The sequence below is a fragment of the Somniosus microcephalus genome, chromosome 11 (assembly GCF_052327205.1).
Source record: "Somniosus microcephalus isolate GS21.2 chromosome 11, FLI_Smic_1.0, whole genome shotgun sequence".
NCBI lineage: Eukaryota > Metazoa > Chordata > Chondrichthyes > Squaliformes > Somniosidae > Somniosus > Somniosus microcephalus.
In genome coordinates, this window is record NC_140997.1 from 49,084,978 (window position 1) to 49,157,066 (window position 72,089).

Consider the following 72,089-nt stretch of genomic DNA (forward strand, 5'->3'; position numbering starts at 1 on the left):
CGCCATTGAGGAGCCCATCCAACGAAGCTGAGGACAGCTACACCTCCAGCCACATGTCCACCAGAGCCATAATCGAGCAAACCATCGGTTTGCTGAAGATGCACTTCAGATGCCTGGATAGATCAGGTGGAGCCCTGCAGAACTCAGCAGCCAGGCTCTCCAGAATCATCGTGGTTTGCTGTGCACTTCACAACATGGCACAGCGTCGTGGCTTGCAGATTCCTGAGGACCAAGTGGCTCCTCACTTATCCTCCTCAGATGAGGAGGAGGAGGAGGAGGAAGAGGAGGGCGAAAACGAACATGCTGCAGAGGCCCATCAACCAGCGGCAGCATTACATGAGAACATTGCTGGCCAGGATGCAAGGAACGCACTCATTCTGGCCAGATTTGCTTAGCCTAGTCAATCAAACACTTTTGCCTCACAGCTTCTTACCAGAGCATTGAGTATGGCCTAGAACCAAAGGACTCCTAGCACTTTGACCACCATACTGACAGTTGCAAGTATGCCTAAGCCCTCAATGTGGAAGTCCCAATAGCGAAATGACAGACGATACTACTGCAACATTTGCCATCAGAAATTTTATGTACAATAACGAAGTGATGGCATTTTTACAGCAAACACAAAATTGCACCCAAGTGACTACCCTTGTGACTATTTGTGCAGAATTTTCCTCTTACGCGTGCTCCTACGTGGTGCCTCCCCTGTGTTTTCAGCAGATGTGGAGGCCCCTTGCTCACTTTGCTGCTGCTCCTGTCTCGACACCTTTGGCGGGCATCCTCTGGGGTGGCGAGCCTGTGAGGGCTCATCAACAGTCTGCTGCTCCTGTGGCTGTGCAGAGGTTGAGACGCCTATTTCACTTGGGTGTGGACTCCGGTAGGGCTCTGACCGAGGGCTCTGCAGTGGCATGGAAGTGTGAGTGCTTGGAGAGGAGCCCCCACTTCCTTGAGGTCTGCCACCAACCTCCCTCTCATGGGTCAGCTCCCCCTCAGCGCCTGCAAGTGGCTGGAGAGCACCTTGCTGCACATCAGGGGGGCCATGGGGACATGTATCTGCAATGGCTGTCCTACTCAGAAGGACTTCCATGAAGGTCTGGTTTCTCTGTTCAATAGATGCCCATCGCTCCTCAAGAGATGTCATTCTATTCTGAACACTCACCATGTTTTCCATACCCTGGTGACTAAGCTCCTCCATGGCCGTAGCCATCCTCTGCTCTACCGTAGCCATCCTCTCCTCTATGGTAGCCATCCTTTTCATGGAGGTTGCCATCCTTTCCGTGGTGATGCATTCATGTGCCAATGACTCCACAAAGGCTCTGGTCATGGTCGTTGTGGACTCCTCCATTCGCTCCACACTCGCAGCGACCCTAGAGACAAAACCTGCCAGAGACTCCTGCATCTGTGCCTGGAGTTCCATCACCGCTGATCTCATGGATGGACCCAGAGTCAGAGGGTCGACATGCTGCTGAGCCGAGCTGGCAGAGTCCTGCGCCCTCCGACTAGAACTCTCCACTGCTGTCCCTGTCTCCACAATCTGCTGATGCTCACTTGTGAGCTGTGATACACCAGGTGAAAACACTACTCTATGTCCCGAAGGTCCCACCGAGGTGTGAGTGCCTGCGCTGGTGCTGGGTGCACAGATTTCTGGTGATGCTTCGCCCTCAGATGTTGCAGCTTCCTCTGAGAAGTCTGGCTGCTCAGCCTCTTCTTCCTGGCTAGGGGGGATGGATGCTTGTGATGGTCCTGTGGGGGAGTAAAAGAAAGTGTCAGAGATGTGATGCCAAGGCTACATGCACATTGCTTTTTGCAGATGCTCATAAGTCCATCTGTTAGAGCTTCACAATCATTATCAGCGACTCATGCAATGTCAAAGAGAGAGATGGGAAACTTTTCTGTCACCAGCTTGCTGTGTTGCACCCGTCTGTCCATTCCCCATGCGCATCATCCTCCAATCCCACTATTTCGAGTACCGCCTCCTCCCAGGGGGTCAGGTGGACTATTGAGGCTGTCCCTCCTCCTGTCCTCACTCACTCTCTTTTGTTGTGAGCTCTCTTTTCCTGCAATGAGGGAGACAAGTGAAGGTTGAGTGAGAATGAAGGAGTGAGTGTAGAGATTGCATAGCATAGATACTTAGAAGGAGACAAAGATGGAGTGAGGTGGCAAGACCAAGGGCCCTCCCTGTGTGTTGTCAGTTGTTTTCATAGCATCAGAGTGATAGGGAGTGTGAGGGCTGCATAGTCGAATAGTTATGTGAATGTGAGCTTAGAGATAAAGGAAATGGGTAAGAGTGCATGGATGTCAGTGTCAAGTGGGATGTGGAGGAAGAGATTGCTAAAGCTGAGTGCTAGTGAGGAAAGGCAATGGGGGTCAGATTGAGCGTGATGGGAAATTCATACTCACTTTTCCAGTGCGCTGAAGGTCATGAAATCTTTTCCAGCACTGAATCCAGGTTCGCAGTGTGACTCCCAAGGAGTTGACCTCCTCAGCCACCTGCATCCACACTGCCTTAGTCTGCTTGGGAGGCCTCTTCCTCCCTAAGGAAGGGAAGAGCACTTCCCTGTTGGCCCTAGCCCCATCCACCAATGCCTGCAGGGCCACCTCGTCGAAACAAGGAGCTGATCTGGGCCTCCCGCTTGTCATGTTTCCTGCAGGTCCCTCTCACACCAAATAGAGAAAGCTTGGAAGCCTGCAGAAGAAGCAAGGCTTGCTGTAGACCTTAAATGCAGCAGTAATGATGACATAATCGGAGGCGACTTTCAGTCATGAAAAACCCATTTGCCAAGGGTTCCCACCCATTGGAAATCAATTGGACAATTAAGTTAAAATTGCTTCAATCTCTCACATCCATTTAGATTCAGGAGAATAACACGAAATGCGGATAACACAACATTATCCCGCACCTGAGTTAAAATCCTGCCCATAGTGTTTGACAGCTTCAAACAGCTGTCAAACGCTGATATTTCATCTGTCAAAAGCTTTTGACAGATGAAATGTCAATCTGTGATGTCACCTGTTGCCGGGTGGCCCTTAATTGGCCTGCTGAGCCCGCTGGGCGGGCTCAACAAGGTCAATCAAGTGAAAATCGCGTTGGTTGGCCACAACTCGATGGAGGCGGGATTACAACCCCGAAAGTTGTAGTCCCGCCTCCTACACGCCTCCTCAATCAAAATCCAGCCCCTTTAATCTTGATAAGCATAAAAAAAGACTTGCATTTACATAGCCCCTTTCACAACCTCAGCACATCCCAAAGTGCTTTACTTTTGAAGTGTAGTCACCATTGTAATGTAAGAAAGATCAGCAGCTAATTTGGACACAGCAAGGTCCCACAAATAACCATGAGATAAATGACTGGATACAGTAATCTGTTTTCGTGATATTGATTGAGGGGTAAATATTGGTCAGAAACACCAGGAGAACTCCCCTGCTTATCTTCAAATACATTCATTTGAGAAGGCAGACAGGGCCTTCATTTAACATCTCATCTGAAAGACAGCACCTCCATCTGTACTGCACTGTAATGTCAGCCTGGAATAGGTACTCAAGTTGCTGGAGTGGGACTCTGAACACTCAACCTTCTCACCCAGAGATGAGCATGCTCCCACGGAACCAAGGCTGACACCTACATGGGTGCATTGAAGCTTTGAAATATCAAAGCTCTAATACACCTACAGAGATTGAAGTTGAATGTCAAGTAAATAACTCAGTTGATAAACTGTTGGAGTTCTTGTTTATTGCCTAGCGTTGCTATTCCTCACTTTAATGAAAAGCAACATAACGGATGAATACATGAGAGTTTCACCACAATGTGTCTGTGTGCATCTGCCAGAAATGGAGAAAGAGAAAACAAAAATAAGGTAGGAAGTGCACCACCTTTTTGTGCGCTTCTAAACAGACTTTTGCCGATGTAATTAATTTTTTTTAAAGAATAAAGGACTGTCATATAAACTTCTGTAACAACCATAAATCAAAATGAGGCATGAATGTGGGATTTTGCACAATCAGCTCCTTGCACAGATAAGCACTGCTGCAAACTGATTACAAATAATTCAGCCGTCCAAACAGTCATTTATCACAGATAGTGGTTCTGGTGTTTTCTGTGCGGACTCCTTTCATCTGTAATTACTTGCTGATTTAACAAAATGCTCCCTGATGTTCTAGGACGTATTAATAGCAGACTCTTTTCAACCTTTAATTTGTGCACTGTTATGCGCTCCTATAGGTTATTTACAACAAAAGTGCAGTTTACTTTAATCCTGAAGTTCATTTACCTGCTGAATAATACCACAGAATATCAATTCAAGTGAGATGACAAAAGTTTCGATAAATTGCAATTCTGTAGTTGTATTTAAAGCAAACTTTTCCAGATTGCTGAAACCTCAACTAATGAATTTGGCATAATTGTTCAGCTCTCTTATCATAGAATCACACTCCACAGAAGGAGGCCATTCTGCCCATTGTACCTGTGCCGGCTCTTTGAAAGAGCCATCCAATTAGTCCCACTTCCCTGCTCTTTCCCCGTAGCCCTGCAATTTTTTCCCCTTCAAGCATTTATCCACATTACAGGGAAGATGTGATTGCACTAGAGCGGGTACAGAGGAGATTTACAAGGATGTTGCCAGGACTGGAGAATTTTAGATATGAGGAAAGATTGGATAGGCTGGGGTTTTCTTTGGAACAGAGGAGGCTGAGGGGAGACCTAATTGAGGTGTATGAAATTATGAGAGGCCTTAGATAGAGTGGATAGAAAGGACCTATTTCCCTTAGCACAGAGGTCAATAACCAGGGGGGCATAGATTTAAAGTAATTGGTAGAACTTTTTTCACCCAGAGGGTGGTGGGGGTCTGTAACTCACTGCCTGAAAGGGTGGTAGAGGCTGAAACCCTCCTCACATTTAAAAAGCACTTGGATATGCACTTGTAGTACTGCAACCTAGATGGCTACGGACAAAGAGCTGGAAAGGGGGATTAGGCTGGATAGCTCTTTTTCGGCTGGCACAGACACAATAGGCTCAATGGCCTCCTTTTGTGCTGTAAATTTCTATGATTTCTATGATTCAATTTCCTTTTGAAAGTTACTATTGAATCTGCTTCCGCCACCCTTTCAGGCAGTGGATTCCAGAGAATAACAACTCTGTAAAAAAAAAAATCTCCTCATCTCCAATGTCCCCTGTAAAACATTTTTGGGACATGCAGCCCCTTTATCGGGCTACACGGCCCATTCAAAAGTCCGCACGCGGGCGTTCTTTCAATTTAAAACCGGCTCACTGGCTGCGTGAGACCCCCAGAGCACTGCGCGACTGCGCAGCCATACAGCCACGCAGCTTAAAGGGAACATTGCTCATCTCCCCCCTGGTTCTTTTGCTAATTATCTTAAATCTGTGACATTTGGTTATCGACCCTCCTGCCAGTGGAAATAGATTCTTCTTAGTTACTCTATCTAAATGCTTCATCATTTTGAACACCACTATTAAATCTCTCCTTAACCTTCTCTGCTCTGGAGGCAGTTCAGAGAAGGTTCACAAGGTTGATTCTGGAGATGAAAGGGTTTTCTTATGAAGAAAGGTTGAGCAGGTTGGGCCTATACTCATTGGAGTTTAGAAGAATGCGAGGGGATCTTATTGAAACATATAAGATTCAGAAGGGGCTTGACAGGGTAGATGCAGAGAGGATGTTTCCCCTCGTGGGGGAATCTAGAACTAGGGGGCTTAATTTCAGAATAAGGGAGCACCCTTTTAAATCAGAAATGAGGAGGAATTTCTTCTCTGAGGGTTGTGAATCTTTGGAATTCTCTTCCCCAGAGAACTGTGGAGGCTGGGTCATTGAATATATTTAAGGTGGAGATAGACAGATTTTTGAAAGGTAAGGGAGTGAAGGGTTATGGGGAGCGGGCAGAGAAGTGGAGTTGAGGCCAAGATCAGATCAGCCATAATCTTATTAAATGGCGGAGCAGGCTCGAGGAGCCAAATGACCTACTCCTGCTCCTACGTCTTATGTTCTTATGTTCTTATAACCTCAGCTTCTCTCATCCTTGGTACCGTTTTAGTAAATCTCCTCTGTGCTTGCTCTAAGGCCTTGACATCCTTATGCTCCATCTTTTAAAGTGTATCAACGACATAAACCATTTAAAAATGATAGTTACAAAGAATTATAATTAAATTTATCCTCCCTTTGTTTTTCAGTCCATTCTATTCTTTTTAAATATCTACTTTTGTTAAATAGGCACTGAAAATATCATCGGGAAATCTGGCAGTTTCTAAACCTTACATAGTGAAAGCTGAAAAGGAAACTCCAGAAACATTGACAAAAACAATATTACTGAAGCTTACCAACCATTGTCAATGACAACTTGCATTTATATAGTGCCTTTAATGTAGAAAAACGTCCCAAGGTGCTTTACAGATGTGTAATGAAATGGACAGCATGCCAAAGAAGGAGAATTTTAGAAGGGCTGACCAAAAGATTGGTCAAAGAAGTGGGTTTTAAGGAAGGTCTTAAAGGAGGAGGGGAAGGTAGTCCTGGTGCAGAGTACAAGCAGGAATCTTAAGGTAGTGCAGAAGGAGTCAGCCTCAAGATCCCCTTTCAGGTGCTATATTGGGACTCCCTTTAAGAATCATGGGGGAGATCTTGAGGCCTCACACCGCCCATCAGGGGGCCTGATGACATGATGCTGCTTCAATAACATGCTCTCCACATTAAGGGGTGGCTGGCTGCCTTTAAGTAGCCACCAACCTGCCAGATTCTTGCCCTCAGAGAGACAGTGAGAGGACTTCCATAAATCACCTGGTCTCAGTTTGAGTTAGGGATTGAGGGAGCAAGGCGAGAAGCATAAGGAAGTTACATCTTACCCTTGTCTCCCTCAGCCCTCAATTTCTCCCTGAGGTTTTATCTCATGAATTTAAATTGTATAATTTGTGATCCATATAGTATACTGCTATGTAATAAATATGAATATATGGTTACAATAATAAGACTGGGTCACACTTGCCCGCCCGCATTCTAAAAACAGCAGCTACTGCAACAGAAAGTGGTATTTTCATTCCGCACACACTCAGCTCAGGGTTCAGGCTACCAAAGGCTTAATTAAGGTCAACTTTTGAGCCATGGACACATCTATGAGAGCATATTCAATTTGTGGGCATTGACAGTTGATTTATGGTGACAAATTTCAGAACATTGGCAAAATAGTGAAGGCCACACTGAGCTCAGAGTCTGCACTTCCCAGCAACCAGCTCATTCATTTTATCCTTGACAGTTTGCAGTACGGGCAAAATTGCCTCCCGACGCGAGACCAAACCCTGCAAGCAAAGAGTTGTAGCATTTTAAAATGTGTGCGCAAATTTACTTTGCTGAATAAAGTAATAGTGGAGAAATGTATAGCCTACACTCCTTCCTACCCCATATATCCTCTAAATAAATGTAAAAATGAAATATTTTAATTGTATTTTTAATTTTGGTGCCATACCGTACCATAGTGGGAAGAATAAGGTGATGAATTTCAGAGGGTGTTGTTCCATAGTTCTGGCGGAAGAACTGTGGAAAAATGGCCTAAACGGTATTTACGCCATTTTAACGGGATTTTGGCAATTCTTCTGCCAAAGTTATGACAGGCAAGCAGGAGATCCTCCATGGAAATTCACCCACTATATCCCAAGGCTAAGTGACAAGCAGTAGAGAATTCATTTTATTTGACATTTGGCATCAGAAAATACAACACTACAAATTCTGTCACTACAAATTCTGAGTTCCTGTCATTCCCCCCACCATTACCAAAAACAAGACTTATACCAATAATATAGAGCTCCAGCTCTCTCAACGCTTCTGCTGCCTCTGTATTGTCAGACTGTTTATCTGACATCCGGTCTTGGACGAGCTTGAATTCCCAAACAGGTAAACATTGGGGAGATCCGAAGGCTTCTTCTGCAGATCCTGTATACAATTCCATACCCTCACGACTGACTTCATCCCCTCCCTCCCCACCCACAACTTCTGGACACTGTCTCAGGCTGCACTGAATTGTTCACTACCTCAGCAACCTTTGAACTCTGAGCTGAGCTACCAACTTCATATCCTCTCATTCAGAAAGACTTGCATACTTCTACCTTCATAACATTGCCCACCTTCGACCCTACTTCAGCCCATCTGCCACTACAATCCCCATCCATGTCTCCTACTCCTCCCAGCTCCATATTCAGGTAAGTATATTTTAAAATCCAACCTTTGTGGTGGCGGCCTGCAGTGGTCCCTTTAAGGACCTATTAGGCTGCATGGAGACCACGTTTTACATAAGAACATAAGAACATAGGAAATAGGAGCAGGAGTAGGCCAATCGGCCCCTCGAGCCTGCTCCGCCATTCAATAAGATCATGGCTGATCTGATCCTAACCGCCAATCTACTATCACAGAACCATCTCCTGAATCTAACAGAATTAGACACACGAACTAGGAGCAGGATCAGGCTACACAGCCCCTGGGCCCGCTCTGCTACCCACAGGGCCATGACCGATCCGAACCTAGACTTATGTCCAAATTCCTGCCCGCTCCCCGTAACCCTTAATTCCCTTTACTTCTAGGAAACTGTCTATTTCTGTTTTAAATTTATGTAATGATGTAGCTTCTACAGCTTTTTGGGGCAGCATATTCCATGGACCTACCACCCTCTGAGTGAAGTAGTTCCTCCTCATCTCAGTTTTGAAAGAGCAGCCCCTTATTCTAAGACTATGCCCCCTAGTTCTAGTTTCACCCATCATCGGGAACATCCTCCCCGCATCCACCCGATCCAACCCCTTCACAATCTTATATGTTTCAATAAGATCGCCTCTCATTCTTCTGAACTCCAATGAGTACAGTCCCAATCTACTCAACCTCTCCTCATATGTCCATCCCCTCATCCCCGGGATTAACCGAGTGAACCTTCTTTGTACTGACTCGAGAGCAAGTATGTCTTTTCTTAAGTATGGACACCAAAACTGTATGCAGTATTCCAGGTGCGGTCTCACCAATACCTTGTACAACTGAAGCAATACCTCCCTATTTTTATATTCTATCCCCCTAGCAATGAAAGCCAACATTCCATTGGCCTTCTTAATCACTTGCTGCACCTGCACACTAACCTTTTGAGTTTCGTGCACCAGGACCCCCAGATCCCTTTTTACTTCAGTACTTTCCAGTTTCTTGCCATTAAGATAATAACTTGCTCTATGATTTTTCCTGGCAAAGTGCATAACCTCACACTTTCCAGTATTGTATTCCATCTGCCAAATCTCTGCCCACTTACTTAGCCTGTCTATGTCCCCTTGCAGGTTTTTTATGTCCTCCTCACTCACTACTTTCCCCCCCATCTTAGTATCATCTAAAAACTTTGATATGTTACACTCGGTCCCCTCCTCCAAATCGTTAATATAGATTGTAAAGAGTTGGGGACCCAGCACTGACCCTGCGGAACACCACTAGTTACTGATTGCCAGTCTGAGAATGAACCATTTATCCCAACTCTCTGCCTTCTGTTAGATAGCCAATCCTCTATCCATGCCAGAATATTACCCCCATCCCGTGATTTTTTATCTTAAGCAATAATCTTTTGTGTGGCACCTTGTCAAATGCCTTTTGGAAGTCTAAATACACTACATCCACTGGTTTCCCTTTATCCACCCTCAAAGAACTCCAGCAAATTTGTGAAACATGACTTCCCCTTCATAAAACCATGCTGACTTTGTCCTATTAAATTATGATTATCCAAATGTTCTGTTACTGTCTCCTTAATAATGGACTCCAAAATTTTACCTACCACAGATGTTAGGCTAACCGGTCTATAGTTTCCAGCCTTCTGTCTACTGCCCTTATTAAATAAGGGTGTTACATTAGCAGTTTTCCAGTCTGCCGGGACCTTTGCCGAGTCCAGGGAGTTTTGGAAAATTATTACCAATGCATCCACAATCCCTACCGCCACTTCCCTCAAGACCCTAGGATGTAAGCCATCCAGTCCAGGTGATTTATCCGCCTTGAGTCCCATTATTTTACCGAGTACCACTTCCTTAGTGATTTTGATCATGTTTAGCTCCTCCCCCCCTATAGCCCCCTGTTTGTCCAGTGTTGGGATATTCTTAGTATCTTCTACTGTAAAGACTGATACAAAATATTCATTCAGTGTTTTTGCCATCTCCATATTTCCCACCATTAATTTCCCGGTCTCATCCTCTAAGGGACCAACATTTACTTTAGCCACCCTTTTTCTTTTTATATAACTATAAAAACTCTTACTATCTGTTTTTATATTTTTTGCTAATTTACTTTCATAATCTATCTTCCCTTTCTTAATCAATCTTTTTGTTATTTTTTGCTGTCTTTTAAAGTTTTCCCAATCCTCTATCCTCCCACTAGATTTGGCTACCTTATATGCCCTTGTTTTTAGTCGAATACTATCCTTAATTTCTTTACTTAGCCACGGATGGCTGTCTTTTCTTTTACACCCTTTTCTTCTCAGTGGAATATTTTTTTTTTGGAAGTTGTAAAATAACTCCTTAAATGTACACCACTGATCATGTATCGTCTTACCCTTTAATCTATTTTCCCAATCCACTCTACTCAATTCCGCTCTCATACCTTCATAGTCTCCTTTATTCAAGCTTAGCACGCTTGTTTGAGATCCAACCTTCTCACCCTCTAATTGAATATGGAATTCAACCATGTTATGGTCACTCATTCCAAGGGGATCCTTTACTAGGACATTTTTAATTAATCCTGTCTCGTTACACAGGACCAGGTCTAAGGTTGCTTGCCCCCTGGTCGGTTCAGTTACATACTGCTCAAGAAACCCATCCCTAATACACTCAATGAACTCATCCTCAAGGCAGCCCTGCCCAATTTGACTTGTCCAATTAATATGATAGTTGAAATCCCCCATAATTATAGATGCTCCCTTATTACAAGCCTCAACTATTTCCTGATTGATACTCCGTCCAACAGAGTTGCAACTGTTCGGAGGCCTATAGACTATGCCCACTCGTGTTTTTTTCCCCTTATTATTCCTTATCTCCACCCAAACTGTTTCATTATCCTGATCTTTTGACCCAATATCATTTCTCTGTATTACAGTAATTCCTTCCTTTATTAACATAGCCACCCCACCTCCCCTTCCTTCCTGCCTGTCCTTCCTGATCGTTAAATAACCTGGTATGTTTAATTCCCAGGCATTGTCACCCTGCAGCCATGTTTCTGTAATGGCCACAAGATCATACCCATATGTAGTTATTTGTGCCATTAACTCGTCTATTTTGTTATGAATGCTACGTGCATTCAGATAGAGAACTTTCAAATATGTTTTGTGACACTTAGTTCCTGCTTTTGCCCTTTTTATTACTTTACCTTTTACTCCATACCTTCTGCCCCTTCCTGACACGCTCTGGTTTTTAATTTCTCCACTGCTACCTAAGTCTATGACCTTCTCTGTTGTCATTTTTATTATTTGCTCTCTAGGAACCTCCCCCCCACCAGTTAGTTTAAAGCCCTCTCTACAGCCCTAGTTATATGATCCGCCAGGACTCTAGCCCCAGCACTGGCCAAGTGAAGCCCATCCCAACGGAACAGCTCCCTCCTGCCCCAGTACTGGTGCCAGTGTCCCAGGAAGCAAAACCCATTTCTCCCACACCAGTCTTTGAGCCACGCATTTAGCTCTCTAATTTTATTTGTCCTAGCCAAATTCGCTCGTGGCTCAGGTAATAATCCAGAGATTATTACCCTTGAGGTTCTGTTTTTTAATTTGACCCCTAGCTGCTCATACTCCTTTAACAGAACCGGCTTCCTAGTCCTATCTACGTCGTTGGTACCAACATGGACCACGACAACTGGATCCACCCCCTCCCACTGCAAGTTTCTTTCCAGCCCAGAGGAGATGTCCTTAACCCTGGCACCGGGTCGGCAACACAGCCTTCGGGACTCTCACTCTCGGCTGCAGAGAACTCTATCTATCCCCCTAATAATACTATCCCCTACCACTACAACATTTCTATTTACTCCCCCCTCTTGAATGGCCCCCCGTTCCACGGTGCTGTGGCCAGGTTGCTCATCCTCCCTGCAGTCCCTGCTCCTGTCCCCACAGGGAGTAAGAACCTCGAACCTGTTGGTCAAGAGCAAGGGCTGCGGCTCCTCCAGCTCTACCTCCTGGATCCCCGTACCTGCCTCACTCGTAGTCACACCGTCCTGTCCCTGACCATGGGCTACATCTGAATTACTTAACTTCATAGGTGTGACCACCACCTGATACACAGAGTCCAGGTACTTCTCCCCCTCCCTGATGTGTCGCAGTGTCTGAAGCTCAGACTCCAGCTCATCAACACGGAGCTGGAGTTCCTGTAGCAGCAGACACTTGTCACAGACGTAATCACCGTGAGCCTCAATGGGCTTCACCGGCTCCCACATCTCGCAACAGTAGCACATCACCTGCTCCATTCTATGTAATTAATTAAAATTTTTATTGTTAGTTATGGACACCCTCTGCCCGATTTTAGATGCTAGTATCCCCTTTAATTAATTGGATTTGAATTAAATCATTCCCTCTAGTTACACCAGTTAAATGGTTTACCAACAGTCACTCTGCACCAGAAAGGCCTTATTAACTGCAACCCACAGAGTTAAAGTTTGAAAAGAGCACCTAACACCCGACATACCCTAACTCACACTTACCCAAATTCACAGCACTCTCTGCTGACCTCGCACTAGCAATGGTCTTGTTATACTGTTTGTTTGTTTACAGCCAAATGAGTCACCCCTGCTGATTGGTTAGAAAACTGGTTTTCACTGCCTGCTGTGCCAATTTACTCCTACTGCAGTGTAACCTTGTTTTACTCTTCTTAAGCCAACAGAATCCCAAATACTTAACTTTTCCCCTTTACTTAAACTGCTTAAGTAATCTTATCAAGAATGATTTAAAGAGAAATAACAATTAAAGAACTCTCACACTTACCCAAACTCACAGCACTCTCTGCTGACCTCGCACTCAGTGCTTGCTCGCACTAGCAATGGTCTTTTTATACTGTTTGTTTGTTTACAGCCAAATGAGTCACCCCTGCTGATTGGTTAGAAAACTGGTTTTCACTGCCTGCTGTGCCAATTTACTCCTACTGCAGTGTAACCTTGTTTTACTCTTCTTAAACCAACAGAATCCCAAATACTTAACTTTTCCCCTTTACTTAAACTGCTTAAGTAATCTTATCAAGAATGATTTAAAGAGAAATAACAATTAAAGAACTCTCACACTTACCCAAACTCACAGCACTCTCTGCTGACCTTGCACTCAGTGCTTGCTCGCACTAGCAATGGTCTTTTTATACTGTTTGTTTGTTTACAGCCAAATGAGTCACCCCTGCTGATTGGTTAGAAAACTGGTTTTCACTGCCTGCTGTGCCAATTTACTCCTACTGCAGTGTAACCTTGTTTTACTCTTCGTAAACCAACAGAATCCCAAATACTTAACTTTCCCCCTTTACTTAAACTGCTTAAGTAATCTTATCAAGAATGATTTAAAGAGAAATAACAATTAAAGAACTCTCACACTTACCCAAACTCACAGCACTCTCTGCTGACCTCGCACTCAGTCCTGATTGAGCTGCTGCAGGGAAAACACAATGATGCAGTGGGGGCACCAAAAAGGCATTAGGCCCCTTATTTGAACATGCAAAGAGCCTAACGTCTGTTTCAGGCGCTGGCCCTGGACACCTATGCCAATATGGCGGGTGGCGCAGTTCCACCTCGGACCAACATATTGAAAGCTTATGAAGTCGTTTAGTTCCTGAAAAATGGGCGCTGGATGATCACATTTCTGGGCCAATGGCTTAGCAATTAACGATTATTAGCACATACAAGCCAACTGGTCTGTTGTCACTGGATACACTGGCAGAATGAATGCTCAACTTCCAGACTGGATTGTTTCTTCAAACAATGCTGGGTTTAACCCTGAAGGTACTGTAACAAAATCACAAAACAAAAAACACCAGAGACAATTCTATTACTTTTTGTATCAGCAATGTTTTAATCAGTGGTTATATGCTTATCTCTTCATCGCCATAAAATGAGAAGCCTACAGTAAAACTTCAACTTAGAATGATTTCGGAGTAGCGAGCTTTTTTGCAATAAAATTTGTAAGAGAATACTTCAGTAAAGCTTTTTCTGCACAGGATATACTTTGGTTCAGTGCATCAAGTGTTTGGCCCGGAATTTGCGGCCAGCAGCGAAGCAAAGTCGTTCGCTGCTGACCCTGAAGTACGCTCCGCATTGGGATCTCGCAATCCTGGTGTCAAGAACTTTGGGTTTTCTGACCTTGAATTCAATTCAACAGAACTTAATGGGGATCCCCTTGTGCGAAGTTTGTGATGTCAACAGGCTGTCTCAGCAGCCAATCAAAAGGCAGAATTTTCATAGACAACAAACAAGGAAATGGGTGAACCCTGAAAATTCTAACAGTTTAAAATAGTTAGAGAGAGCAAAAGAAAGATTGGGGTTCTCAAATGCAGAAAAGGCAAACCTAAAATAAAGGTGCACAAAAATTAAAAAAAATTTAGAATTTCTTTTGAAAAGTTTCTTAAAAATGTAAATTTTTATTAAAATGGACAAATTTCACACTGCACAAAATGAAAAATTAGTTTTCCAGGCTCTTAACATTTGTTTAGCAGTCAATACACTGTTAAAATCCCAGTTACACGGAGGCCGGAATGTTCATTACCGGGTGTAGGCGGTCAGTGTGGCTGCTCGGAACCCCATTCTTCCTTTCATCCCGCTCCTCAGAACAGCTTTCCCTTAATGGCGCATATTAAGCCAGGCCTGCACGTTTCCCACCCCTATTAGATGGTGCGAGTCTGATGATGTCATCGATGACTCATTTCCAGCTGGGATATTTAAAGCAGCCTTGGCCACACTGCATTTGAAGGTTCATCTAGAAGTGTGTACGCCATCCACGCTCTCAAGACCAACCGCAACATCGTCATCAAACCAGCAGACAAAGGAGGTGCCATCGTCATACAGAACAGAACGGACTATTGCAAAGAAGTATACCGACAACTGGACAACCAGGAACACTACAGACAGTTACCCGCAGATCCGACCAAAGAACACACCCGCCAACTCAACAGACTGATCAAAACCTTCGATCCAGACCTTCAAAGCATCCTACATGCTCTCATCCCACGTACTCCCCATGTGGGAGACTTCTCCTGCCTCCCAAAGATACACAAAGCCAACACACCTGGACGTCCTATCGCATCAGGCAACGGAACCCTGTGTGAGAACCTCTCTGGATATGTCGAAGGCATCCTGAAACCCATCGTACAGGGAACCCCCAGCTTCTGTCGCGACACTACAGACTTCTTACAGAAGCTCAGCACCCACGGATCAGTTGAACCAGGAACACTCCTCGCCACGATGGACGTCTCGGCACTCTACACCAGTATCCCCCACGATGACGGCATCGCTGCGACAGCCTCAGTACTCAACACCAACAACAGCCAATCTCCAGACGCCATCCTACAACTCATCCGCTTCATCCTTGACCATAATGTCTTCACCTTCGACAACCAGTTCTTTACCCAAACACACGGAACAGCCATGGGGACCAAATTCGCACCCCAATACGCAAACATCTTCATGCACAAGTTCGAGCAAGACTTCTTCGCTGCACAGGATCTCCAACCAACGCTATACACCAGATACATCGACGACATTTTCTTCCTATGGACCCACGGCGAAGAATCACTGAAAAGACTACACGATAACATCAACAAGTTCCATCCCACCATCAAACTCACCATGGACTACTCCTCAGAATCAGTCTCATTCCTGGACACACGAATCTCCATCAAAGACGGACACCTCAGCACTTCACTCCACCGCAAGCCCACGGACAACCTCACGATGCTTCGCTTCTCCAGCTTCCACCCTAACCACGTTAAAGAAGCCATCCCCTATGGACAAGCCCTGCGAATACACAGGATCTGCTCAGACGAGGAGGAACGCGATGGACACCTACAGACACTGAAAGACGCCCTTGTAAGAACGGGATATGACGCTCGACTCGTCGATCGACAGTTCCGACGGGCCACAGCGAAAAATCGCATAGACCTCCTCAGAAGACAAACACGGGACACAACCAACAGAGTACCCTTCGTCGTCCAGTACTTCCCCGGAGCGGAGAAACTACGCCATGTTCTTCGCAGCCTTCAACATGTCATCGATGACGACGAACACCTCGCTAAGGCCATCCCCACGCCTCCACTACTCGCTTTCAAACAGCCGCCTAACCTCAAACAGACCATCGTTCGCAGCAAATTACCCAGCTTTCAGGAGAACAGCGACCACGACACCACACAACCCTGCCACAGCAACCTCTGCAAGACATGCCAGATCATCAACACAGATGCCATCATCACACGTGAGGACACCACCCACCAGGTACATGGTACATACTCATGTGACTCGGCTAACGTTGTCTACCTCATACGTTGCAGGAAAGGATGCCCCGGAGCATGGTACATCGGCGAGACCATGCAGACACTGCGACAACGGATGAACGGACACCGCGCAACAATCACCAGGCAGGAGTGTTCCCTCCCAGTCGGGGAACACTTCAGCAGTCAAGGACATTCAGCCTCCGATCTTCGGGTAAGCATTCTCCAAGGTGGCCTTCGAGACACACGACAACGCAAAATCGTCGAGCAGAAACTGATAGCCAAGTTCCGCGCCCATGAGGACGGCCTCAACAGAGATCTTGGGTTCATGTCACGCTACATGTAACCCCACCTGATGCAGGGTCATCCAGACTCGAGTCGACATTGGCTTGTTCTCTCTACACAGATGCGGCCGGACCTGCTGTGATTTCCAGCCAAAAAAAATGTTTTTTGTCTGTTTTTTTGTTTTTCATACAGACCCCAGCATCTGCAATATTTGACCCCTTGTGACCCCACCTCATTGTTCTTTGATGTAATGTTTCCCTGACTGACCGGTTTGGACACCATTCACACCTTTGACTGCTGTGATTATCTCTCTGCCGAGGTGTGATAAATGGCAGTTGGAAAGGTTACCTGTAAACATCTGACATGATTCTCTGACTATGTAAGCTGTGTCTTTATGCATTTCTCCACTTCACCTGAAGAAGGAGCAGCGCTCCGAAAGCTTGTGATTTCAAATAAAGCTGTTGGACTATAACCTGGTGTTGTGTGACTTCTTACATTTGTCCACCCCAGTCCAACTCCGGCATCTCCACACCATAGAAGTGTGTAGGCAGTACATATCACCGTCTAGTTATTGCTGAGCCCTGCACCCAAGTTTTCAGATGACTCCCTACATATTCTTGTAGAGGGAGACAGAGCATGCAGGGAGGTCCTCTTCCCTTCTGATGGGTGCAAGAGACCTCCCCAGGAGGCTAAAAGAGCCTGGCTGCAAATTGCAGAGGAGGTCAACAGCAGGGATGTGGTCAGGAGGACCTGGGTGCAGTGCCGGAAGTGCTTCAATGATCTCATGAGATCAGGAAAGGTGAGTGCAAAGCCACACTCAACGTCATCCTGCTGCGCCTCTCATAATTTAATAATTTAATAGGACAAAGTCAGCATGGTTTTATGAAGGGGAAGTCATGTTTGACAAATTTGCTGGAGTTCTTTGAGGAAGTAACGTATAGGGTGGATAAAGGGCAACCAGTGGACGTAGTGTATTTAGACTTCCAAAAGGCATTTGACAAGGTGCCACACAAAAGATTATTGCTTAAGATAAAAAATCACGGGATTGGGGGTAATATTCTGGCATGGATAGAGGATTAGCTATCTAACAGAAGGCAGAGAGTTGGGATAAATGGTTCATTCTCAGACTGGCAATCAGTAACTAGTGGTGTTCCGCAGGGGTCAGTGCTGGGTCCCCAACTCTTTACAATCTATATTAACGATTTGGAGGAGGGAACCGAGTGTAACATATCAAAGTTTGCAGATGATACTAAGATGGGAGGGAAAGTAGTGAGTGAGGAGGACATAAAAAACCTGCAAGGGGACATCGACAGGCTAAGCAAGTGGGCAGAGATTTGGCAGATGGAATACAATACTGGAAGGTGTGAGGCTATGCACTTTGGCAGGAAAAATCGTAGAGCAAGTTATTATCTTAATGGCAAGAAACTGGAAAGTACTGAAGTACAAAGGGATCTGGGGGTCCTGGTGCACGAAACTCAAAAGGTTAGTATGCAGGTGCAGCAAGTGATTAAGAAGGCCAATGGAATGTTGGCTTTCATTGTTAGGGGGATAGAATATAAAAATTGGGAGGTATTGCTTCAGTTGTACAAGGTATTGGTGAGACCGCACCTGGAATACTGCGTACAGTTTTGGTGTCCATACTTAAGAAAGGACATACTTGCTCTCGAGTCAGTACAAAGAAGGTTCACTCGGTTAATCCCGGGGATGAGGGGATGGATATATGAGGAGAGGTTGAGTAGATTGGGACTCTACTCATTGGAGTTCAGAAGAATGAGAGGCGATCTTATTGAAACATATAAGATTGTGAAGGGGTTGGATCGGGTGGATGCGGGGAAGATGTTCCCGATGATGGGTGAAACTAGAACTAGGGGGCATAGTCTTAGAATAAGGGGCTGCTCTTTCAAAACTGAGATGAGGAGGAACTACTTCACTCAGAGGGTGATAGGTCCATGGAATATGCTGCCCCAAAAAGCTGTAGAAGCTACATCATTACATAAATTTAAAACAGAAATAGACAGTTTCCTAGAAGTAAAGGGAATTAAGGGTTACGGGGAGCGGGCAGGAATTTGGACATGAGTCTAGGTTCGGATCGGTCATGGCCCTGTGGGTAGCGGAGCGGGCCCAGGGGCCGTGCCGCCTGATCCTTCTCCTATTTCTTGTGTCTAATTCTGTTAGATTCAGGAGATGGTTCTGTGATAGTGGATTGGCGGTTAGGATCAGATCAGCCATGATCTTATTGAATGGCGGAGCAGGCTCGAGGGGCCGATTGGCCTACTCCTGCTCCTATTTCTTATGTTCTTATGTTCTTATGTTCATCACATTCCCATCACTCTGCCTTCCTGATGTGCCAAATAACTGCCTGAATCCATGAGGTTAAAGCTTAAAACTAAAGGCTTTTATTAAGTAAGAACATGGCATGAAGTTAACACAGGGCAGCCATCATTCATCACTGACCCAGCCCTTGGTAGAACATTCCAGAAGAGGGGCGGGGCTATGGAGGAGCATTAGTGGTTACACCGGTGGAACATTCCAGACATTAACAAGTACAACAACAACAACAACGACAATACAAATGCCAGAACACAGAGTTATTTCTTCACATTCACCCCCTGCTATAGATTCAGTCTGTCAGGAGGTCTGATAATCCTCTGGGAATGACGTAACTCTTGCTGAGGCTCCTCCCAGAGTACTAACTCCGGTTCATTCGAATTCCCAGAATCATCAGTATTTTCCACACTGAGGGTTTGTGTCTCTGAAGGTCCAATACCACGATTGAAAACTCTACTCTCAGAGTCGAACTCTTTTCGAGCTCCAGCAGGTGCAAGATCTTTACTAGAGACCGTATCCTCTCGCCCATCCGGATATTGAATATACGCATACTGGGGATTAGCATGGAGGAGTTGTACTTCCTCCACCAGTGGATCAGTCTTGTGGCCTTTCACATGTCTGCGCAACAACACAGGGCCCGTGGTCATCAACCATGTGGGTAACATTACTCCATTAGTAGCTTTTCTTGGAAAACTAAACATCCTTTCATGAGGGGTGGCATTCGTCGCTGTACACAAAAGAGACCTTATGGAATGCAGCACGTCTGGCAGGACATCCTGCCAGCAAGAGGTCGGCAGGCCTTGCGACTTCAGAGACAGTACGATAGCCTTCCACACTGTCGCATTTTCTTTCTCGATCTGCCCATTACCACGAGGGTTATAGCTGGTAGTTCTACTCGTTGCAATCCCTTTCGATAGCAAAAACTGTCACAATTCTTAGCTCATAAAGGAAGAACCCCTATCACTATGTATATAGTTAGGCATGCCAAACAAGGAAAACAATTGGCAGAGGCATTTAATTACAACAGCACTAGTCACATCCAGACAGGGGATAACAAAAGGGAACCGAGAGTACTCGTCTATAATATTAAGAAAATAGACATTACGGTCGCTCGATGGAAGGGGACCTTTAAAATCGAGACTCAAACGCTCAAATGGTCGAGTTGCTTTAATAAGATGAGTTGGCCCGGACGGCTTATAGAAGCGGGGTTTGCATTCAGCACAAACACGACAGGTTCTGGTCATAGTCCGGACCTCCTCAATAGAGTAGGGTAGATTGTGGGACTTAATGAAGTGGTTCATTCTGGTAACCCCAGGGTGGCAGAGTGCGTCGTGGAGACTTTGAAGCTTATCTATACCTAGACTAGCACATACTCCTCGTGACAAAGCATCTGATGGCTCATTAAATACTCCAGGCCTGTACTGAATATCATAGTCATATGTTGACAGTTCTATTCGCCATCTTAAAATCTTATCATTTTTGATTTTGCCTCTCTGCTTAGTGTTGAACATAAAGGCCACGGATCGCTGGTCAGTAATGAGCGTAAAACGTTGGCCAGCGAGATAATGTCTCCAATACCTGACTGCTTCGATAATTGCCTGTGCCTCCTTTTCCACTGAAGAATGTCGAACTTCCAGTCCTTGCAATGTACGAGAAAAGAAAGCTACTGGTCTACCAGCTTGGTTAAGAGTTGCTGCCAACGCAAAATCAGATGCATCACTTTCCACTTGAAAAGGGATCTTCTCATCCACGGCACATACCACTGCTTTCTCAATGTCCCATTTGATATTAAGGAAAGCCTCCTGAGCTTCCGCCGATAGCGGAAAAGACGTCGACTTAATAAGAGGTCAGACATTATCTGAGTAGTTAGCCACCCACTGGGCATAATACGAGAAGAATCCCAGACACCTTCTTAAAGCTTTTACAGTGTGAGGTAAAGGTAATTCCTTAAGTGGGCGTAATCTTTCAGGATCTGGCCCGGTTACCTCATTCTCCACAACGCAACCAAGAATACACAAACGTGTAGTATTGAAGGTACACTTGTTTTCGTTGTAGGTCAGGTTTAACCTCTTTGCAGTCTCTAGGAACTTCGCGCGATTTTGATCATGCTCCCGTTGGTTTCTCCCACAGATAGTAACATTGTCCAGGTACGGGAATGTTGCTTCCAATGCGTATTCATCCACCATACGATCCATCTCCCGTTGGAAGACGGATACCCCATTCGTCACTCCAAAGGGCACCCTAAGCCTTAAGGTCCTGCAGGAAATCGTCCAGAGAGTCCTCGGGTAATTGCCTGCGAGTAGACAAAAGATACCTGGCGTATACTTTGTTAACCGACTTAAGGTACTGGGCCTTAAGGGCTGCGAGGGCCTCTTCATATGTAGTAATATCTTCAATTATCGAGTAAGTTTGATGACTTACCAAGTTGGTTAGAAGACCCAACTTGTTAACCGTCGAATCGACCGATGCGATGAAGTGTTCAAAACTTTGAAGCCAATGCGTAAATTTCTTCGACGCGTCTGCCGAATGGGGATCGATATCCAGATGCTTTGGTTTCAAAAATCGATCCATCTTCCAAAAGTTGTTACTTAATAAAATTGATGTGCCAAATAACTGCCTGAATCCATGAGGCTAAAGCTTAAAACTAAAGGCTTTTATTAAGTAAGAACATGGCATCAAGTTAACACAGGGCAGCCATCATTCATCACTGACCCAGCCCTTGGTAGAACATTCCAGAAGAGGGGCGGGGCTAGGGAGGAGCATTAGTGGTTACACCGGTGGAACATTCCAGACATTAACAAGTACAACAACAACAACAATACAAATGCCAGAACACAGAGTTATTTCATCACACTTCCCAACTCTACTCCTGCACATCATTATTCACACCAACATTACTTGCACGTCCACCCATCCCTCTCTATCTACACACTCACATCCCCATCTGACTAACCACCCCTCACACTCACCTCATCCTAATTCAATCATATCAACTGACAATACACAAGGAGGCCACTTTGCATTGGCATTACCACCCCACTCCATCATAGTCATCCTCTACAGATGTCACCCACACATTCCTTACACTCATTCTATCATTCGCACTCAAACATCTCTTCTTTCCCTCCTTGCAGGAGAAGAGAGCCCACAATAAGAGGGAGCGTACTGGAGGTGGCCCTCCATCATTTGCCACTTTGACAGCAGCAGACGAGGTCGCCCTGGACCTCTCAGGAGTTGCAGAGCAGCTGGCGGTGGGAGATGGAGAGAGGGGACATCTCAGCAACTCGGTGACAGAATTACATCTCATACAGCCACATAGCATACAGCAGTCACTCATATGGGGACTGATGTCAGCAGCTAGTGAATGTTCATCATGTGCATAATGGTATCGTTACCCATTCCTAATATTACAGCCAGAATTTTCTGTACCATGGCGGGTTGGGTGCGGGTGGTTGCCGTGGCGGGTCGCGACCCCGTTGTTGCTTCCATCCCGCTCAGAAATCGCCTTTGTGCTAAAAGGGCCTATTAAACCCGCCCAGCGCATTACCCAGCCCTATTAAATGGTACGGGTCTGATGACATCATCCATGATGTGTTTTCAGCCAGGATATTCAAATGACCATGGCCACATTGCATTTGAACATTCATCTAGGAGTGTGCAGACAGCACACTGGACGAATGGACTACTCGAAACAGTTCCACAGCTGCACCCAGGTTCTCCGAGGACTCCCTCCATGTGCTTGTGGAGGGAGTCAGAGCACGCAGGGAGGTCCTCTTCCCTTCGAATGGGTGGAACAGACTTCCCCAGGAGACAAAAGGAGCCTGGCTCTAAATTGCAGAGGAGGTTAACAGCAGGGATGTGGTCAGGAGGACCTGGGTGCAGTGCCACAAACATTTCAATGATCTCATTAGATCAAGAAAGGTGAGTACAAAGCCACACTCAACTTCATCTTGCTGCGCCTCTCATCACATCCCCATCACTCTGCCTTCCCAAATTTACTCCTGCACATCCTTACTCACACCAACTTACCTTGCACGTCCACCCATCCCTCTCTCTCTATCTACATTATCACATCCCCATCTGACTAACCACCCGTCACACTCAACCTCATCCTAGTGCAATCACAACAACTAACAACACACAAGGACCCACCTGGCTTTGGCACCACACTCCATCATAGTCACCCTCTAAAGATGTAACCCAACCATTGCTTACACTCATTACATCACTCTCACTCAACCTTCACTTCTTTCCCTCCTTGCAGGAAAAGAGAGCCCACAATAAGAGGGAGAGGGAGAGAACTGGAGGTGAGCCTCCATCATTGGCCACCATTACAACAGCAAAGGAGGCTGCCGTAGAAGTATCTAGAGTCGCCGAGCAGCTAGAGGTAGAAAACAGAGAGATGGAGACATCTCAGTAACCTTGTGACAGAATTACATCTCATACAGCCACAGAGCATACAGCAGTTGCTCATTTAAGGACTGATGTCAGCAGTCATTGATTGGTCATCATGCGCATAATAGTATCTGTACCCATTCTTCATACGACATATCTAACTCATCTCTTCACTTGCCCACAGGTCCATCAAGAGCCCCCCCCACCCCACCAATGTCCAGGTGGAAGAGGAAGACGACTCCTCAGAGGAGCCTCAAGCCTCTGAGGGTGCATCGTCACCAGACATAATTGCACCCACCACCAGCGCAGAGATGCACACCTCAGTGGGTGCTATGTGAGATAGAGTAGTGTTGTCACCTGGTGTCTCATAAGTCACAAGTGAGCAAGAGCAGATGTTGGAGACAGGGACAGCAGTGGAGACTCCTTGCCGGAGGGCGCAGGACACTCCCAGCTCTGCTCAGCTGCATACAGATGCTCAGCCTCGGAGGCCTTCGAGAAAGAGGGCGATCCCGGAGGTGCAGGAAGAAGTGCAGGAGGCTCTGACAGGTTTTGCGATCGCAATGTCTGCAAAATTGCAGAGAATGGAGGAGTCCATTTCCAACATGAGCATCACCATGTTGCAGGCGATGACGACTGCTAGCTCTTCCATGGAAAGGATGGCCACCTGCATGGAGCAGCTAAGGCGCCACTCACATGAGCATATGCTATCTATAGAGAACAGATGGCAGAGGCTCATAGACCTCCTCTCTAGGACAGATGTCAATGTAGACTTGGGTCCTCATGGTCCCACTGATGTGCAGCTAGGTGCTCTCCAGCTCCTTGGCAGCAGGGAAGTGTGGGTGGCCCATGAGAGGTATAATGGTGAGAGGGGACATGGAAGTGGGGGCTCCACTCGCACCTCTCCCCCATTGCCTCCCCCTCAGTCAGAGCCCCAGATGCCTCCTCGGATCGCGATGACCGAGGGAACAGGGAACAGTGATCACAGTATCATAAGGTTTAGACTAGCTATAGAAAAGGAGAGGGAGCAACCTAGAGTAAAAATACTTAATTGGAGGAAAGCCAATTTCTGTGGGTTGAGAATGGATCTGGCCTGGGTAAATTGGAATCAAAGATTGGCAGGTAAAACTGTAATCAAACAATGGGCTGCCTTTAAAGAGGAGATGGTTCGGGTACAGTCGAGGTACATTCCCACAAGGGGGAACGGTAGGGCAACCAAAGCCAGAGATCCCTGGATAACGAAAGCGATAGAGAGTAAGATGAAGCAGAAAAAGGGGGTGTATGACAAATGTCAGGTTGAGAATATAAGTGAGAACCAGGCTGAGGGGACGTGAAAAAGGAAATAAGAGGGCCAAGGAGAGAGTATGAGAATAGATTGGCAGCTAACATAAAAGGGAATCCAAAAGTCTTCTATAGGCATATAAATAGTAAATGGGTGGTAAGAGGAGGGGTGGGGCCGATTAGGGACCAAAATGGAGACCTACGCATGGAGGCAGAGGATGAGGTACTAAATGAGTACTTTGCATCTGTCTTCACCAAGGAAGAAGATGCTGCCAAAGTCATAGCAAAAGAGGAGGTAGTTGGGATACTGGTTAGGATGGGCGGACACGTGGCAGATGAAATTTAATGCAGAAAAGTGCGAGGTGCTACATTTTGGTAGGAAGAACGAGAAGAGGCAATATAAACTAAAGGGTACAATTTTAAATGGGGTGCATGAACAGAGAGACCTGGGGGTATATGCGCACAAATTGTTGAAGGTGGCAGGGCAGGTTAAGAAAGTGCTTAACAAAACATGTGGGATCCTGGGCTTCATAAATAGAAGCAAGTGTACAAAAGCAAGGAAGTTATGATGAACCTTTATAAAACATTGGTTCAGCCTCAACTGGAGTATTGTGTCCAATTCTGGGCACTGTATTGTAGGAAGGATGTGAAGGCCATAGAGAGGGTGCAGAAAAGATTTACAAGAATGGTTCCAGGGATGAGGGAATTAAGTTTCATGGATAGACTGGAGAAGCTGGGGTTGTTCTCCTTAGAGCAGAGAAGGTTGAGAGGAGATTTGATAGAGGTGTTCAAAATCATGATGGGTCTAGACAGAGTAGATAGAGAGAAACTGCTCCCATTGGTGGAAGGGTCGGGAACCAGAGGACACAGATTTAAGGTGATTGGCAGAAGAACCAAAGACGACATGAGGAAAAGCTTTTTTATGCAGTGAGTGGTTAGGATCTGGAGTGCACTGTCTGAAAGGGTGGTGGAGGTAGATTCAATCGTGGCTTTCAAAAGGGAATTGGATAAGTACCTGAAGGAAAAGAATTTGCAGGACTACGGGAAAAGGACGAGGGATTGGGACTAGCTGAAGTGCTCTTGCAGAGAGAGCTCAATGGGCCAAATGGCCTCCTTCTGTGCTGTAACCATTCTATGATTCTATGAGTCTGCCCCTGCACAGTTGCAGGAGGAGCAGACTTTGGCGGGGCCATCAGATGCTCCAAAACCCAGAGGATGTCTGCCAAAAGTGTCAGGCAGTCGCAGCAGGGAAGTGAGCAGACAGCCTCTACCTCTGCCAAATCCACAGGGGTTCCACCTCATAAGTGAAAGATGACACAGAAGAAGATGCACAAGTGTAAACACATGAGGGCAGAAATTCAGTATTGCCCCGTTTGGGGCGCTATTATTGGCGGTGCGCAAAGTGTAGCGCCTGGTGCTAATTATCGCTGCCTACTGCAAAATTCGTCTCTATCGCCCCTGGAGGTGATTGGAGCGCTAAATCAGGCGCTACACACCTCTCTTAAGGTGCTAAGCCAGAGGAGCGAGGCGATACCTCACAGCGCTGGCGAAGCTCATGTGATTTCAGTCAGCAATGGAACACAGACACACTGCCACCGTCCAATTCTTAAAGGGGAGTTTTGACGAATGGTCATCGACCTGAAACGTTAACTTTGTTTCTCACTTCACAGATGCTGCTTGACCTGCTGAGTTTCTCCTGCATTTTATGTTTTTATCTTAAAGGGGAGGGTTGATCTTGCCTTGCTCTCCATCCACATCCTGCTCATTGCAGCCTTGAATCTCGGCCTGAATCTCAGCCTGGAGAGACCTGTACATCAAATCTGCTGGAAAGAACAATGGAGAGAACCAGGAAACAAGCTCAGAGTGCAGACCCCATAGTCTCTTCTAAATCGATACAAGGAAGGGCAAATCAAAACCAACCTGCAAAACTCCTTCACACAGCGTTGAATCTCTCCAGAAGTCTCTCTCTCTCTCTGAATGTGTGGTGCAAAAATGCCACCGACAGAAAAAGGCAGGAAGTGGTCACCTTTAAATAGCGCTCCCCTAGTCCCTTTTCGACAGCATAACGCTCCCCTCAACCTATCGTTGCTAGCGGCAGGTGGTAAGGCAGGGGGCGCCACTCAATTTCCGGTCCGGAGCGCTAACGGGGCGTTGCGCACTCGAATGACGTCACGATCTGCCGGCGCAGGAGATCGTGGCAGTATTGTTTAGCGCCGCTGCAAAATGTCCGCTCAATTTCGCGAGAGGCGCAGGTCTCGCCGCGCCCGGGCGCTAGTTGGTTAGCGCCCCACTTATCGCCCTCTTTAGGCGCTAACGGGTGGCGCTAGCAACTGAATTTCTCCCCCATGGTTGTTTAAAAAAACTGTTTCTGTTAAGGTTCCGTTACTCTTATGTCACATATAAAACTATTTATTTTCACCACTTTCCGGTCATGCCCATTTTTGTCTGATACTTTGGAAGTGGTTTAGAGAGTTGGACTGAACGCTGAGACATTACCTCCAGCACTGCGGGTCAGTGTGAAAGGAATGGCTTGGTCATTGTAGGGATGCTTTATGGTGTTGTTGGGGTGGGTGGGGGTTGTGGGGTACCTGGCACAGCAGGTAGCAGCCATATGGGTGTAATGCAGGAAGTTAAGTAAATCTGGCCATGATGAGGCCATCCCTGGTCTCCCGTGCAGCAATGTGTGCCGCTGCTGGCGGCATCTGGACTGCAGGTTCTTCTTGCTCCTCCTTGTCTTCCAGCTGATGCTCCTCCTCCTCCTCCTCTGAAGAGGCTGTGCGCTCAGAGCCTTGCTCCTCATGCAGCGCTAATGCTCACTGCTGTGCTATGTTGTGCAGCGCGCAGCAGACGACCACGATTCTGGAAACCCTGGCTGGTGCATACTGAAGAGCTCCTCCAGACCGGTCAAGGCATCTGAAGCGCATTTTCAGCATGCCTATTGTTTGCTCTACAACACATCTGATAGACATGTGGCTTTCATTATATCTCTCCTGGGCCTCAGTACTTGGCCTCCTCAAGGGTGTCATGAGCCACGTCTTCAGTGGATAGCCCTTGTCTCTCAGCAGCCAGCCGGTAAGTGTGTTTGGAGGTGTGAGGAGCTGAGGGAGGGTGGACTGGCGCAGAATGAAAGAGTCATGGCAGCTGCCAGGGTATCTGGCGCACACATGCATGATGATCTTTTTATGGTTGCAGACAAGCTGCACATTGAGGGAGTGGAAGCCCTTGCGGCTCACAAACACTCCTGGGTGATGATGGGATGCCTTGATGGCCACATGTGTGCAGTCGATGACGCCCTGCACCCGTGGAAAGCCAGCCAGAACGGCAAAGCCGAGCGCCCACTCAGTAACACTGGCTTCGTCAGTGGCAAAGTTGATATAATTGGCTGACTTGTCAAACATGGCATCGGTGACCTGGGTGATGCATCTGTGGGTGGCCAACTGTGAGGTGCCGCAAATGTCTGCTGCAGATCCCTGGAAGGAGCCTGAGGCGAAGAAGTTGAGGGCGGTGGTGACTTTCACAGCCACTGGTAAGGAGTGTCCACCAGGCCCTCTGGGCTGCAGGTCTAGTTCCAGTAAGCTGCAAATGTCTGCAGGATGACCTGGCACGATAGTCTGAGCCTCCTTTGGCACTGCAGCTCAGTCATGTTGAGGAAGCTCATCCTCTGCCAGTATACCCTGTGTTGGGGGTCTTGCCTCTGGCACAGTGCAGCCCTTTGCTGATGCCCTCTGTCCTGTGGAGCATCAGGTGGTTGAGAAGGTTGGTGGTGCTGTTGCTGCTGGTGTGCCTGCTGCTGCTAGTGTTGGGGCTCATCCTGGTCCGATTCTGTCTCTGTTATGTCTGACATTGGTGATAGGTACTCGATTGCCTTGGCCTGAGCACATGGAGTTTGATAGTGCTGTTATCATTGTATTGTGTATAGGTATTCGATTGCTTTTGCCTGGGAGTGTGTGTGTGGAGCAGCCATTAAAAAGCAACATGAACTGAACTCTGCTTATGGCCTCTGGATTATCTTTGCAAACGCAACATTTGGCGACGAGGATGGCTGAAATCTCTCTTCCACCACCTCCTCCCTTCTTTGCACTACCCGGTGAGCCGCTGATCCCATGGGTTCGCTGGTTACAGTCCTTTGAAACCTATCTCATTGCTCTTGGACTAGAAAATGTGAGTACATCACGGAAAAAGGCACTGTTATCCCATTGCTTGGGAGCAGAGGGCCAGCGTGTTCTTGGGACATTATGCACAGCAGACTCAATTCAAACATATGATGAGGCTGTGGCTCTGTTAAGCACACACTTCTCTGCCCCACAAAGTGCCCTCCCTCCTGCGGCGATTCATTTTTAGACAGCGTCACTAACTCCCCGGCGAGTCTGTGCATCAATACATGGCTAATTTGAGGGGGTTAGCTAGCTCGTGCAAGTTCAGTGCACTACAAGACGAGATGGTGCGTGATCAACTAATAGAGCACACCAACAACGTGAGAGTGCATGAAAGACTGTTACTCGAGTCCGACGATCTGTCGTTGTCACAGGCAGTCAACATTACCTTTCAAGTGGAGTCTGCAGCCAAATGTGCAACGAAACTAGCACACACACCCAGTGACAGCACCCTCGTGCGCCCTCAACTGCCCTTTGCGGGTATGGTAATTCGAAAATTGGACTAGTGGGCTCAGTCAACCTCACTGTATGCTATGGAACAAAAGTTTTGCCTGATTTTTGTTTTCATGTGGCACGCCAAGGAGCTAACCTGATGGGACTGGATCTTTTCACTGACCTGGGTTTTTCTCTCTTGGACACCGGCGGGTCTGCGATTCTGCACGTCGCCTCACCGTGGCGCCAAACATGGCCAGCACTCTTCGAGGGTCTGGGCTGCCTGACTGCCTTCACCCACCAGCCCATGGTTGACTCCACCGTTACCCCCATCATTCAGCCACTGCACCGCATCCCACTTGCTCTCCGTGACGGGGTCACAGCTGAACTAAAGCAGCTACTGGAAGCGGGCATCATCGAACCAGTTGATGCCTCCCCATGGGTCTCCAACCTGGTGGTCGCAATGAAAAAGTCAGGTGGTCTACGCGTCTGTGTCGATCTTCGAGCAGTGAATAAGGCCGTAATCCCTGACAAATATCCACTGCCCATGTCAGAGGAACTCACAGCGCAGTTCTATGGTTCCATCCTGTTCTCGAAACTGGACCTTCGACAGGGCTATCTACAGGTTCCCCTCCACCCCAGCAGCAGGGACCTCACTGCTTTTGTGACACATGCTGGCGTCTTTCGGTACATCAGGATGCCATTTGGACTTAGCTCTGCACCCAGCTGCTTCCAAAAGGTGATGTCCTCTGTGTTAGCGGGCATTCCTGGGGTGGCCATCTACCTGGATGACATCGTCGTGCATGGGCCCTCGACCTCCACTCACGACGAACGCCTTCACAGAGTTTTCACGGCTCTAGCAAAACACAAGCTCACACTGAATGGCGAAACGTGTGTATTTGCTGTTTCAGAGACCGAATTTGTGGGGTTTTGGTTGTCGGCTGATGGTATATCCCCACTCCAGTCAAACATGGATGCCATTCACAGCATCCCAGAACCCAGCTCTGCAGCACAGGTTGCCTCCTTCCTTGGCATGACTGGGTACTACCTGAAGTTTTTGCCCCAGTACTCAGCCACCACAGCCCCACTGTGCCAGCTCCTGCGAAAGGATGAGCCCTGGGTGTGGTCACAAGCCTGTACGAAAGCTGTTCGCCTTCTCAAATCGCAGCTCACGTCGCCTCCAGTGTTGGCTCACTTTGACGTCGCCAACCCCACCCTCGTCACCTGCGACGCGTCCGCTGCAGCTGTGGGGGCGGTGTTATCACAGATACAGAATGGAGTGGTGAAACCAATCGCCTTTGCCTCCCGAGCCCTTAGCCCCACCGAACAGAAGTACTCAGTAGGCGAGCGTGAGGCGCTGGCGTGCGTCTGGGCATGTGAGCGGTGGCACCTGTACACGTATGGCCATGCCTTCACCCTGCGAACCGATCACCAGGCTCTCACTGCCCTGCTGTCGACATCCGGCACGGGCCACAGACCACTGCGTCGACACCGTTGGTCTGACTGCCTCCGCCAATACAATTTCAGTCTCCAGTTCACACCAGGACGTGACAATGTTGTTGCAGATCTGCTCTCCCGCACTGTCTCTGCCCCAGCCCCACTCGTCGGGTCTGAACAAGTGGAACAGGATATCGTCCAGATGCTGCACACACCTCTCCAAACCACAGTCTCTCTCCAGGAGCTCAAAGAGGCCTCTGAACAGGATCCGGCCCTCTCCCAGCTGTGCACCTTCATCAGAGATGGCTGGCCTCGCAAGGTGCCTGAGGAACTGTCTGCCTATTCCAGAGTTAAAGAGGAGCTCTCCTGCTGGAATGACTCCTGTGTTGTACGTGGGCTCTGCACTGTGGTCCCAAGTGCCCTTCGTGCGCGTGTTTTATCCATGGCGCATGAGGGCCACTTGGGCATAGTGAAGCTCAAACAATGATGCCGAGACCTAGTGTGGTGGCCGGGTATCGACAGGGAAATCGAGGCCCTGGTCAAGGACTGTGCAGCCTGCCTTGTAAGTGGCAAGACTGGCCACCAAGCTCCTCCACCCCTGCAACCCCTTGCCTGGCCCTCTCAGCCCTGGGAGCACCTGCAGCTGGACGTCTGCGGGAAGATTCATGGTGTCCCCCACCATCAACGGTTCCTAGTGGTGACCTATGACCTGCACTCAAAATGGCCAGAGGTCACTGCCGTGGGCGCCGTCACCTCTCGGGTCATCATTGATATCCTTGAGTCCCTCTTTTCCTGCTGGGGGCATCCAAAGGCCATCACCACAGACAATGGCCCCCAAATGGTCTCTTCGGAATTCTCCTCTTACCTTGAGAGCAAGGGCATCCGTCACATACGTACTACCACCCCGAGTCAAATGGGGGGGTGAAGCGTTTTAACCAGACACTGAAATATGGCCTCAGAGCACACCTATCCCAGGGGTGTGCGTTTGACAAGGCCCTCCTCCACACACTGCTGCACTACAGAGCCTCCCAGCATTCCACTACAGGGGTCTCACCTGCATCCCTCATGCTAGGCCGTGAGCTCATGCTGCCCCTTGGCAGGCTCCGCCCCTCGCTAGCTCAGAGCCCTGCTCCACCGGCTCAAGCCACAGTCGCTAGACAGCAGGAGAAGATGAAACTCCGCTTCGACCAGTCGAAGAGGGCCAAGGCGCCCAACATCTCAGTCTCCGATTGGGTCAGAGTCCGCAGGCCTCACCACAACAATAAGATGGCGTCATTCTGGTCCTCCCCTCTCCAAACCAGCCGCGAACTTGGACCAGCCACTTTCTGCCTCACTGACGGCTCTCGGTGGCATGCCAGCCGCCTTCGGAAGGTGCCAGCACCCCCTGATGCGGGATTATACGGACTTAATCCCCAAGCCTTACCCCCAGAGTGGCAGGATGCACATGTGGCTCAGCCAGCCAACCCTCAAGCAGATATTGTGCCTCAGCCTGCTCCTCACCAGTCCCCACTTCGACCTGCTCTTCACCAGTCCGCACCTCGGCCTGTTCGTACACGTTCTCGCCCTGGCCACCTACAGGACTTTGTCACTACATTTCATGTTTGAAATTCTGTGAGGGGGGAGGAAATGTTATGTCTGACATTGGTGATAGGTACTCGATTGCCTTGGCCTGAGCACATGGAGTTTGATAGTGCTGTTATCATTGTATTGTGTATAGGTATTCGATTGCTTTTGCCTGGGAGTGTGTGTGTGGAGCAGCCATTAAAAAGCAACATGAAACTGAACTCTGCTTACGGCCTCTGGATTATCTTTGCAAACGCAACAGTCTCAAAGATTCTGAAGGGAATTGACAGGGTAAATGCTGAGAGATTGTTTCCCCTGGCTGGAGTGTCTAGATCTAGGGGGCATAGTCTCAGGATAAGGGGTAGGCCATTTAAGACTGAGATGAGGAGGAATTTCTTCACTCAGAGGGTTCTGAATCATTGGCATTCTCTGCCCCAGAGGGTTGTCTTTGAGTATATTCAAGACTGAGATCGATAGATTTTTGGACTCCAGGGGAATCAAGGGATATGGAGATTGGGTGGGAAAGTGGAGTTGAGGTCGCTGATCAGCCATGATCTTATTGAATGGCGGAACAGGCTCAAGGGGCCGTATGGCCTACTCCTGCTCTTAATTCTTATGTTCTTATGAGACAGTATAAACGGCACCCAAGCTGATGTAATAGATGGCAGCTCAAGAGGAGATCAGAGGAGCAATCTGTCAATGGTGTGATAGATAATAGCAATGAGGTGAGAGTGGCTTCCGAAGTTGCAGAAAAGTCTTGCAAATGTAGACACCTAAATCTGTGCTCAAAATGCACTCAGCAAGAGCCTCTTCCCTTAGACAAGTAAGCAGGTGTCATGTGGGAGTGTTTATTGAGCTTTCCATGTTCTGCAGTAATGACCTCGATCAATGGCCACTCAGCTTCTGCCTCAGCTTGGCAGACATGGTTCCTGAGCTGTATGATTCCCATGGGCATGCAGTGAAAGTCAAAAGGTCTGGTTAAAAGCATGGGGTTAAGGGTCTGACAATAAGGTAATAATGATCTAAATTAGGTCGCCCACCTCTGTCGCTGCACTGGCTAACACGCCCGAGTTAAAGGCATGGGGAGGCGGGATGGTGGCGCATTTCCGAGTCGTTCAAATTTTTTGCGCATTTTACACCTGACCCACCTCCAATCCCACACGCGCGGCAGCATGAAAATTCCGGCCCTAATCTCTTTGGGTCGAACTTTTAGTAGGGAATTTAACAACGTACTTGTCGCGGAAGAGCCGTCGTTTTCATCAGTTTCAATGATTTACGAGATTTCACTGATTGCCCGCCCTGTGCCGGCTCTGTGGTGGGTGTGGGTGGGTGCACAGCGCAGCCAGTTTCGGAGCTGTCATTGACAGACCGCAACTTCTAGATTTCTGCATGTGCCAAATCCCGAAGTTGTGGTCAGTTTCAAAGGCGGTATGACGGCATACTCTGAGAGTACGCCGCCATACCAAAGGCAAATTCAGGGCCTTTATTTACAAGAACATACAATACCCAGTCACCCTAAATAACATATGCTACATCATCCTGCTCCCAGAGGTCCATAGTGCAAAGGGAAGATCTGATCTGGTGCACTTAATATTTGTAAAGCTCCAGTACGTGTTAATGTAAACACAAGGGGGGAGAAATTCGGTTGGTTAGCGCCTTCCGTTAGTGCCTGGCAGGGGCACCAACAGGGCGCTAAGGGGTTAGCGACCGGGCGCGGTGAATGCAGCGACACCCGCGAACTTCAGTGCCGGTTTAGCACTGGTGCTAACTCTTAGCGTCTGGGCCTCTAGTGCCTCGCAGATCGTGATGTCATAAAGTGCGCAGTGCCCTGTTATCACCCCAGATGGAAAATTGCCTCCCGCCCCCTGCTGTATCACCAGGCGTGAACAACGGCAGGAAGAGGAGGCATTGTCAACTCGGCTGGCCGCTTGGGGAGCGCTAATTATAGGGAATGGTTTTCAGGTAGGCCAACCTTTATTATTTGCACCAGTCTGGTGCCTGCTCAAAGTTTTTAATGTTTCTTTGCTGCAAGATGTCCAAGCCCTTCACTTTGTGAGAGTGTTTGGGGCTGTAATGGCAGGTGCCCAGGTTGCCTTGCAAAACAGAACTGCCGACAAGTAGGTTGTGCACCATCACTGGCCCTTCTCTTTAAGCGAGGGAAGCAGCCTCTGATGCTGTTAGCAATGCGTTCCAAATTGTTCAGCGCTCTGCCGCTACCGGCCCACTCTCGGACTTTAGCGCCCAAAGAGAAGTGGTTAATGTTTGGTTTAGCACTCCACTTCCCTCTTGAAGCACTAAAGCTGAATTTCCCACAGAATCATTAGCGCCTGGTGCTATTTTTTCTAGTTTTCAAAAGTTAGAAATTCGGTACAGCCCCGTTTGGGGGCGAAATTGGATGCCTTTGCACTTCCTGTTAGCGCCCCCTGGGAGGGCGCAAATGGCTTAGCAACTGCGCGTGGTGCTGACATTGACTCCTGCCATATTCGGCCGGAGTTTTGCGGCGGCACTAAGGCATTGCGCCCTGAATTCCTTCGCCTGGAGATCGTGACGCCATCGCCGTGCGCATCGCCCTGGTAGCGCCCCGGACCCAAAATTGACTTCCGCTCCCTGCAGCAGCGCCGGTCGAAAACACCGACAGCTGCAGGAGGCATGCATCGGGCGGCCGGCCGCTTCGGGAGCAATGATTAAAGGCGAGGTGGCCGAGGTAAGTAAAAAAAAACCTACCTTTCTTGTTCCCGTTTTTTTCGCAGGTTCCTGCCCGCGATCGACTAGCCCAGCTCTCTGCTTCCGTGCCGGGCTGATCGCGCGGGATCACAGCTGCCTTGGTGGTCCAGGTAGATACTTTTTAAATTGCAGAGCCTGCAGCGATGATCCTTCCCTTTAAGGGAGGGAAGGAGCCTTTGAACGCGGCAGCGCTGGACGGCCCAGTGTGCAGCGCTGCTGAAGTCTCCGCCCCGCCTGCTGCCGATTGTGCTCCAAGAAGGAAGTGGAGCGATTGATTTCGTGCTCCACTTCCTTCCTGGAGTGCAAAACCGAATTTTTTAAAAGTTTAGAAACATTAGCGCCTGGCACTAACTTTCTCAATTTTTAAAAGTTAGCGCCCCAAAGAAATATAATGAATTTCTCCCCCTTTACTTTGAAGACCAAACTGAGATGAAGTAAGACCAAAAAGGCAGATCAAATATTTATCCACAATCACATACGGCTGTCAATCACAGTTGGGTGCAAAAGCATATCTGTTTGACAGGTTTTTTTCTGAAAATTTAGCATCTGTGCAACAAAGCACGTCTCATACAAATCAAGATATTTCCCCGGCCCACCTCACTATGTCCCAGTGGGCTGGCAATCCCAAATGACTAGCATTGTCACCTTCTCACATCCATGTAATCAACTTTTCAAATAATATTGCACCTTTCTGGGCAGAGAGCATAAAATCTGCTTGTTTTTTATCTAGCCCTTAACTGATGAATCACAAGATCAAACAAACAGTTGCAGCCCATCTGACTGTGGTAGCAATTTGTGTAGCAATTATCTGTTTCCATCGCATGAAAGAAAGAACAAGGCAACAGGACAGGTAGATAAGGTGGTTAAAAAGGCATATGGCATATGGGATACTTGCCTTCATTAGCCGAGGCATAGAATAGAAGAGCAGGGAGGTTATGATGGAGCTGTACAAAACGCTAGTTAGGCCACAGCTGGAATACTGTATGCAGTTCTGGTCGCCACAGTATAGGAAGGATGTGATTGCATTGGAGAGGGTGCAGAGGAGATTCACCAGGATGTTACCTGGGCTGGAGCACTTCAGCTATGAAGAGAGACTGGACAGGCTGGGGTTGTTTTCCTTAGAGCAGAGAAGGCTGCGGGGGGACCTGATTGAGGTGTACAAAATTATGAGGGGCATAGATAGGGTAGATAGAAAGGAACTTTTCCTCTTAGTAGAGGGGTCAATAACCAGGGGGCATAGTTTCAAGGTAAGGGGCAAGAGGTTTAGAGGGGATTTGAGGAAAAGCTTTTTCACCCAGAGGGAGGTTGGAATCTGGAATTCACTGCCTGAAAGGGTGGTAGAGGCAGCAACCCTCACAACATTCAAGAAGCATTTAGATGAGCACTTGAAATGCCATAGCATACAAGGCTACGGACCAAGTGTTGGAAAATGGGATTAGATTAGATAGGGCTTGATAGCCAGCGTGGACACGATGGGCCAAAGGGCCTCTTTCTGTGCTGTATAACTCTATGGGCTAGATTTTCAGTCGCTTGCGCCAGCAGTTAGCGCCTTAAGAGAAGTGATTTTCGGGCGCTATGCGTGTAGCACCCGGGCGCAGCGCAGTTTGCGCCCCGCCCCAAATTAAGTTGGCCGTTAGCGCCGGCGCAAAGTTTAGCGCCCGCCCGGATGCGCGCGCAGAAAATGACGTCACATCCTCGTGCAACGCCCTTTGTGCGCCCTGATTCCAAACTTCAGTCGGACCGCCCCATTGTGCGGCTGGCGGCCGGAGCGTTTGGAAAAAGGAACGCAACACAACCAGCGCGGGCCCCGGGGGGCGCAAATTAAAGGGGACGTACTCTCCAGTATAAAGGCCAGCCTTTTTTCAGAAAACACTCTTGTGCAACGCATTTCTGGAGACACAACAAGGAGGATAGCTAACTGGTTTCAAGCAGCAAGAGCCAGGTATTTTTGGACTCAGGCCAGAGTGCTGCAAGTGGCCTTTTGGAAATTAGAGTGTTTGCCAGGATTTGATGGGGGTTGCATGGGGTGCCAACGCGGAGCTGCAGCTCCATGTCCGTAGGGCTCGCAGACGCATTGTGAGAGGGGCAGCCCTGGCTAGAGGCAGAGGGGGCTACAGGCGTCGGCCACGTAGGCCTTACCCAGTCAGGCTATACCGCCAGCAGCGCTCCTACCTAAACATGAGTGCCGCGCGATGTGTTAAAAGGCTCCGATTCCGAAAGGAGGTGATTGCAGAGATCTGCCACCTGCTTCGCCGAGATCTGCGGCCAAAGCTCAGGTGCAGGACGTCTCTGTCGGTGGAAGTGAAGGTGATGGTGGCATTGAACTTCTATGCCACCGGCTCCTTCCAATACGCTGCTGGGGACATAGCAAACATCTCCCAGTACGGCGCGCATCGCTGCATCCGCCAGGTGACCGAAGCACTGTTCAGAAGGAGAAGCCAATTCATCTCCTTCCCCATGGCCCTGGAGAGCCAGCATCAGCGCGCATTGGGATTTTCCAGACTCGGGGAATTCCCCTTGGTGCAGGGCGCCATTGACTGTACGCATGTGGCTTTGCGGGCCCCTCTGGAGCATGGCGAGCAGTATCGCAACAGGAAGGGCTACCATTCTCTGAATGTGCAGCTGGTCTGTGACCACAAGCAGCGCATCATGGCAGTCAATGCCAGCTTCCCAGGCAGCAGCCACGATGCCTTTATCCTGCGGCAGAGTACTGTGCATGACATGTTCCAGGCACAGCCTCCCCCAAGAGGATGGCTACTCGGGGACAAAGGCTATCCTTTGTGCACCTGGCTCATGACCCCGCTCCGCGCGCCCAGGACCGCTGCTGAAGAGGCCTACAACGAGAGCCATCAAACCACCCGCAACATCATCGAGCTAACTATTGGGGTCCTCAAGCAGCGGTTCCGCTGTCTTGATCGCTCCGGAGGAGCTCTCCAGTATTCGCCGGACCGGGTCTCCCAATTTGTGGTGGTTTGCTGCATACTACACAACCTGGCTATCCGCAGGACTCAGGCACTGCCACCTGACGTTGGACCAGCACCTCAGCAGGAGGAGCATGAGGAGGAGGAGGAGAAGGAGGAGCAGGAGTACGTTCCCAGGAGGGAGTGACCAGGGCCAAGGGCCGCACGACGCCACCTTATTACACGGTACTTCTAAGCCCCCTGTCAGGGAATGGCCAGGGGCCATGAGGGAAGATGAACGCAGTCGCTCCGCAAGCCCTCAGCCGGCGAAGCCAACAAACACTAAGAAGAACAACCATGGAGACTGCATGAATAAAGATAATTTTTTATTACACAAAAATGAAAAGCCCTTCCCACATGAATCCCCAAAAACAATAAACGGGCCCCACAAAAAGCCCAACAAACGACTCACTCCCACAAACTGGGGAGGAGTCACTCCACCTTTCTTCAAACCGGGCCTCAACGTCGGCCTAACGCAAAAAATAAGCCCTCCAACAACACAACCATGGGCAAAATAAAGATGGCCACCGCCATATAAAAGGAAAGCTGCCCACACCCTCTACTGAGTGGCCCGCGAGGGCGAGACCTTGCCCAGCCTTTTGCCTCCCCTGCCCGGCCTGCTGCTCCTTCGCAAGCTCTGCCCAGTGGCTGCTGCGAGGCTGGGGGAAGGCGCCTGAGGCTCAGATGCCCTTCCGCCAGATGCCGCTGGGGGGCGGCCTACACGGCGTTTGGGCCTCGAGGGGCCGTCTGCTGAGTGGCGCACCTGAGCCTGGCCACCATCAGCTGCAGCCGCTTGCCCTTGACACCCCAGTGAGGGAATGGCGGCGACGGATGGCGCAATGTGGGCCAGCTGGCGTCTGGGATGCGCTGGCTGGTGCTGTGGCACTCGGCCGGGCCCGCACTGCAGGATCCGCAACAATCAGCCGAGGGGCGGCTTGCTGGGATGGTCCAGCGCGGCGGCTGCCCTGGCGATGCCTGCCTGAGACAGCGCATGTGGCAGCAGTGAGTGCCCCTGTGGTCCTGGTGTGCGCGCGCATCACAGCCGCCAGGGTCTTGACGGCATCAGTCAGCATGCGGCCACTCGCGGCAGTTGCTGCCCCGAACTCGCGCACACTGGTCACCAGCGACTCGATGGCCTCAGGCATGCGCCCCACCACGCTCATGAGCTCCGTGTGGCGCCGGTCCGAATCCTCGGCCATCTTATCCAGCTTCCGCACCTCCTCCGAGGTGAAGGTGTCCGGACTGGAGACGCGGCTCTCCCGCTGGGGAAGAGGGGGCCGAACTAGGGGACCCTTGCCGTGTTGGTGGCGGCGAGTGTGCCGATCAGCAGCACTCCCCTCTGATCCTTCCCCCCTTTGGGGGGAAGGCCGCGGGACACGCGCACAGCTCCTGGGTGGCTGGACGCCACTGGTCCCAGAAGCTGCATTGCCCTGCGACAGTTCCTCCAGGCACTCGTCCAGTGAGGAGGTGTCAAGCATTTCCTCCTCTCCTGCGGGACGTGACTGTTCCCCCGAAGGTCCGGCTTGCTCCTCCTCCTCCTCCTGGTCGGAGGTGCTGTCACTGGCAGCTTCAGGGTCCTGGTCGTCACCAGCTGAAAGCAGGAATGCACAAGAGTAGCTTCAGAGTGAGGAGACGGCGTCAGCGAGGGAGTTAGGACTGGTGGCATTCAGCGCATTGGTGGGACAGTGGCAAAGGAGGTAGCTCAGATGGGCCAGTGCGACGCGAGAGGGCCAAAAGGCGAGGTCCTTACCATTGCCGGGCAGTGGAGGGTCGGATACTCCGCACGCTGTGGGGACAATCACACGGGCTCCCATGAGCACACACACGTGCTCCTCCAGCCGAGTGAGCTTCTGCAGCTTGGCGCGGCCACCCCTGGCACGCGCCTGGCGATTAAACGCTACTTTAGCCTGCAAGAGAAAGGACGGGCTGTAAGTGCGCAGTGAAGCCCTGATGTAGTGTGCACTGCCTCTCATGGTGGAATAGCTTGGACAGAGTGAAGCCCTGATGTAGTGTGCACTGCCTCCCATGGTGGAATAGCTTGGACAAAGTGTAGAGTGCTGAATGGCCATGTGATGCTCATGACTGTCCCAATGCTGCTGGCTGAGGGCTGGCCAATAGGACTTTCAGCTCCCTTTGCCCATCATGTCAGGTGTACATGCAAGAATGAGGAGGAGACTGGAAAGGCTACTCACCTTCACAATCCTGGTCAGATCGTTGTATTTTTTACGACATTGTTTGTGGGTCCTGGGGGCATCGCCGGTGAACGTCACCCTCTGGGCGATCTGCTTCCAGGCTTTGGTGTAGTCGTGGTGGGTTGGATTCCTCCCACTCTCTGGGAACAAGATCTTGCGCCTCACCTCCAGAGCTGTGACCATTATGTCCAGATCACCCTCTGAGAAGCGCAGGGCACGCTGACGGGCCTTCTCTGGCGTTGCCATGACTCCCTGGGGCTGAGCAGCAGTGTTGAGGCCTCTTTGCAAGGCTGCAGTGTGCAGGGCGTGGCAGCAGACCAATTCGTCCCTTCCCCCTTTAAGAGCTGGTCGGCGCCACGGGGTCTGCTGTCAGTCCAAAAATGACCGCACCCGCGCTGCGCCCCGCCTGGGCGCTATCCCTCTGGACCGCCGGCTTAGCGCCTAAAGATAGGAGTGGAACGCCTCTTTTAGCGCTCCACCAATCTCTTAGGGCGAAGCCACTGAATTTCCGGCAACGGGGCGCTACTTTGGGGCGGGCGCTAGCTTCGGGCGGGCGCTAAGGTTAGCGCCCCAAAACTGTCTATACTGAAAATCTAGCCCTATGACTCTATCTATGACTCTAACATGCATTAATATAGTGACGCTCATGACTTGATGACATCCCAAATTGCTTTACAACCAATGAAGTACTTTTGAAGTGTAGTCATTGTTGTAATGTAGGAAATGCGACAGCCTATTTGCGCATAGCAAGCTCCCACAAATAGCAATGTGATAATGACCAGATCATCTGTTTTTTAGTGATGCTAGTTGTGAGATAAATATTTGCCAGGACACTGGGGAGAATTCCACTGCTCTTCTTCGAATAGTGCCAAGCGATCTTTTACATCCATCTGAGAAAGCAGATGAGGCCTTCGCTTAACATCTCATCCAAAAGACGGCATCTGACTCAGACGTGAATGCTCCCAACTGGGCCACAGTTAGTACATGGGCGAAGTTCACGTCTAACACTCATTAAGCAGTCCATCTAGACAAAAATGACTCTTCTGCCCTTTGAAGTGTCTTTGACATGAGACAAATAATGGGCACACAAACAAACAATCAAAATTAAAATTTCCGTGGGAGTTCTCCAGCGGGAGCTTGGCAGAACCCCTGGAGACATAGCGTTAATGGTCATTTTTAGCCATTTGCGCTTTTTCTCAAGGGGCTCCACCGACCTCCCACTGACGTTATGGCAGGAGATCGGGACAACCCTGTGGGCCTTCAGGGCTGGAGTCCTTTACGATTTTAAACATCTGGTAGATCTCCTTTCTGTCACTGTGTCTTATTTCCTCGCATCCAAAAAACATTCCCAAACTGGCCTTAGTTTTTGGTATCAGAAGTAAATGTTGGATTTGTAGATACTAATAAAATTGGGTCTGAAGTTAAGTCTGAAGGTCCAAAACCTTGAAAACTCATCTCTGATATTAATACCCTTTACGCAATGACATTATTGCATCGATTCTGCATATGTTAGGTTTGATGAGGCGACTTTAAATGATTCATTGGACATTATACTGGATTATGGGACAAGAACCTAATTAAAGCACAAATCAAGAACTGTGCACTTTAATTAGCCCTTTGTGTTCTATTCCACCATAAGACCTGATGCATTATTCATTAACATGTGGCTGAGAATGTCACATTTTACATTTATTTTTGGAAAATATTTTTTTAAACTTTGCCAGTCCTTCAAATTCCATTATAAAGTCATTGAGAACTTACCTGGCCTTGACAAATGCTCTCAAGCATGGGGACTGGAAGAGAGGCTTTTCCCCAGAACCCCTGCTGCAGACATTTTCAAACTCATGTGCTGAGAGTAAAGTGACATTGCCGAACATTGTCCTGCAGTGTAATTTTTCTTTCCACATCTCTTTTGCCCTTTTTGCCAACCAGCCACACCATGGGATGCCAACCATATAATAACATTGGCTGCCACACCGTTTGTAATCCCTGACCCAAGTCATGAACATTAATGCCCATTATTAAACACTCTCCACTGCTTGGCCTATTGTTCCAAATACATAATAAAATTACACAGCGGATATTTTGCTTCTCTCACTGCCATTGCATTAAAAAGAAAGAACTTGCATTTATATAGCACCTTTCACAACCACAGCACATCTCAATACACTTTACAGCCAATGAAGTGCTTTTTGAAGTGTAGTTACTGTTGTAATGTAGGCAGCCAATTTGCACACAGCAAGCTCCCACAAACTGCACTGACCAGATAATCTGATGTTAATGATGTCGGTTGAGGGATAAATGTTGGCCAGGATGGGGGCGCTAACGGGGCGCTGAGGCAGTAGCGCCGCGGCGAGGCAAATCCAGCTCAGCACGCCAAATTTGGTTCCCACGTAGCGCCGTCGCTACGAGTTAGCGCCGGGGACTTCAGCACCAGGCAGATGGTGATGGCAGCGAGCATGCAATGCTTACTGGGCGCTCAATCTGCCAAATTGAGTATCGGCCCCTGCCTTAGTGCCAGGTCCTGACAGCGACAGGTAGAGGAGGCATCAAGCAGGCAGATGTCGGCTCCAGGGGTGCTACTTAAAGGGATCTGTTTCAGTGTTAAAGTGTTGTTTCAGTGCTTGTCAGCTTGAGCTAGTTCAAGAGTTGAATTCAGTCATTCAAAGGTTGTTTAGTCTCCGGAGTGTTGCAGCTCACAGTTTACTTTCCCACCTAGCTTTGTATCATCAGCAAACTTGGATACATTGCACTCGGTCCCTTCATTTAAGTCATTAATATAAATTGTAAATAGCTGAGGCCCAAGCACTGATCCTTGCGGCACCCCACTAGTCAGCCTGCCAACCTGAAAATTACCCGTTTATCCCGTCTCTCTGTCTTCTGTCCGTTAACCAATCCTCTATCCATGCTAATATATTACCTCTAACCCTATAAGCCCTTACCTTGCATGACAACCTTTTATGTAGCACCTTATCGAATGCCTTTGGAAATCCAAATATACTACATCCACTGGTTCCCCTTTATCTACCCTGCTAGTTACATCCTCAAAAAACTCCAATAAATTTGTTAAACATGATTTCCCTTTCGTAAAACCATGTTGACTTATAATGCTGCAATAACGGATTCTTCACATCTTTGGTATTTTCAGTGGAGAGTCTGACCTTGTATAGATCATTGATCAGTCAGGATTTGGAATACTGTGCACGTTTTGGGCAACCTACAAATAGATTGATGTGCTGGAGAGGGTTTACTGAAAAGCCACAAGGATGATCCTGGGATCTAGAGCCCTAACTTATAGACAGACTCACAGGACTAGAACAACCTTCAATGAAGTAATATAGATTGTGCGAGAATATGATCCAGGATGTAAAATAGTTGTGCGACCAAGGGGGAGAAATTTGGCTGTTAGCACTTCCAGTTAGCAACTTGTGGGGGCGCTAATGGAACGCTGTGGCAGTAGCGCCGAGGCGAGGTGAATCCAGCGCCGCATCTCAAATTCACCCCCTCCCCCATAGCACCACCACTATGAGTTAGCGCTGGGAAATTCAGCACCAGGCAGGTCGTGATGTCAGTGATCATGCAACGCTCACTGGGTGCCCGATCTGCCAATTTGAGTATCGCCCCCTGCCTCAGTGCCTCACCTCGACAGTGATAGGGAGAGGAGGTGTGAAGCAGTTTCTAGTCGGCTCCAGGGGCGCTACTGAAAGGGATCATGAGTAATGAGTAACAGCTCTCAGGTTAGTGCTGTTTCACTGCTCCCTTGTCAGTTTGATATTGTGCAACAGTTTAAATCAGTCATTTAAAGGTTGCTTAGTCTCCGGAGTGTAGTGGCCACTAAAAATTAGTTACATTTATTCTCACAAAATATCAAAGTGCTGCACTTCCTTACATTAATGGGGGCTGTACTGGCAGTCGACCTCACCCTCCAGGATCTACTGTGGAGGGAGTGCAGGCAGCGAGAAAGATTGGAACATGTGGCCAGAGGGAGGAGGAGGGCCATCAGGGCTCTCAACAGGATGCCTTACGAGGGTCTTCCGACAGTAATTCTCCTACCTCCAATTAAGCCAGGAGCAGTGTCTTTGAAGGCTCCGCTTCAGCAAGGAGGTGATCACAGAACTCTGCCCCCTCCTGCAACCAGACCTCAAGCCTCAGATCAGGATGAAGATGGCTCTCAGTGGCAGCCAAGGTCACCGTCGTCCTCAATTTCCTTGCCAGTGGATCCTCCAAGTCTGCAACAGGAGATATAGGTAACATCTCGCAGTTCGCTGTCCATCGCTGCATCCGGGAGGTCAAACAGGCTCTCTGCAGTAGGAGAATATTATGTCCGTGTATAATTGAGACACGGACGGGAGGAGTTGATTATAACAAGTCTTTACTGAATGGAGACAACCTGGAACTGAAACTACAGAAGGCTGCTAGTGCCTTTTATACAGGGGTGGTCACTGCCGGTACTGCAGTCTGCGACCAGTTATTCCCTTAAAGCTACATACACAACAATTCCTCCCCTTTTAGATAAACAGTACATAACATTCATTTAACAACTAAATGATAACTAATTACAATTACAATTACGGTTGCTAGATACATTGGTTGAGGTTAAGCAATTATAAGTTCAGTCTTTGAGGAGGCTTCCTGATTCTGTCTGGATAACGCCTCTTTGGGGTTTCAGGTTCTTCTGGTAAGGTTGAGTCGGGATCAATGTCGTTGTTTGGTTCGTCTGCTTCCAATATCACCGATTCTGCGGTAGCTGCAATTGGTACTTCGGTTTCATCGCCAGGTGTATCAGATCGTGGTGTGGAGGTGACGTTTTCCAGTGACTCTAGAATCTGGTCAGCATGGCGTCTTACAATGCTCTCTCCAACGTCCATGGTATACATGAGAGGTCCTTGCCGTGTACAGATCGTTCCTGGCTGCCATTTCTCTGTGCGGTAGTCCCGGGCCAAAACTGGTTGACCTATCTTAAAACTCCTGGTTGGCCTTTCATTCATATTCTGAAACTGCCTGTTCTCCACATCTCTTCTGATGTTCGGCTTAACCAAATCCAAGCGGCATCGTAGTCTTCGATTGAAGAACATCATGGCAGGAGTTTGGTTGGTAACCGCATGTGTCGCATTCCGGTAGGCAAACAAGAAGTTGTCCACCTTGTGTTGTAGGGGTATACCTTCATTACACATTGCCTTGATAGCCTTCTTGAATGTTTGAACAAACCTCTTGGCCAATCCATTAGTGGCTGGATGATATGGGGCGGATGTGTAAAGCTTAACACCATTGTTCTTTAAGAACCTCCGGAACTCTTCAGACACAAACTGTGGTCCATTGTCAGAGCAAATCTATTCAGGCAGCCCATTTCTGGCGAATATGGTTCGTAAGACTGTGATAGTTTTTTCTGTGGTGGTTGAGGACATTTTTATTACCTCTGGCCACTTTGAATGTGCATCCACCGCAATTAAAAACATCGAGTCCATGAAGGGACCAGCAAAATCAATGTGCACCCTTTGCCATGGAGATGAGGGCCACTCCCATGGATGTAGAGGGGCTAGTGGTGGGGCGTTTTGGACCTTCTGGCATCCTGTACAGCTCTTGGTCATCTCTTCGATTTCTCTATCGATTCCCGGCCACCACACAAATGCTCTGGCTAAGTTCTTCATTTTTACCCCTCCCAGATGACCCTCATGAAGCTCATTGAGCACTCTATCCTTCAATTTGGGTGGAATTACTACTCTGGATCCACACATCAAGGTTCCTCTGCACACTGACAGCTGTTCTCTTCTCGGTGAGAATGCTGGCAGCAGTGATTCGCCATGTGCTGGCCATCCCTTCACCGTTAAATCATAGACCGAGGATAGTGTCGGGTCATTTCGTGTTTCCTTTTCTATGCTTGCGTTCGTCACAGGGAGACATTCGACTATGGTCGAGTGGAATATCTCCACTGGATCCACTGCAAGTTCTTCTTCCACCGTCGGCAACGGTAGGTGCGACAATCCATCAGCATTCCCATGCTGTTTAGTTCCTTTGTACTCGATGTCATATTGGTGTGCCCCTAGGAAAAGGGACCACCTCTGTAGCCGTTGTGCTGTCATTATCGGTACGCCCTTCTGAGGGTTGAAAATGGAGACAAGAGGTTGATGATCAGTTAGTAGAGTAAATTTTTGACCGTGCAGGTAGTGATTCAACTTCTTCACCCCCCACACCAGGCTGAGGGCCTCTCTGTCAATCTGGGTGTAGTTACGCTCGGCTGAAGTTAACGAGCGTGACGCAAAAGCTATCGGCCTCTCTAACCCATCAAGGAATTTATGTGACAGTACCGCCCCAATGCCGTAGAGAGACGCATCACACGCCAGTCTTATCGGTAGTGATGGGTTGTAGTGAGCCAATACTTCCCTTGAAGTGATTAAGTCCTTACTCTTCTGAAAGGCCCGCTTACATTCATTGCTCCATTTCCATGCTACTCCCGTTCATAGTAGGGCGTTCAGTGGGTGCAGAATTGTGGACAAATTCGGTAAAAAATTATGGTAGTAATTCACCAATCCGAGGAATGACCTCAGTTGCGACACATTTTCAGGCGCTGGGGCCTTAACTACCGCTTCAATTTTGTCAGGGGACTTATGTAACCCCTCGTCATCAATCACGTGGCCACAATACGATATCTGTTTCTTAAAAAACTCGCACTTGGTGCGATTGGCTCGTAGCCCATGTTCACGTAGTCTAGTGAGCACCTGTTCCAGGTTGTCAAGGTGTTCACTGTCATCTTCACCTGTCACTAGGATGTCGTCCAAGTAACACTGAGTCCCCAGAATCCCTTGCAGGACTTGTTCCATCGCTCTTTGCCATATCGCCGGAGCTGATGCTACTCCGAATACCAGTCGATGATACTGGCAAAGACCTTTGTGGGTGTTTATCGTGAGATACTTCCTAGAGGATTCTTCAACCTCCATCTGCAAATATGCTTGTGCTAGATCAATTTTTGTAAAACGCTTCCCTCCAGATAGTGAGGCGAAGATCTTCTATCCTTGGAAGAGGATACTGTACTGTGTGAAGGACTGGGTTCACCGTCACCTTGAAGTCTCCACAGATGCGCACCTTCCTTGGCTCCTCAGACTTATTGTTTAAAGTTTTCTTCATGACAGGAACGATGGGTGTTGCCCACTCGCTCCGGTCTACCTTGGATAACACGCCTGCATTCTCCAGATTCTCCAGCTCTGCCTCGACAGCTGGGCGAATTGCATATGGTACCGGTCTTGCTTTGAAAAACTTGGGAATTGCATCCTCTTCTATTTTTATCAAGGCGGTTACGCCTTTAAGAGTGCCCAGTTCTTGTTGAAATACCTCTTTGCCGTTAGCTAAGATTGTTGACAATCGTCCAGGAGTGACGTCGTCATCCTTTTTACCAGCCACCGTCATTGCCTGAATGGAGTGCCAGTCTAAGCTTATCTTTCTGATCCATTCACGTCCCAATAATGGTGGTCCACCATCTTGCAGTATGTAGAGATACAATTTCCGTATTTTCTTGCCGTTGTATTCGACAGGCACCCTTATTTTTCCTCTGGGGTATACTTTTTGCCCCGTATACGTCCTCAAGATGATGGATGTCTCTCTCAAGGGTATGTGTGAGAATAGCCGCTCGTAGTCTCGTCGATTCATGACGGTTAGAGCCGACCCTGTATCCAATTCCATTTTGACTTGGGACCCTGCTATCGTGAGGGTGACCCAAATGGTTCGGTGATCCTCTTTTGTGATTACATTGTGAAGTTTGAGACAGCTTAGTCTCTTGTTCCCGGATTCACTATCGCTCATCTGGTCTTCGGAATTACTGTCCGTCATCTTTTGTACTTTCTTGTACGGTTCCTTAGTTGCCTTTTTGTTGTCGTTGGTCTTCTTCCCAGACCTGCAAACTCGTGCAATGTGTCCCATCTTTCCGCATTGCCTGCATATTTTGTCCTTGGACCAGCAGTCCTTCTGGTCATGGATTGTTCTGCCGCAGCGTTAACATTTTGCAAATCCCCGTGTCATTTCGTAGGTGCCGTATTCCTGTGGCTTTTGTTGTATTTCCGCAGCTCCCCTGGCTGCTGCTTCGTACGATACTGCCACGCTGAAAGCCTTATCTAGCGTCAGCTCTTTCTCTGAGAGTAACTTCTTCTGGGTTCCTTCACTCAGGAGTCCACAGACAAATTTGTCCCGTAGGGTATCTGCCAGTCCTGGTCTGAACTGGCAGTGCTTTGATAGCTTGCGTAGTTCTGTCAGGTAATCAGCATTGCTCTCATCTTTATGCTGAGTTCTCCTGTGGAATTTAAATCTTTCTGCTATCAGCAGCAGTGCAGGGTTTAGGTGTTCCTGTAGGATAGCAGCAATTTCGTTAAAACTCTTCGCCTTCGGTTTGGCTGGAGTAATCAGGTCCCGCAATAGGCCGTACGTTCTTGCGCCCATTAAGTTTAGCAGTACCGATGCCTTTTTCTCATCGGCTATTTTGTTTGCCTCGCAATATACCTCGACTCTTTCCACATACGTGGTCCAGTCTTCTATTGCATTATCAAAGGCAGTGATATAGCCAGTCTTCGGCATCTTGGAAATCTAAAATGGTGCCTCCCGCGCTTTGCCTTCTTCCCCGATTTAACAAAATGGCACCTCCTGTGCTTTGCCTTCTTCCCCGCTGGATTAAGATGGCGCCTCCCGCGCTTTGCCTTCTTCCCCGCTGTTGCTAGCGCTGCTTTCCACGGTTTAAACTGCAGCTCCTCGCGGCTTTCTGCTTGTTTAATTTTTTTAAATTTTATTATTTTCACGCCGTTGGAACAACCCTGCGGGACTCTTGCCTCCCTCTTCTCGGGTCTGTACACTGCCCGGCTTCGTAGCACCGGCCGCGCCATGTGTGCTCCACCCTCTCTCTCTCTCCTCTTCCCGACAACGCTGCTCGGCCCCGTTGCAAGCCACCCGCTCGAGTTCTAGACCGCCACAGCCCAGGAAGGATCAGTGTACTACCTGCCACCAGCCCGATTAGCTGAATCACCGTCGACAGGAACCAAGCCCCACTCTCGACAGCCTCTCCTGCAAATCTTCAACTCCGCTGACTCAGAGGCGGATGCCCACGGTCGACGCCCGTTTCTACTGTTTCTTTCTTCTTTCTGACCTCAACCTCTGCTCACTTCGCTTCAGGGATGGATCCCATGAGGTGGTGCAGACTGTAGGTAAGTTCGTATCTGCTCGTCGCCAATATTATGTCCGTGTATAATTGAGACACGGACAGCAGGAGTTGATTACAACAAGTCTTTACTGAATGGAGACAACCTGGAACTGAAACTACAGAAGGCTGCTAGTGCCTTTTATACAGGGGTGGTCACTGCTGGTACTGCAGTCTGTGACCAGTTATTCCCTTAAAGGTACATACACAACAGAGAAGGGGTTACATTTCCTACCCCATCACCAGAGAGAAGCAGGACGAGCACGCAGGTGGCTTTGCCAGGATAGCAGGATTCCCCATGGTGCAGGGCGCCATTGACTGCACCCACATGGCTTTGCTGGCACCGCATAGCAATCCTGAGATCTTCCATAACTGCAAAGGCTAGGTGCAGTTAATGTGCAGTTGGTGTGCGACCACAGACAGCGAATCCTCGATGTGAATGCCCGCTATCCTGGCAGCAGCCATGATGCCTTCTTCCTGCGCCAGGTGTTCCAAGCATTCTTCCAGCCACCATATCAAGCTCGCAGCTGGCTGGTCAGAGACAAGTGGTATCCGATCTCCACCTGGCTCATGACTCCCCTCGCAACACTCCTGCCTAGCACTCATATAATGCGAGCCAAGCTGCCACCAAGAACATCAGTGAGTAGACCATCGAGGTGCTCAAGCAACAGTTCCACTGTCTTGGCCACTCAGGAGGAGCCCTCCAGTACTCACCGGAGCGGGTGTCCCATTTCGTGGTGGTCTGCTACTGGTTCCACAACTTGGCCATCATGAGGGCCCAGCCCTTGCCAGCAGAAATTGCGGGACCACCTCGGGAGGAGGAAGCGGCAGAGGAGGAGGATGAAGAGGATGAGGAGGACATGGAAGACGAGGAGGAGGAGGAGGAGGAACAGGAGTGAGGGAGGAAGTAGCCACTCAATCGGCCTTCTGGAAAGGCGGTCCGTGATAGCCTCATCAGACTGCGGTTCCAGTAAATTCAACCCCAGATCCCCGTTGCTCACCACATCCCCATCATTTCATCCCTGTCACAGGCCATATCACAGCGCACAGCTGAAATGAGAGACAGTACAAAATTATCCAAAGTGAATTAATAAATTTATCAATAATCAGTGAAAACACCTTTACAACAACAATATTTACTATTCACCCTTGTGCAACCCCTTGGTGCCTTGCATTACTGTGCCTTTGCCTACTCTAGTGCTCCTATGGAGTGTCTCCCCAGTGGCTGCAGCAGGGCTGGTGGAAGGCTGCTGAGTGTCCGTGCGGGAGACTTCAGATCGCCTTGCAGGATGCCCTCGACCAGCTCTGGGCCTGGAAGACCCGGCTGTAAGCTGCAACACCTCAGCATGGGCAGCAACAGTCTGGGCTGGCTGGATGACAGGCAGCGACAAGGGTAATGGTGGAGTGGCAGCGGTGGGAGCAGAAATGCTATCATCCTGAGAGAGGACAGCAGGCATTTGCTCCACTGACCCACTGCCACTCCCCTAGGGCAGCACCTCAGCATCCCTAGCAATCTGTTGCAGCACAGATTGCTGGCCTGCCGTGAAACTGTGAAAGTCCCGGTCGACGGTGATAGACCCAGCCACGATGGCAGCAGTCAGAGCTTGCATGCCATCAAGCTGAGACTGCATGAGAGCAGTCTGAGATTGAATGCCACCAAGCATAGACTGCATTACAGCACTAAGATGTTGCATCGCTTCCGGCTGTGCTGCAATGGAGGCTGCCAGATCGCCCATCAGCGGCAGCAGGTCTGGGTTGCCATGGTCTCTCTGGGAGACTACCATCCTTTCCAGACTGGAAATGATGGACTCCATGGTATGCGCAGAGCTTTGTGCAATATTGGAGGCGGACTCCTCCACGTTCCTTACCATTGCCAGTGGCTCTCGGGCACCCTTGCCATTGCACCTATTATCTCCATGTGCATGCCCATCACCCTTCTTCTGAAGGCCTCCCTATTGAGGTCCTCATCTGAGTCCTGTGCAGCAGAAGTTGTGCGGGAACATGCCCTCCGGGGAGCTGGCCCCCGAGCTGCCCTTTTCCCCTGGCCTTGCTGCAGCCCGCTCATTCCCAGTGCATCACCCTGAGCAGATCTCACTACTATACTAGCCTCTCTCAGGTGGATGTAAAAGCGCCCATGGCATTATTTTGAAGAAGAGCAGGGGAGTTAGCCCCGGTGTCCTGGCCAATATTTATCCCTCAATCAACATAACAAAAACAGATGATCTGGTCATTATCATACTGTGGGAGCTCGCTGTGTGCAAATTGGCTGCTGCATTTCCTACATTACAACAGTGACTCCACTTTAAAAGTACTTCAGTGGCTGTAAAGTGCTTTGGGACGTCTGGTGGTCGTGAAAGGCGCTACATAAATGCAAGTCTTTCTTTCGTTTGTATTGATTTAAGCCATCACATCATTACGTTGTTTATCTGTATGGCCATGACACATTTAACACTAGTGTCATCTTGATTAATTGTTTGCAATGTCAGAAAAAATTCACTACTCTAAATTAAAAAACCTAGTGCACGTCAATCACATTCCAGGCATCTCAATTTATTACTGACGTAAAGCAATCTTAAAAATAAAGACAAAGAAAGCTGTCACTTACTGCTGGGCTCTTCTGACCTGAAACTCAATACATACTTTCCAATAAGCAAAGTTCCACAATATTATGCAAAGCTTCCCACCTCTGTACAATTAAACTCTGATTGGCCCGAGGCTGTGTTTATTTAACGACAATCAGACTTTGTGGATTTTAAGGGACACGATCCTATCTTAGCATCAGAATAATACATTGTGCATTGCATGGCCTTAGAAAACATTTCTTTTTAAATTACAAACACGAGAGTTAAATGTGCCTGCCAAGAATGGCTCCTTTGTTAGGTTTCCTGCTTGATAACTGTAGGCTCTTCCGCATTTGCCAGAATCATTCCTTATTAAAGACATAAAGATATCTTTATGAGTCACACAGAATATTCAGCATTGGCTGGTGGTATATGGTGGAAGGAATGATTGCTGTTCCTAGGTTGAATGGAAAGGGATATACTGACTGGGCTTGACTTCTTGCTGTCTTGAAATCAGGCGACAAGTTCTATTTTGATTTATCACACAGTCAGTTCAATATCTATTGTATTTCAGAAGTAAGTGTAACTTCAGTATTAATTTGTTAGACATTGAGGCCCAATGTACAGGAAGATCGGATTTAGCGTACATGCACTTAAATTAAGGGTTTAAGATGATGTTTAATGTGTACCCACTGTTCTTCATTGTAAATTCGGAATCTAATCATATTGTTTTAAAGATGGTTGAAAGTGGTCATCACTGTATTGAATGAGTAATTTCCCACAATTACTTTTTTTCAACTGATGTACACCTGTAAATTTTCTTTTGATCCTGCACTCGTGAAGAAATACAATAAGCCATTTTTTTTTTTACATTCAATAGGTATGTGTACTTTGTAAAGAGTTGCAATCTTTTTGTTTCTAATCCTATGGTTTGTTGAGACGATTTTCTACAATGTGGCCTCAAGGCAACCCACTGTAGGTTTCTCAAAAATTAACAGATCCCCCAAAATGAAAGAAAACCCTATTAAAAATGACTTTGGACCCTTGCTAAAATCTTCAGGAGGATAAAAGGAATATTGGGCCTAAACAGGGAGATTCAAGGTCAAAAACAGACTTGGCATTTTAAAAAGGGGCATGTTTGGGCCTGCAATGGAAGAACAAAAGGCTGCAACAAAGAAATGGGATCAACCTCTGCAGTTAGACAGTTTGAGTATTAGAGTTAATCAGTTAATCAGTTACATTATAACAATAGACCCACAGAAGAGCAGTCTCCACCCAAATTACAGGACCCATCCAAAAACATGCATAAAACAAATCGCTTCGCCAACCTACAAAGAATCTCAGACCCCACAGGAAACTCAAACACTGAGGACATTTCACTACAATTAAATAAGAGCTCAACAGCTCTGGAAACCATCCCGAAACCACTTCTCACATTCTTAAACAACTTCAACAGCTCAGGGAGCCACCCCGAAATCGCTTAAACAAATTACACAACTCAATGTTAAATCGAGCCCGCCAAAATCTAACAATGAACCGAGACTGACTTGGCACGCAGATTAGCAGGCCTCGATTAGTATAATTGGAGGCCTGATCAAGAAGTGAAAAACAGTTCCAAGTACAAGTTGAAGAAAGGAGTTCAAGAAGAGCCATCATCAAGTAACATCAAGATCAAGGAACAAGCATCTCGAAGCAGTTCTCTCTTGAAGAAGAAGTAACACACCATCGGACACCTCGTTGCACCAAGGGCCCCACGAAACAACCAACTGAATATTACCCTCAGCCAACCGGGTAATATTGGGCCACCGCAACCAACAGAAAACCAACTCGGAAGAAACTGAAGATCCGCAAGTTTTTTTCCCACTCTACAAGCTATTCTGACTTACCCCTGGGTAAGATTTCATTCAAAAAGACTCTAAGCCCTATTTCTAACCAAATAAAATTGGGTATTCACCTGATAGATCCAATACGCATCCTACCCCATCTGCAGACTCACGAAGACTGACCAGATATGCAGGTGAAGTCCTATACCGTATCCGGGGTATGGCAGGCCCCAACCGACACATCTAGCGAACCTCGAAATCGCGAACCAGCTCAACTGTCAAGGAGTCATTTGGTGAGCATTATTCCTGGTCCTTTTAGAGTCTAACTTAGCTAGTAAGGTGGGATTGGGAGGGGTGAGATAGTTGTCTACTGTAATTTTCCCTCATGTATGTCGAAGTGTTTCCCCATTTTATTAGAGTGTTATTATTGTGTTGTATTCTCTTTCTCAAATAAAATTCAAAGTTCTTGCACCAAAACCAGTTGTCTGTTGCACTTTTATCACAATCCCCAAATAAGTCCAAGGTCTAGAACCAAGGGAGTGGGAGCGATTCGAACTGCTCATAAGTCAGAGGTGAAGCTGACCCCACACACCACCCCCTACATAATGGCGACCGTGGCAGGACCTTGGCAAAAGGGATGTGATGCAGTGGACACTGTTTTTGAGGAGATAACTAAGATGGAAGAGAGAATTTCCTCTTATGTGTTCAAGAAAGTAAATATAACAAAAAATGGGTGCTCAGTCTTTTGCGTGCTGAGTGTCCAATGGATGCTGCAGCCAAGTGGACTGAGAGCAAGGACCACAAGAAATCTGTGGAGGAAGCCATCTGGTTGGTATGCTCCCAGCAACAGATCCAGCTTTTAGATAACTGCATCGAGGCACTGACAGAAGAGCTGCGGAAATCAGCTCAAGTGTCTCAAGCAAGGGCTCTAGCAAGGGAAAAATTATTGGCAGAACTAACCGCCCAAAATCAGGAAAAAATGCAGATAGTAGAGAAACATAGAAACAGACAGGAATACTTTCGGTGTCAGGTCACCGAAGCAAAAGATAATGAACTGGTGTTACGGGAAGAGAACGCCCGCCTTGCCAAGCAAGTAAGAGAGCAGGAGGAGAGGTTGAGAGACGTACAGGCAGCTTACAAGATAGCAAGCACTAGGGGGTTTGAGGCGTGAGATCACAGCCCCTGTCAGAAGCAGGTCGATTGTTTGAACCTTGCTCTGTCCAGGGCAAAAGGCATGGTGTGCCTAATAAGCCCGGGTGTGACCCGGGTGGACCTGGAAGTGCAAGGGGAAACTGTTCGGACGCCACCTGTGGCGCTGGGCAGTGACCCGGTTTGGCAGCAGGAGGGACGGACGATTTGTGAGGCCGGCAGGGAGTGCACACCAGCACCACCTGTGGCGCCGGGTTTGAACGCAGTTTGGCAGCAGGGAGAGGTGGGCGAACCAATGCAGGAAAGGTCGGGCCGGGGCCGATGTGCCCGGTCCGGCAGCAAAAGTTTGGCCCGCCTGGCGGTGATGGGGGTCAGGGACCCCTTGAAAGCCAATTCGTGGTTCCCCATGGCACCCAACAGCTTAGGGCTATGATAAGCCACCTGAATAAACTCACCCAAAAGGGGGACCCCTCGGTCCACTTCATGGAAGTGGCAGCGGACATTAACGAGTGCGATGACTCCGAGATGGCAAAAATGCTCCTTTTCTCCCTGGATGGCAACCTCTACCAGTCCCTCTCTGCGGAGAGTGAAAAAGGGCAGGGCAGATACGCTGCTATCCGGGAGGAAGTTCTGGAGGCCATGGGTATGAATGATGGTAGTCCCTTCTCCCGGGTGGAGAGGACAACACAGCTAGCAGGGAAGACCCCACAGGTTTTCGCAGACCGACTGTGGCCTGTGTATAAGAGTGCCTGTAATGGGGTTCTCGACCGGGATCACCTGAATCAGGATGAGCTGACCCACTGGTTCCGAAGCCTGGTGGCAAACAGCTTGCCATGGATCAGAGCCAAGGCTGAGCTGTGGTATACATAGAAACATAGAAACATAGAAGATAGGAGCAGGAGTAGGCCATTCGGCCCTTCAAGCCTGCTCCGCCATTCAATGAGATCATGGCTGATCATCCAAATTCAGTACCCTGTCCCTGCCTTCTCCTCATATCCCTTGATCCCTTTAAACTTAAGAAATATATCCAACTCTTTCTTGAATATATTTAATGAACTGGCCTCCACCGCCCTCTGTGGCAGAGAATTCCACAGGTTCACCACTCTCTGGGTGAAGAATTTCCTCCTCATTTCAGTCCTAAATGTCCTACTCCTTATCCTTAGACTATGACCCCTGGTTCTGGACTCCCCGACCATCGGGAACATCCTTCCAGCATCTAGTCTGTCCAGGCCTGACAGAATTTTATAGGTTTCGATGAGATCCCCTCTCAATCTTCTAAAATCCAGTGAGTATAAGCCCAATCGACACAATCTCTCCTCATACGTCATTCCTGCCATCCCAGGTATCAGCCTGGTGAATCTTCGCTGCACTCCTTCCATGGCAAGAACGTCCTTCCTCAGATAAGGCGACCAAAACTGCACACAATACTCAAGGTGCGGTCTCACCAAGGCCCTGTACAACTGTAGCAAGACATTCTTGTTCCTGTACTCGAACACTCTTGCTACGAAGGCCAACATACCATTTGCCTTATTAACCGCCTGCTGCACCTGCATGCATACCTTCAGCGACTGGTGCACAAGAACACCCAGGTCTCCTTGCACTTCCCCTTCTCCCAATCTATTGCCATTCAAATAATAATATGCCTTCCTGTTTTTGCCACCAAAGTGGATAACCTCACATTTATCCACATTATAGTGCATTTGCCATGTTTCTGCCCAATCACCTAACCTGTCCAAATCGTACTGGAGTTTCATGACATCCTCCTCACAGCATACCCTCCCACCCAGCTTTGTGTCGTCTGCAAATTTGGAGATATTACATCCAATTCCCTCGTCCAGATCATTAATATATATTGTGAACAGCTGGGGTCCTAGGACCGATCCTTGCGGTATCCCACTAGTCACTGCCTGCCACTCGGAAAACGACCCGTTTATTCCAACTCTGTGCTTTCTGTCCGCCAACCAGTTCTCTATCCAAGTCAATACCTTGCCCCCAATCCCATGTGCCTTAATTTTGCACGCTAATCTCTTATGCGGGACCTTATCGAAAGCCTTCTGAAAGTCCAAATACACTACATCCACTGGTTCTCCCTTATCTATTTTACCAGTTACATCCTCAAAAAATTCCAGTAGATTAGTCAAGCATGATTTACCTTTTGTAAATCCATGTTGACTTTGTCCGATCCTGTCACTGCTTTCCAAGTGCTCTGCTACTACATCTTTTATAATGGACTCTAGCATTTTCCCCACTATCGATGTCAGGCTTACCGGTCTATAATTCCCTGCTTTTTCTCTGCCACCTTTTTTGAATAGTGGGGTAACATTAGCTACCCTCCAATCCATGGGTACTGTTCCAGAGTCTATTGAGTTCTGGAAGATGACCAGCAATGCATCTACTATTTCTAGGGCCACTTCCTTAAGAACCCTGAGATGTAGATTATCAGGCCCTGGGGATTTATCGGCCTTCAGTCCCATCAATTTTCCTAACACCATTTCCCTACAAATACGGATTTCTTTCAGTTCCACCCTTTCATCAGACCCTATGTTCCCCGGTATTTCTGGGAGGTTATTTGTGTCCTCCTTTGTGAAGACAGAACCAAAATATGTATTTAGTTGGTCTGCCATTTCTTTGTTCCCCATTATAAATTCCCCCGATTCTGACTGCAAGGGACCTACGCTTGACTTCACCAATCTTTTTCTCTTCACATATCTATAAAAGCTTTTACAGTCAGTTTTTATGTTCCCTGCAAGCTTACTCTCATATTCTATTTTCCCTTTCTTAATTAATCCCTTTGTCCTCCTTTGTTGAATCCTAAACTGCTCCCAATCCTCAGGATTATTGCTTTTTCTGGCCAATTTGTATGTCCTCTCCTTGGATTTTATGCTATCCCTAATTTCCCTTGTTAGCCACGGTTGAGTCACCTTTATTGTTTTATTTTTATGCCAAACTGGGATGAACAACTTCTGTAGTTCATCCATTCGGTCTTTGAATGTTTGCCATTGCCTATCCACTGTCAACCCTTTGAGTGCCATTCCCCAATCAATCCTACCCAACTCGCTCCTCAGACCATCGTAGTTTCCTTTATTTAAATAGGGAAAGACCCCCGGGTCACTGAGGAGACAGTGGTCAGACAACTGACCCTGGCTCACCGGAACGGTAGAGGGACAGAAGAGCACCCACCAAAAGGAAAAGTACATGAAATGAAACCTAGTAATAAGAAAGAGTGGCACCAGGAAGGGGGTAACCCTTCCGACACGAAGCGTAACTGCTTCGGGTGCGGGAAGAATGGGCATTGGAGAAGGGACTGTCCGTGGAAGGATAACATAGGAAAGAACTCCCCAGCTCCTGCCTCAAGAACCGAAACACCAACCTCTCCCCTCACGTTAGACTCAGTCGTAGCTGCGATCTGAGCTTTATTAAATGGCCCAGGGAAGGTAGCCACCACCACTGGTGTTTTAACCCCATCTGCCCCATACAACCCAGACCTATGACTAGAACCAGCGCAGCCTGTCTACCTGTGCCCCCTTGAAAGACGCACCCAGGAAGAGACCTCCCGTAATATGCGGGAATACCTGCGGTGCCAGGTTACGGAGGCCAGGTTAAATGAGCAGGCCTTACGGGAGGAGAACGCAAGATTAACAACGGAGCTGACGGTTTGGAGGGTCAGCTAAGGGACATTAAAATAGCTCATAAGGTAGCTAGAAGTAGGGGTTATGAAGACTCTGATCATGGTCCCTGCGAAGAAAGGATTAAAAAATTGACCCAAGCCTTGTCTGAGGCCAGAGGCATGATCTGTTCAATGGCACCAGGGGAAACCCGGGTGGAGTGGGACGAGGAGGGTCAGGAAGCAGAGGATAAGGTTAAGGATAGAGATCCTCAGCCAGCAGTTATGGCAGACTCACAGACCGCACTGGTGGGGGCAGTGGCTTGTGTCACTGGAGGGGTCATCCCACCAATTATTTGGGACTCACCCCCAGTAACCGGAGCCCTAAGAAGGTCTCCTCGCATACCACAGCCTAAGCCACCATGGTCACCAGTGTACCAGTTTAAACGGTTCAGCCCCAGAGGGGTCGCAACCCGAAAAGGAATGCCCAAGGTCAGGGATCAATCTAAGGACAGGGATCCCCAACCTGCAGCCTCCAACGGTGAGGGACTCACAGGAGAGGTAACGTAGGGCAAGGAAAGCAAGAGGCGTCCCCAGCGTGTGGCCTCAGGCTGCAAGGAATCCACAGGACAGGACAGGGACTCGGCAGCCACACAGAATGGGGTAGTGTGCTGCAGTACAAGAGGGCGCATTCCCCCGATCATCTGGGATTCAGGGAAACTCCCAGTTGTTTTAAGAAGGACTCTCCGGGCCCTGCGGTACAGGCCATCTTACGCCCAGGCGTACAAGCTGCCCAGAAGCCGCCCAAGACAGACGCCAAACAAGAATTAGCCTGGCCGCCCAGAGATGGGCAGCGGATGTACATAGCTTTTCTGATGAATGTTAGGAGTATTTTCCTTATGGTTTTGGTAGTTTTAGGTTTATTATTATTTAATTATTTTACAATAAGTAAGTTTAAATTTCGAGACTCGATCATTTGTCAAGCCAGAGAACCTTCTCGGGTCATGGCTATCTGTTTTGTGTGTCCCTACAGAGAGGAAACCGGCATGAGGAGGGTTCTGCTCCTGCTCGCCCTGGTAGGGGTGAGCACCGGTGACAGAGGTGACGTGGAGGACTCCCACATCTATGGGTGCTCGGGAGAGAGAGCACCAATCGTTACCGCTGGGGGTGGCGAACGGGGTGTGGAGGAGCTCGCTATTTACTTCCATGAGGGAAGGTGGCCAGGGTGGCTGGGGTCTAACTCTACACAATACTCCAGCCAGACCGGGTTCACCTACGGGGAGGCCTCCATCCCGTGCCCCAGGGAACAGGTCGTTGCTACAAGGGTCAGTGTCACTGAGGGGAAACGTGTATGTCTTACATGCAAGGGACGGATTCCCCTGGATAGGTGGTCATGGCTCAGGAAGCTGAGCAAGGACGTAGGGGACCATACAGCCAACTGGGAACAACTGGGGAATGACACCCACCGGACGATCACAGGGACCCAAGGGGGAGTGAGTGTGTGTTGGGATAAGTGGTGGGAGTCGGAACAGGGAATCTATATCTGCATGTGGGGATCAGAGAGAGCCTGCCTCACAGGCATATCCATCATCTTCTCCAGACAATGGCAAGATACCGGGAAGGGGATGGGGTGGGATTCTAGCCTGCATGCATGCATGCGTGCTCCCACACTCCCTGATCCCAGTCAACGCCACCGAACTCGTAGCACGCACCCGAAAGCCCCTGCCCACGACCCCGACATCACGGACAGTAATAGAGAGGTGTCCTACCACCACCAAGGGAACAGGGAATGGATTAGCGCTGGTGCCGACCGAAAAGGTGGTGCCCTAAGGAGACAGAACAGTTATACCAGGCCCTACTAAAGGAAATGTTTAGGAAATTTTACGAATTTGATTTTGCCAACATAGACAAAGCAGGGCTATACACTTTACAGGCTGAGCATACTATGGGCGCGGGGAGACAAAGAAGGGGAACCTGGAACGATATTTTCATCACTTATAATACAGGATCCTCTGTAATAAATAGCCTGGACGATATAGAACTGCAAACACAGGTAAATGGCTTAAAAACCCAATTACAAAAGATCCTAACAGAGGAGAACACAATGGTAGGCTCAGAACTACACGAGGACCAAGCTCTAACGGTCCATTTAAAAGAAATCATTGCTGAGCTAGAAAGACATGCAAAAGCAGTAAATGCACTCATACGGGAGGATAGGAATGCTTCAGATCAGGCTGCATAGAATGAGGTGTGTGTGCTATACGGGGCATGGTTGCTGGGCGAGGGCCGCAGAAACCTGGAGGATTTAAAACAAGGTTTAGTCCCCTCCTGGATTAGCAACAAGCACCTCGCAGCCCTCTACCCGTTTAGCAATTCGCTGAGCCTGTGTCAGCTCCGCCTAGCCTCTGAAGCCTACCCTGTCCCAGTAGATTGCAGGCATTCCAATCACACTAACATGGGGATAGTAGTGAGGATGCCAGTCATGGGTGGGACAGCCCGACCCGCACCGATATAAGAACATAAGAACATAAGAAATAGGAGCAGGAGTAGGCCAATCGGCCCCTCGAGCCTGCTCCGCCATTCAATAAGATCATGGCTGATCTGATCCTAACCGCCAATCTACTATCACAGAACCATCTCCTGAATCTAACAGAATTAGACACACGAAATAGGAGCAGGATCAGGCTACACGGCCCCTGGGCCCGCTCCGCTACCCATAGGGCCATGTCCGATCCGAACCTAGACCCATGTCCAAATTCCTGCCCGCTCCCCGTAACCCTTAATTCCCTTTACTTCTAGGAAACTGTCTATTTCTGTTTTAAATTTATGTAATGATGTAACTTCTACAGCTTTTTGGGGCAGCGTATTCCATGGACCTACCACCCTCTGAGTGAAGTAGTTCCTCCTCATCTCAGTTTTGAAAGAGCAGCCCCTTATTCTAAGACTATGGCCTAGAAATTCAGTGGTCTGCGCCACCAGTTTGCGCCCAAAGAGGGCACTTAGTGGCTTTTGCGCCACTGGCCACACCTACCGCGATATTTAGCGGGGCGCTAATGGCGGCGTTAGCCTGTAGCGCTGCGCCGCCACCGATGACAGCCAATAACATTAAGGCAGTAGGCTTTCCTTTATTGATGGGATTCTGCTGGAAGCTTCAGTGATTTGTTAGTTGTGTCTCCTCTTACCAAGTGTTGTTCTTGATTGATATGGGCCAGTGTTGATGTTTGTTAGGAGAATGTCTAAACTGATGTAAATCTGCCAAAGGATACAGGACAGAAGCAAGTGGATCTTTGATTGACAGTATTATACTGAGTGTAAGTGATGTTTAGATGAATGGGTTTGAGAGGACAGGAGAGAATAAAATCTGGTTAAGATTAAGTGTGAAAAGTTTCTTAAATGCTGGACAGGTCAACTCCAACAATAGTTAGGTTGTACCTGTTCTTATAAGGACATCTGCTCACAACCTTCTGATTCTTTTTTATCCACTGCAGTTGGTCTTGGACTGGTTTCCATAATTGATCTCAATATCATATTGTCGATATTTATACAGATTCTCTGTTGGTTTTCATTGGGATTTCTTTCCTGTGGTGGACATTTAAACATTTGAAATGTTACTACTTGACTTAAGTTATCTGCTCTTTTCAACATTGCAGCTTTCCTCCACAATGGAGTTCAGTCCTTTTGCTGAATTTCTCAATAAAAAGATAATAAAAGGGGCAATTTTAACCCTATCCACTTGGCGGGAATTGGGCAGAAGCATAGTTAAAATCATCCAGGTTATTCATCTGCCTAAAAGCCGCCAGGAAATCACCATTCCAAATTATAACCTGAAGGTGGCAAAGACACCCTCCCAAATCTGATGGGGTCCTTCTTTACATTTGTACGTTGGGTGCCCCTTCCCATTATTTTGGCAGGAGGTCAGCTGATGGGGTCAGAGAATGTTAAAATTTCCAAAAAAGTAATTCATATACTGATCCTTGTTGCACATTTCTGACCTGCTTATTGTGGAGCTTAGTACTCTTTAATCTTGTCTATGGGCAGTTGGAAACATCCTAAGATTTTCCATCATGCAATATTGGCAGTCTCCATATTCGAGGCTCACTTCAGGTCCTGCAGATTTAAAGGCTATATATTTTGTAAATTGCTAAAACTGAATAATAGAAACGTCAAGCAACTCTTGAAGTATTTCTACCAATGTTGTACTTTCTCCATATCCCTCTGATGGCTAAAGATTGTGGAGGAGGGGACAAGTTCTCAGGAAAGTATATGTGCCTGTGTCCCACTATTTCGATGCTAGAAGACACATCTTCAAATCCACACACACAGCATCACACATTACCCCATGGTTCTGACTTATATAATTAGATTCCTAATACAAATGGTATATTAGTGTCAATTTGTGCCAGAGTAATAAGCACAGTGTGTGTTGTGGGCTTGCATCCGCTTGCAACCCCAACAACACTCAAGAAGCTCGACACCATCCAGGACAAAGCAGCCTGCTTGATTGGCACCATCCAGGACAAAGCAGCCCGCTTGATTGACACCCCATCCACCACCTTAAACATTCACTCCCTTCACCACCAGCGCACCGTGGCTCCAGTGTGTACCATCTACAAGATGCGCTGCAGCAACTCGCCAAGGCTTCTTCAGCAGCACCTCCCAAACTCACGACCTCTACCACATAGAAGGACAGAGCAGCAGGTGCATGGGAACACCACCACCTGTAAGTGCCCCGCCAAGTCACACACCATCCTGACTTGGAAGTATATCGCCATTCTGTCATCGTCGCTGGGTCAAAATCTGGGAACTACCCCCCTAACAGCACTGTGGGAGTACCTTCACCACACGGATTGTTGCAGTTCAAGAAGGTGATCACCACCACCTTCTCAAGGGCAATTAGGGATAGGCAATAAATGCTGGGCTTGCCAGCGACGCCCACATCCAATGATCGCTAAAAAAAAGCTCTGAAGGAGGTATCATTTATCACCAAATAGCACATGATAACAAATGCAGAAATGGAAGTAACACATTGGGCCAGATTTTACTGAAAAAATAACAGTGCGTGAACTTCAACTTTTAATTTGTTTTTCTTACTACAGGAAACTTTCTGGTATCCGGCACGGATGGGACCGACGTGTTGCCGGTTCATCAACAATTCCGGATAACCGAACGCTATAGTAAAAGATACGGAGCTCAGAGCTCTGTATAAAGCAACAAACCCTGTTGCACAATCGGCACAAGTTGCAAGCGTCTCTGTAGCTTAGCAACAGCTTCAGCTACACCTTTGCAAAGCAACAAATAGAGTAAAAAAAGTAACTAAAAGTAAAAAAAGTTACCTGAACCGACTCCTGAATTTTGCTGGTGGATAGAGCATTCCGGTTATTTAGGGACCGGTTAATCGAAAGTTTCCTGTACTCCTTTCTGTCTCTCTTAATCCAATCTTTCTTCCCCTCTCTTTATTTCATTTTTTGTACCTGATTTGACATTGAATTCACCCACTCTAATTCACTCTCCTTCTCAATTCTTTCCTCTGTTTATTTCTCAATCCTTAAATCTCATTGGTTAAGGAGATAGACTGTTGGTCCCGTTGTTCACCAATGCCCAGATGCTCTGTTGCCCTCGTCATTATCGGCTCGCACTTCCAGCAACTTACAGAGCAGAAAATGTTAAAACCTAAATGTGCAATTCTAAGTCTAACTAAAGGGTCACGCAACGAGATGCCCCACTCCAGCAAAATCTGGCTATTGTGATTTTACCAGCATGTTTTCAAATGGGAAAGAGATACAAACAACAAACTTTTGAAGCCAGAAAAAACAGCTTCCTGCAGCTCAGATGCTTTTCTGCCAAGTTACGATGTTGTACTTGCTCTGTATGTGATTGATTCAATATTGATTCTTCATTTTTATTACTGTAACTTGCTGTGTTTTATAAAAGCTGTAGTCATTTAGAACAGAAGTTTAAATGTTAAGTACTGGGAATACAGCCACTCTACAGGCCTTTGAATATATCATGGAAAATGTGACATTTCCCAGTGGAACAAGAATTGACTGGTAATCTGGCGAGCAATTGGAAGAACTTTAGAAAAATATGGGACAACTATGAAATTCCATCATGCCTCATTAAGAAACTTAAAATGCCAGAACTGTTTCATCGATCAGCAGTATGGCAGAAAAGCACTCAAAATACTTGAGAGCCTCCAGTTTGAGACAGGTAAACCAATGAAATATGAGAACGCTATATATTCAACAACCAGGGCCAAGAGTCTGTTGAGACAATAGATTTGTATGTAACGAACATCCGCACATTAGACAGAACATTTAACTATGGGGCACTAGGGAAAAACCTAATCAGACAGGATAGTTATTGGCATGCAGGGTAATAGTACTAGGATGAGACTTTTGGAAGGCTTGAAGATATCATTAAAGCTTGTGTTGACATGTTAAATCAGTGAATCAATAACAACGTACACAGGAAGAAGTCCAAGGTGAAAAGGAGAAAATGATATGAAGCCCAAGAAGTCTTTGAAAGCTCCTGAAATAGAGTGAAATACTGTGGGAAGCTTGACATCAGGAAGAAAAGGCTGCCTTGCTTGGGGTCAGGTCAGAAGTATATATATATATATATATATATCGGGAACAGAACCATTTCTCAGCTAAATGTTCACGGCAAGAAACTGGAACAAAGGCAGCAACTGCATGCTGTGTGATGAAGCTATAGATGGTTGGGATGAAGGCTACATTTTCTTGCTTGAAGATGCCTTCAAAGGAGAATAGTGAAGTTAGAAGGCTCTCTGCCCCTTCAAGTTTAGCCCCAAGGTTCCACCTATACAGTTGCTGGCCAGGAAATTATCTCTAACTGTAAAAAAAACTTGTCAAGAAGCACATTAATGAATGGGAACTGAAGCATAGTGGTTATGTTACTGGATTAGTAATGTAGAGGCTTGAAATAATGATCCGGAGATATGAATTCAAAATCCCACCACAGCAGCTGTGGAATTTAAATTCAGCTAATTAAATAAATCTGGAATAAAAAGCCAGTACCAGTAATGGTGACCTTGAAACTATCAGATTGTCGTAAAAACCCATCTGGTTCACTAATGTCCTTTCGGAAGGCAACCTGCTGTCCTTACCGGATCCGACCTATATGTGACTCCAGAACCACAGCGTTGTGGTTGACTCTTAACTGCCCTCTGAAATGGCCTAGCAAGCCGCTCAGTTGTATCAAACCGCTCAGACAAATAATAAGAATAAAACCAGACAGACTACCTGGCATCAACCTAGGCACCATATTCGGACACGGCAACGGCACACCCATCTCACTCAACCCTGCAAAGTCCTCCTCACTAATATCTGGGGACTTGTGCCAAAATTGGGAGAGCTGTCACACAGACTAGTCAAGCAACAGCCTGACACAGTCATATTCACAGAATCATACCTTTCAGCCAACGTCCCAGACTCCTCCATCACTATCCCTGGGTATGTCCTGTCCCACCAGCAGGACAGACCCACCAGTACAGTACAGTTGGCAAGGAGTGGCTCTGGGAGCCCTCATCATTGACTCTCGACCCCATGAAGTCTCATGGCATCAGGGCAAGAAAACTTCCTGCTGATTACCATCAACTGCCCTCCCTAAGCTGAAGAATCCGTACTCCTCCATGTTGAACACCACTTGGAAGAAGCACTGAGGGTAGCAAGGGCACAGAATGTACTCTGGGTGGGGGACTTCAACGTCCATCACCAAGAGTGGCTCGGTAGCACCACTGCTGACCAAGCTGGCCGAGTTCTGAAGGACATAGCAGCCAGTCTGGCCCTGCGACAGGTGGTGAGAGAACCAACACGAGGGTAAAGCCTACTTGACCTCATCCTCACCAATCTACCTGTCACAGATGCATCTATCCATGACAGTATTGGTAGCAGTGACCACCGCACAGTCATTGTGGAAATGAAGTCCTGTCTTCACACTGGGGACACCCTCCATCGTGTTGTGTGGCACTACCACCGTGCCAAATGGGATAGATTCAGAACAGATTTAGCGGCTCAAAACTGGGCATCCATGAGGCGCTGTGGGCCATCAGCAGCAGCAGAATTGTATTCCACCATAATCTGTAACCTCATGGCCCGGCATATGCCTCACTCTACCATTACCATCAAGCCAGGGGACCAACACTTGTTCAATGAGGAGTGCAGAAGAGCATGCCAGGAGCAGCACCAGGCATACCTAAAAATGTGGTGCCAACCTGGGGAAGTTGCAACACAGGACTACATGCATGCTAAACAGAGGAAGCAGCATGCTATAGACAGGGCTAAGCGATCCCACAACCAGATCAAAGCTCTGCAGTCCTGCACATCCAGTTGTAAATGGTAGTGTATAGGAACGGGGGTTCCTATCAAAAAGACTGAGTTCGACTCAGGCAATTAAAATAATGAACTTTAATGAAACCAAACGAGTTTAAACTGGAAACTGCTAGAACACATCAATAACAGGTCTACTCTCCTTGAGGGCTCCATGAGGACTGATCCTCTGGTCAGAAGACTGACGTCATGATGTCATCACGTTCTTCCCACCATTCGGCATCACGTGACTAATGGCATGACGTCATCACGTTGAAACCGTGCTGTAAAGGTAACTAGACATTGTACAGTCAAACAGTGTAATTGAAGATGTAAAGTCTGTGGGTTGTGCAGTAAACAAGTACACAGACTTTTGAAGTACAAACAAACAGGTCTTTACTATTCAGAGGTCAGGGCGAATCTGCCCTAGTTATCCTGTAACATCACTTATATACTGGTGTGGTCACTGTCGGTATTACCGTATACAGAAGCCAATCAAATAGTGCCACACCTAAAGTAGTTCTCTTAAAGGTGAACGGTTACACTCAATCGTTCCCTTAAAGGTAGACGGGTACATACACTACAATCCTCCCTTTTTAGCTTATTACTTACAGGGTCCCCGTTAAACATACATATCTTCAACTTCACATAACAATTTACAGATATAATCTCAGTGGAGAACAAACAATTTACAGAGATAATTCCGGTGGAGTCAACGTCATATAAAACAGTTTACAGATATACTTTCGGTGGGAACAGTTCACAGGTTCAGTCTCTGCGGAAACAGTTCATAGATTCAGTCTCTGATCTTGACTCATTCCGAACAGCATCTCTTTGGTGTAGCCGGTTCACATGGCTAGCGTGACTCCTCCATGGCCTTTTTCTTAACGTAACAGCTTGACCTTCCGTCCTGTTGAACCAGCAATGCGGACTTTTACAACCAACTGGCTGTCTTGATAATTTTTGGGTTTTCAACTAATTTAGCTCCTTTCATGGTGTCCCGCCTGGGATGATAGTATTTTAGACAGTTATTATCTCCTGCTTCTTCTTTTTCTTTTCTGCCTTTTTGAAACTCTCGGAGCTCCTTTCTCTGCGGCCATCTGTAGCGCCACCAACTCTCTATGTTCATTCTTTAGTTGTTCATATGCTTTCACTAAAACTAGCTTTTCGGAGGTTGCCGAGTTAACCCCTTCCAGGATTGTAGTCTGGGCCCGTTCATACTGTTCCTTCAACTTGTTACACTCTGCTTGCAACGAGTCGTAGAGATGAACTGGGATAAAATCCTGGCTTCCTGAAGATTCCTCTTCCTTTAGGTCGTTCTGTAAATAGTCTAGTTCCTGAACAGTTTCAGGGAGATGTGATCGGTACTTGGCCACGATGGCTCTATGGTCGCTCTTTTCTCGAGCTAGCTGTCTCTGTTGTCTTTCCAGGTTCTCCCATTCAGTGTCCCAGAACTTTTCCATATTTTTCATCTCTTGTACGAGACGGTCACTCCACTGTTCTAATTGTTGTCGTACTTTGACATAAGTTTGAGTCCGAGCTCGGTGTTCTTCCGTCATGGATGAATCCTTAGCTTGAACAGGCTCAGAATTCTCTGTCAACCTGGAGTTCTGCTCTGTAACTTTATTCTTCTTGGTGACATAAGTCTTTCTGCATGTCTTTGTTTCCTTCCCCATCGTTGGCAAGTCCCCTTTAGCCTTGTCATGCATATTTGAATTGGTCTTATCGTCATCCATCTCAGAATCTGAGCTGATAGCTTGCACTGAATCCTCCTTCATTATGGCTTTTAGGTAGTGCCATTCCATGTCTATTTTCTTAATCCACTCCCGTCCTAGAAGTGGTGGTCCTCCCTCAGGTAATACGTACAAATTCATTCTTGGGTGTTCTTTCCCTCTATCTCTCACCTTGACTCTTATTTTCCCCATGGGGTATACATTATGCCCCGTGTATGTCTGTAATACGAACTTGGTATTTCTCAAAGGTATGTGAGAGAACAGCCGGTGGTAGTCCCTTCGGTTGATGACTGATAGAGCTGATCCAGTGTCCAGCTCCATTCGTACTTGGACTCCAGCTATTTTTAGTACGACCCAAATCGTTTGTAGATCAGTTTCTTTCCCCACATTGTGGATCTTCAGACTACCCAGCTCCTGGTTGTTTGGGTCTGAGTCTGAATTCTGTTCGTCTGAACTCTTTTCAGCCACCTTGTGTACCTTGTTGTACTTTTCTTGTGGTGGCTTCCGTTGATTGTTGGTCTTTTTCCCGGACCTGCATACCTTCGCGATGTGACCCAGTTTGCCACATTTCCGACACTCTTGGTTCTTAAACCAGCAGTGATTCTGGTCGTGCGTGGTCTTCCCACAACGGTAGCATTTTGTTGTGCTCGAAGTAATTTGGTCCACCCCGAGTGCCGCCGCCTTTAGCTGCATTTCGGCCGTTCCTTTCGCTGCGGCTTCGTGTGATGCAGCTATGAGGACAGCCCTGTCCAGTGTGAGGTCGTTTTCTTCTAGTAGGCGCTTTTGCGTCCCTTCCTTGGACAATCCGCCTACGAACTTGTCTCGCAGTGCCTCTGTCAGATTCCCTCCGAACTGGCAGTATTTCGCTAGCCTACGCAGTTCGACCAAGTATTCTGCGTTGTTTTCGTCTTTCCGTTGCGTTCTTGCATAGAATTTGAATCATTCAGCCAACATCAACGGTGTGGGGTTCAAGTGGTCCTTCAGAACAACCACAATCTCTTCGAAAGACTGATCCACCGGTTTAGCTGGTGCTAGTAAATCCTTCAAGAGCCCGTATGTCTTTGCGCCCATCGAGTTTAACAATGTTATCGCCTTGTCGTCTTCCTCTATTTTGTTGGCTTCACAATAGATCTCGATGCATTCCACGTACGTGGCCCAGTCTTCTATTTCAGAATTAAAGTCGTTAATATTCCCTCGCTTAGGCATTTTTCTTCCCTTGGGAGCAGCACCAGTATTTCTTTAAGTATTACTTATTATCTTTTTTTTTCTAAAATGGCGGTTTTCCTGCGAAAATGGCGGTTTCCCGCTCTTCCCTTCTCTCCCCGCCCACTTCAATGGCGGTTTCCCGCTTCTGTCGGCTCCTCCGCCTAATGGCGGCTTCCCGCGTTTCTTCCTGGTGGAAGGGGTACGCTTTCCCCGCAGCGGACAGGTTCAGCCTCTGGGCTGGCTCTCGCACAGCTCCCCCTACTCGGCTCTGTCTTATCCTCCCGGCCGCACGGCTCTACCGGTGCTGGGTACACCCCGTTAACGGAGGACAGTTCAGCCGCTGGACTGGCTCTCGCGCAGTCTCTCTCCCCGTTCTCGGCTCCTGTTCGCTCTCCCACTCCCGCACGCTCGGTTTTGCCGGCTCTGAGTACCCCGTTGGTGGAGAACAGCTCAGCCGCTGGACTGGCTCCTCGCAGTCTCTCACTCCGCACCCGGCTCTCACCCGCACGGTTCCTGTTCGCCTCCCCAGCCCTCTCGCAGACCGGTGTTTCCCTCCCCGGCTGCGGCTGGGTTTCTCTTCCCGCGCCTACTCGCAGGCTCAGCGCTTCGTGGCTGCGGTCGCTGCCCGGATTTTTCCCGCCGATCGCGGTCCGGCTGTCACCCGACGCCATTGGACCCGACTTTTGACCGGCTCAGCTCCCCCTCGACCGAGGTCGAGTGCTCTGCCCTTATCCTCCGGATATTCTCTACACCTTCCCCTACTCACAGTCTCTTCGGCCGCCTTGTTTCTTGCTGGTCGGCTCACTCCACACCGTGGTAGCAGGGTAATCAGTGCCTGTTGCTGATGAAGCTTTTGTTGCTAGTCTTCCAGCTTCTGTAAAGTACCACACTTTCTGTTGTTGTAGCCTCGTGTTTTCTTTTGGTAGCACGACGAGGGCGGTTGCCTCTCTTCGACGCTCTTTGTTACTTTGCTATTCTTGCCGCAGGGTACGATCGGACTCGTCGCCACTGTAAAGTCTGTGGGTTGTGCAGTAAATAAGTACACAGACTTTTGAAGTACAAACAAACAGGTCTTTACTATTCAGAGGTCAGGGCGAATCTGCCCTAGTTATCCTGTAACATCACTTATATACTGGTGTGGTCACTGTCGGTATTACTGTATACAGAAGCCAAACAAATAGTGCCACACCTAAAGTAGTTCTCTTAAAGGTGAACGGTTACACTCAATCGTTCCCTTAAAGGTAGACGGGTACATACACTACAGAAGGTACAGTAACTACATTGCTGCTAAAGGAATTATGTACAGCCGCTCTGAGTCCTTTGGTGGCTCCGCCACATGCGCCCCCGCAGAATTGTCTTTAACAGAAAAGGTGAGGCGAGGAGGAGGCCTGATGAGCCTGTCCGATCGACTTCGGTACCCTGGTAGAGGAAGTTGACGACCGGTGGTCGAGTTGGCAGTCGGTTGCGGCTGAGCAGGCGCGGCGAGCGCGGTGGAGTTGTCAGGCGGCTTTGGTTGATCTGGTGCAGCGGCAACGGGCGGTCGGCCACGTTTGGGTGGTTGAGCGACTACGACAGGGTGATCCAGGTCCAGGTGAGCCGGCTTCAAGCCGTCCACCGAGACGTGATCCAGCTTCCCTCCGACGTCGACCGAAAAGGATTTGTCTCCTGGTTCGATGACGCGGAAAGGACCAGTGTAAGGGGGCTTGAGCGGATCCTGGTGAGCGTCGTGGCGGATGAAGACATACTCCACATTCTTCAGTCCCGGTGGCACGTAGGAGTGCTGCAAACCGTGATTGGATGTAGGTATCGGAGCAAAGCATCTGGCCGCTTCTTGGTGGTGAACGAGTTGCCAGGAGGCGGACCATGGCTCTGTGGGAGAAGGGAGGAAATCTCCTGGTACGCGGAGCGGCTGGCCATAGACGAGTTCAGCCGAAGACGATTGTAGGTCATCTTTGGGCACCGTACGAAGACCCAACAGGACCCATGGGAGTCTGTCCACCCATCCTGCGCCTTGAAGACTGGCCCGAAGAGAGGCTTTAAGCGACCTGTGGAATCGCTCACAAAGGCCGTTTGCCTGTGGATGATAGGCAGTGGTGCGATGAAGTTTGGTACCGAGCCCCTGAGCCACAGCATTCCAAAGATCTGAGGAAAATTGTGGCCCGCGGTAGGAAGAGATGTCCACCGGTACCCCGAAACGGGCAACCCAACAGGAGATGAAAGCTCTAGCGACATCTGCCGACGTGGTGGAAACCAAAGGAATTGCCTCTGGCCACCTAGTGGTGCGGTCCACTATGGTGAGGAGATGAGTATAACCCTGAGACGGCGGAAGCAGCCCCACGA